The following is a 60,948-nucleotide window of genomic DNA, read 5'->3' on the forward strand; positions in this document are numbered from 1 at the left end:
AGAGAGAGAGAGAGAGAGAGAGAGAGAGAGAGAGAGAGAGAGAGAGAGAGAGAGAGAGAGAGAGAGAGAGAGAGAGAGAGAGAGAGAGAGAGAGAGAGAGAGAGAGAGAGAGAGAGAGAGAGAGAGAGAGAGAGAGAGAGAGAGAGAGAGAGAGAGAGAGAGAGGTGTGACAATAATCCGTACCTTTGACACGTTCCGTTACATTTTAGCCACACCTCGTAGATATATAGATAGATAGGGTAAAATAAAAAATGCACTGTGAAAATTATTGTAATCTAACGATGTTTGACCAACTTGATGATTCAGTGTTTCCATCTATTGCGCTTCTTAATTGTATCTACGACAAAAACAACACAAACTGGATCACTAAACGCATCAAGGACGGAAAACAACTTCCGATAAAAAAATGTATCCAAACTTTCTAAATGTTTGAAGACAAAAGACTTCGCACAAGTTAGGATACTACATTTTTTTAAGGGAAATTTTTGAGTCTCTTTTTATTCAAAATAATCTGACCATGGAAATTTACATAAAATTTGTATAATGAAATATTAAACTCCACTTAAGCATCAGCTTTTATTAATTTAATCGTATACGTTTCGATTACTCCTTATCATCATCGTCACTGTTAAGGAATTTTTACATTAGTTTGTGCACTCACAATGGTAAATTTTAATTCTTTAGGAAAAATGAAATTACTACTACAATTTGCTAAAAGCAAAACACATTACTGTGAATTATTACTCCAATAAACCACACTTAAAAGGTTGATAAACTTAACACAATGTAAGATCTCCTTCTTAAATCTTTGGTAACATAATTTATGGATGAAGAAGCAATTTAATTTAATCCTGTAACGCTCAAGTGGTTTATTAAAGTAATAATTCTATCATCTTTTTTGATGTTAACAAAGTACTAGCTTTTTATTTTATTTTTTTTTTTTTATTTTTACATGAGTCCACGGAACAATGTACACATTTCTTAACAGTCACGTACCGATGATGATAAAAGGGAATAATCGAAACAAATACGATTAAATCGATAAAACGGGTGCTTAAGTACGAGTTTAAGGCCAGTAATTCATTATTAAATAATATACCCGTAAAATTTGGATACCATTGTTGGAGAACTATAGTTTACAAAATGGAAATGAAAAGTACTTGGAAATACTGATTATCTAATTGCGAATTTGATTGAATAGTGCTGGTCTGAATAATAATTTCTGCAGTGCAGTTTCAAGATTTTTGCATACTTCTCTCCCCAATCTCGTCCATTTTTCATGATCAAAGCACACAAATTTTTGTCGAAAAAATGTTGAAGAATTACACTTACTTAGTAACACGTATGGATACATGGCATGCCATTTTAAACTGTTTTAATAACAACAGTACGAAGATAAGTAACTGCAATTAGTAATACTAACAATAAAATAGGCAGTAAAATTTTCAATAATCTACAAGTAGCTACAGAATATACAAAAACTGATTAGATGTCAACGCAGCATTTTACAAATCTTGATCTGGATTAAGATTAGGAATTAGATTTTTGGGTTTTCGACAGCTATGACCATATTAGCCCGTCACGTATGAGATATGGCGTACTCTTGACGATCACGTCACCCGGGGAATTGAAGAGGAAGAGGGTTGGGACTATTATGTTAGGTTTCATCCCCGCACTTACCTGAGTGAATGACGAAAATCTCAGTTTTTCGACAGTGTCTACACCAGAAATCGAACCCAGACTGCTCGCACCAAACGTGAAAGCGTTAGCGACTACGCTACGCTGGGCCACAAATCTTGATTTGGAGAGGAAAAGATCCGAGGCAGTTCATAAACTATGTAATGTGATAATTCTCTACAAGAATGACCCCATCTGATTAGATTTAACTTGGTAGAGGATTGTAAAGTAACATTACAACTCACATATATCGAAAACTAACCTGTGTAATGTTCCTTTTAAATGAATTTTTAGCCGGTACTCTTCTTCGTTGCTAAGGCTTAAGAATACCCTTTATGCTGTTATTCACATGTTTGTCATAATAAAGCTGAAATCGTTCACACGTTTATGTTATTCTAGAGAAGCCATTAAACTATTATTCCATTTACCATTCGACAAATACTCGAAAGGAAATGGAAATACAATACACCGGTACATCAATTATTTATTGATTTTATAAAGGCCCATGACTCGGTTAGGAGGGAAACACTGTGTAACATTTTTACAGAATCTGGAATACTGAAAAAGTTAGATTAATTAAGATGAGTTTAAATGAATCCCAAAATAAAGTCCGAATAGAAAATTCTTGCCCACAAGCTCTCAGGTCGAAAATGGCTTGAAACAGGGAGATGCGTTTGTCAACTTTATTCTGGAGTGCGCTATAAGGAAAGTCAAGGATAGCAACCAGGACCTAGAGCTAAATGGTATTTACCAGGTTATGGCGTATGGTGATGATAGGAGAACAATAGAAAGAAATGCAGAGGAAACTAAATACATGAAAGCTCGCCAGGTTCGTAATACTGCAAATTATGGATGCGTCAAAATATCAAATAATACTTTCTAATATTTAGGACACTTTAAGATATTTAGGATCGGTATTAACAGACCAAAATCACATCCACGAAGAAATTAAACGTTGACTAACAGCAGAGAATTGGTATTATTGTCCAGTTCAAAATCTTTTCGCGAATTCTGTCCAAAATATATAAAATGTTCATCATGCTAGTTTTGTTATATGGTTGCGAAACACGATCACTTACGCTTAAGGGAAGAACGCCGACTGAAAATGTTTAAGAATAAAATCCTGAGACGAATATTCGGACTCAGGAGGAACAGGAAATGAGAATGGCGAGAACTTCATAAACAAGGAACTGCATAATTTAATCGTTCATCAAACATTGTTAGGATCATCAAGTTTAATAAACTCAGGTAGGCAGGTCAAGTAGCCAGAATAGAAGAAAGTAGGAATGCTTACGAAGTTTTAACTGGAAATCTAATCGGAAAAAGGAAGATCTAGGCGCAGATGGGAGTACAATATGAAGATGGGTCTCGAATAGAAACTGGATCCAGTTAGCTAAGAACCGAAGTCAAGGGAAAGCTTTGTGAACGCGATCTTAAACCTCCGGGTTCCATACGGCATAGAGTGAGTTAGTTATGTTATAACAAACAGTGGTGTGAAAACACACACTAAATGTGGCATTTAGGGTTAGTGCACTATTATACAATATTAGAAGTTTATATATATTTCCATACCACTGTTTGTTATATTATAAAAACGTGAACAGCATAGAGGATATTCTTAAGCCCGTGGGACGTACCGGAAATATCAGCTAAAAATTCATTAAAAAGGAACATTATACAGGTTGGTTGTTGATATATAGTATAACATGTTCCATACGCTCACCATACAACTCATGTTAACTCGATAAATTCTAATCTGGAACGAGGGAAAGAGTTCACTAGTTCTTAATGTACTCTGCATGATTCCCTGTAACAACTTTTGGTCTAGAACTTTGAAAAGTAAAACCTGACCAAAGCAAACATCTATATTAATAACTTGAGTTTCAGCAGGTCTGTACCTAAATTAAACTTTAGAACTGTAAAACTGAAAGGAAGAATCTTATTGGTTACTGTCAGAAGTGGCCTCCTCTCATTTCATTAAGATTTATAATGTGTGTTTCATAATGTGGTGATGAAGAAAATGAATATACTGCTGAAACTTATTATAACAATACAGGTGTTTGCTTTAGTCAGATCTTATTTTTATTAAGTTATTCGCACTTCCAAAGCTAGAATTAGCAGTATTCAGCTGGACTTTCTTTTTTCTTGAGCAAATACCTGCCGAACCAAAGAATTTCATTATCTGGGTATCTGAACGACTTTGGTAAAGGGATTCTATGACGTACAATACGAAACAAGAAGTATGCCACTTTCTGCTGAGTCTAGTGTCGCAGGCCACTGACCAGATTGGTGAACAATACTCAATACCAAAAGAATATACATCCTAACTATATATAAAACTACATGAACTGACTGATATACTTCCGGCTGACGTGGAAAGTGGAAATTTGGCATGATTGTAGCTTTCCGGGACTAATTCACAGGAAAACTGCCAAAAGTGAATGTTTCTAATTTATAGGGGGTCTAAAGTGGGGATAAAGAAATTCATGTTATTTAAATGGGCTTTTTCTTGGGATACAAAATCTTATCTTTCAGATAGTAGAATAGGTAAAAAAAAAAACTTGAAATTCCGCAGAAACGTAGGTTTAAGAGATACGAGGCCGTAGGCCGAGCAAACGGGGATCTGGGGGCGGAGTATCCAGCTAGCCGAAGGCTAGTTGAAAAATATTATCTCAAAACATTTAGATCCTTAGTTAATATCTGAAAAATCTGTACAGAACTCCTTAAAAATATAGCTCTGCAAGTAATGTAATCAATATATTGTAATAACTAGTTACAGAGCATGTGCAAGTGAGGGAAGACTGTTTATTTACTTTATTTCATAGGTATTTCTTCAGACATATATGAGTATATAAATGTAGGACTTGGTTTGAATTAAATATTTCTTCTAAGTTTAAATTTTTTCATCACTATTACATAAATTGTAAAATGATGAGTACACTACAGTACGAATAACTTGCACTTTATTGGCATAACGAATTAATTGTTACAACGTATGAGGTAAAATAAAAAATCATGTTTAAATTGTATATTCTGTATTTAATACATTTTCTTTCGAAATATATTTTATCAATATTTTCTCATATATTAACTGTAAATACTTAAAAATATTGTGAAAATTCTTAATTTCTGAATAATATGTACATATTGAATATACATGGGCTTTCTTTCATGTTGTAAGGTTGATTTCGAGTTATTTAGGTATAACAATGTGTTAGTCTTTTTTTTTTTTTTTTTTTTTTTAATTCGACGACAATCAAGTTACCTTCTTCGTTATCGCTTTTCTTTTAAAAAAATCATTGCTAATATTTAATACCTTTTTCTGTAATGTACAGCACACAATTTCCTTATCATAAAACAATAACACAATTTACTAAATAGATCCACACGATTTACGTACTCTGCAACAACAAAAAAGCAGGCTTAACAAAGTCACTTCAGCATTTACTATTCAGTTATTATGACAATTGTTTTACATAGATATCAATTTCAATTTCTCCTGACCAATTCTTACGTAGTTCAGAAGTTTGCTAAGCTCTGTTCTTTTTTATATCTCCGAAACTGGTAAAGGCACCAGATGAGTTTAGTAAGTTTGATGTATTTTGGCAATTTTAAAAAAGAAACCTAGTTCGGTTTACGGATTTAACTAACAAGTATACGAACTTCGCCGATGAACTATCAGAATCAACAGTACGTCTATATTGATGAGTTCTAGTACGTATCGGTCGAAAACGTGTGCTTACGAAGATATAAGCCACCAAAAGTAGAGATAAATGCTTTTTAAAGCATCTATTTTGAAAGTATTTCGTCAAATTATTTACTAATTAAATATACGGTATCAATGTTTCACAAGATTGCGAAACTTAAAAATCGGGACAACGGAAGAAGTTTTGAAGTGAAAAACTTGATAGACTAATTGAAATATAAAATTCTTTGAGTAAACACTCAATTCCTTCCAAATTACTTAGGTCGTGACAATCTTGAGAACTGTTGGCAAAAACTTGACGTTTATTATAAGTTTTAAAACAAAATATAAGAATTTGGAGGATAAAGGTGGATTTTGGAGGAGGAGTAAGTATTTTTAAACCAATAACTAAAAAAAAATCCGTACTCCTAATTGAATTGTATGATCTCCTTTTGAATGATAAAAGTTGATAAAACGTTTAGTACTTTTATCGAGACGTTAACTTTTAACTAGTATTTAACATGTTTAGTTAATGACTGATAGTGAGTGTTCGAATTTTGGAAGTTTACTTTATAAACGGCAATATTTTGTTAGTATGCCATTAAGACATTATAACTTTTATTTCAAGATGAAAGTTGTAAACTACCGAACAATTTGAGATTTGTTGTGTTAGATAACACACAAGAAAATATGTTCACTATGGAGTACAAAGGGACAGTAGTGTTGGCAGTAACACAACATTTAAGAAGTTTAATCTTTATTTAGATAGAAGCAGCCTATTATGAGAGAGAGTCGCTTGAAAACGCTTCCCGATTCCCTTACTACTACTACAAAATTCGTTGCACACGTTGCGCTCGATCTTAGTAGCTCAGTATAATTTGTTAAACCCCCTTTGCTACGTCCCATAATTAAGCCAACTGGCATTACAAGTGATTTATCCACACTTTTGACAACTATCTTTGTAAGGCTATGTTTAAAGACTGATATTGATCAGAACTCTTCTTCGTATTTTTAGAGGAACTATCGTTTTCGAAGTTTGTCGGTACAGTTTGTACTGCAATAACCGTTGAATGAATATCGACTATAATACTGCACTTATTCCAAAAATTAAAAGCAACTATTTTAAATCCGACTGCTTAAGTACTGGGAAATAATGGTGAAATGTCATGATTCGATAAAGAAGACTGAACAAGTTTGTATGATTTTTTGACTTTTCTATGAAATGATAAGAGGTGCATATAATAAGGATGTAGAAAACGCGCTCGTATTGTCATCAACTGTAATTTTAGATTTCATTCATTTTTTTTTGAAAACGACACTCAAAACTAGAAACTTCACATCAACTTAATTCTATATCACACTGTATCTGTTCCATCTTTCGCACGATTTTCTTTCATTATTTTAGTTGAATTAATTGAATTTTGCACAGGCAATTTACTTTCCACTGCAATTTCAAGCACTCAAAAAAGTTCATTTGTTACCTATATACACATACGAAATTACATACGCACAAATCATCCTTTTTCTTTGGATCACACTGTGAGATGCTTGTTTCCTCGTGGAAGGTATCCATTTCCCATCCGGCTTTGCTCCACTAAACTATCATTTCTTTTTTCTCGCTTTCTGATGTTTTAGGTGTTTGTGAATTCACGTCAACAACCTATTCAGAAAAACACGTATCTCTTTTATAAACTGTAGAAATTCCGATTTCTTTTCAACAGTAAAGAAACTAAACAAATAAATAAAATACCGATACATAAAAGAAACAACGTACCGCGGAAGGAAAACACACAGATTTTAATTTTCAGACTTTCAAAAGAAAATAATTAATGAAAACTTAAAATGAGTGTCAAAGATTACTTAAGTTCACGACACTAACATGTACTATTATTGGTTTGTCAATTTAGTAGACATATACATATATAATACCTTCTGAAATGTTATTTAAAAAATACTGTCAAATGAAAGCAACATAGAAATACACATACAACTACAGAAAACACGTATGGCTCTTTTGTAAATTAATACTATATTTTTATAACACTTATGCCAAGGCAGTACCTTGGATGGAACAAATGGGGCGTTGCCCCAGACATCATGTTCGAATGGCCCTACGATTTGGAGGAAACAGTTAGGCCATTTAGGAAAAGTATCAATGGCGATAATAATTTTCTGTTTGAGATCAGGAAACTGCACATTATGGCAGATGAAAGTAGAGGAAGACTGCGTAAACTTGTCTGCAAAACTTCAGGAAGGCAATCCTTTGTTGTAGACAGTGACTACCTTTACTCTGAACTACGATTATTCAGATAACGTAGTCCCAGTGGAAGTGAAAATGGCACAGAAAGACTTTCGTTTCTCAAAGCCCTTATATGACTCTTATCCTAATGTAACAATAGCCTACCGCATTCTCATAATGATTTGCTTCTGATTGCACCTGGGTACAGAACTTTTCAGCTTAAAAATAATATATATATATTACATAGGGACACCATCGAAACAAAAAAGCTTGAATTGACCGACTTTAAAAATCAAGAATTCCTTGCCTTAAGCCCTCTTACGTCAAATCAATAATATAGTATAATAATAGTAACAATAGATACATTACTGAAACATGCTCTGGGGTGCATTTTTCTAAATAAACACATACCCTGCATTACAAACTCCATTCGTGTTTAACATTATTTCCACTATATTTCGGTCATCTCTGTAACCATGATCCCACGCAGGGAGCTAAGACTATCATTATAATTTCATTCAAAATAATGTTTCTTGTCCTGTAAAGAGAGAACAATCCCCAAGTATTTCAAAAACTAGACACATTATCAATTAAATTCAACACTTGTAAATATCAATCCAATCACTTTAGTTTAGGAAGAGGTGCTTTAAAAGGATGTTAATAAACAATACAATTAGTTTTAAAGGACACATAACGACACTGAAACGAAGTGAAAATTACAATAGATAGTGATTATAAGTTCTATGAAGAGCTGCTAACACGCCGAGAATTAACCACCATAAAAATTTATAGTTTGCTCAATGTGGACTTGTATGATAAGTGATTTTAAAATATATTACGATAACAATTCATGGATAAGAATTAATTCAAGAAAGAGAATTAATTAAAATTTTCAAGTGTTGAAATGAAATGAAATCTTTGAGTTTTACGTCCCACGTTTATGCCGGTTAGGCTAAAGGAGACGGTGATGAGAATGAATGAAATGGTGGAATGAAGAAAGTGGGAGGAAACGGGAGAACCCCGAGAAAACCCACGAGCACGATGTTTATCCACCACAAAGTCCACACGGCGCGAGCTGGGATCGAACCAGGGACCCAAGCACCGAAGGTGAACACACTACCAATGAGCCACCGCGCCCCTTTTTTAAGTGTTGAATTTAATTGACAATGTGTATGGTTTCTGGAATAATTGGGGGCTGTTTTCCCTTTACAGGACAAAGAACATTATTTTGAGTGGAATTATAGTGATCGCTCTTGCATGGGATCTTGATCACAGAGATGTCTGAAATATAATGAAAATAGAATCTTAAACAGGAATGGAGTTCGTGGTGTAGGGTAAATGTTTATTGATAATGGAAATAATTTAATCAGTTTCTTAAAAAATAATTGTTATAATGTAAATACTTTGTACGCGTACCAGTGTCAATAATTGGCATCTGGCAACTAAGCACAAAATCTATCACAAATAAAATATTGGCTCACAGAAACACTAATATAGTTTATTTAATTCTAGTATAAACTTAAAGCTTTCCCTGTTAGTCTAGTGGCTAGAGCACACGTCTTTGGCGGGTCGGATCCCGGCTTTGATACCCGGTGGGAAAGCTTTGAAATTTGAACTTATTGCGATGGTTTAGATTTCACCGTAATGGGTAGGTCCCCACAAAATTTAAACCAACAACAGAAAACAACGTTAAAAATACTTTAACATTATTGATGCGTAATTAAGGATTATGTACTTGCGAGTTATCAAATACCTTATCTCACAAGCAGGAGTTTGTCCATTGCAGTAACTTAGAGTTTACAAATATTACATCTGCACATAAAAACGATGAGAACTTGGAAAATTTAACCAAAGCAGTTTTCGTTTGGAGCTGACTTCATTGCATATTCTCGTACCATAAAAAGATTAACTTATAATCCATTTTGATAACAAAATCTTGCATATTAAGTAACAATTGAAGAAAAATGAAACCTGCGAGAATTCAATTTTTAACACATGCCATGAGTATACTACAGATTTCCTTGCATCAAGTCTTGGTTGAGAGTCAATTTGTAGTTGAATCAATTAGTTTTCTATTTTTTTTCTTCCTTTGTTTTCTTTATTCCAACGAAAAACTAATTTTCATTTTTTTCTTCTATAGAGGTTGAAAATACTCATGCTCGTAGTTTTAGAATGCTTCTGTATATATTTTTCAAATCTCGTTAAGGTCTTGCTGAGAATTCTGTTTCTCTCCGATAAGAAAAAAAAAAATCCTCAGATGATAAGAAAAATGCACACATCAGTGCATTTACAGCTCTTTTCATATAATAAGTTGTCTGGAGTTTTTAATGAAAGTCCAGTCACTTTGAGTGAACTTTCTATTCAGTCCAATTGGACCTGCACTATATTATCAATTTTATTAATTAGCAGCAGGTATTACTGATTTTTCGAACTATAGCGAATGTTGTTAATATCAGATGTGCTAACTAGAAATGTATTGGCATATCAATTTCTCACTCTGGCAAATGGAAAACGAATTACCAACAAATACGTGCAAACCGCATGTTTCTATGTCAACTGATTGACACGATACAGTATTTTAAATATTTTTATATGAAAAAATTATGAAAATCTTTAGCATAAGTTGGGTCTCGCAATACTTCCTTTCCACAGGAAATAGATCACAGTTTTATTATCGTAAAGTAAACAAAATATCATAGTTAGGCTCCATCTGTTATTAGATGCATAGGAAACTGCATGTCTTACAAATGTAGTTTAAGGAAGGAATAAGATCCTGTTTCTTTTGGAAAATATTTTTAAAATAAACATTTCTATATTCGTGTAGCCAATGAATTCTTTCTTCGCTTCGCTTTACGTCTGCTATTTTATAATTCATTTTCCCCCTCTACCATCCTTTCTACTCAATATAAAGACCTCAAAAACTAATGAACAAAAGTCCAGGCATCTAATTAATATCATAAAATATTGCACACGAAATAAACTCTACTGTTATCAGACACGTAGAAGTTAGGAAAGCCGATATGATGGGAGCTGGAACTCAGGCTTTTGATTTTATAAATATGTCCTTCGCTTCTTTCTTACTACGTGTAGTTCATATTTTGTTCCCGTAAGTTATAGAAAAATGTCTTATGAAAATGAACTCGTTATAATCTTTTTCTTTTATTCTTTTTGGTTACAAGAATTATTTTCAATGTTTATACTAAATAAAAAAAGAAAACAAAAGAAAATATACATTAGATAAAGAAAAGACAACAACTGAATTTCTATAAACGTCTAAATAGAGGTTTTGGATCTCATTTCATTAATGTCGTGCATAACGGCCGTCTTCTACAGGGAGGCAAGCAATTCTAACACTAATTAACGAGGAAACTACCCACATGTAATATGAAGACTGGAGATCATCCTGTGTATAACATGGAGAAAAGTTACGAGAGGAAGATTTCACGAAACAGCGAGTAACTAAATTCGGAACCCATTATAATAAATGTAAGACACTGGCTCAGACAGAGACAAATGCAAACTATCCCAGACAATGCTGATAATAAGATGACACAAACGTCGGGTCTTTATCAATTCAAGTGGAATAAATAATAAGTAATTAAATTTAGTTCACATTTATATTGTAACACGCACAATAAGCATAATAAAAATACTAAATTTTATTGGTATAACACAATGAAACGAAATTTTCAGTGTTACGTCCCACGGTTATGTACTGTAAGCTAAAGAAAACGGATGATTAATGAAAGTGAATGATTATAAAATAATTGGTGGAGTAACAGTACGAGGAGACACAGAAGAGCCCCGAGAAAACCCACGGACAAGATTTTGTCAACCATAAATTCGCGTGGCCGGGATCGAACCAACGACCTCTTGCACCAGAGGTGAGCGCTCTGTTGCTCTGTTACTGAGCCACCGTGTTCCTTGTGAGTATAAGTCTTGACATTATGAATAATACTGTCAATTCATTTGTCATAACGCTGGATGAAGAAGAAAGAAGAGAAAAAGGATTCTAATCCGGCAACACTACGCTCAACATCGCGTAACATTGGTTACTATTTATGTAGTTTCTCATCTGAAAAGCGCTGTATATTCACTCCAACGTGAAGACGTATTACATACTAGTTTCTCATGATTTATGTGCAATTAGTTTTATATAATCGTAATTCATGTGCTTACAATTTTCTGTTTCGCAAAAAAAAAAAAAAAAAAAAAAAAAAAAAAAAAAAAAAAAAAAAAAAAAAAAAAGCTCCACTACAACAGGTCAACGAACTATAATGATCTTTATACTGGTCACACGCCCTAACTACCATATATAGATAGTAGTGTCAGAGCTCCTAATTTACTTGTTGTAAATGAATAAAACACGAGATCTGAAAACTGTAGGATGTCCAATATTTCGAGACACTTTTTTTTGTGTATTATATATATATATATATATATATATATATATATATATATATATATATATATATATCTATATATATAAAAGAGAACGTACAAAATTTTGTCCGCTCATCACGCTAATACGGCTGAACCAATTTCTTTCATTTTTGGGGGGTTATTAGGATTTGGACCCTAGATGGTTTTTATCATATCACTTTAATTTTTAATTACCAGTGTCTTGAGATAATTGACCATTCAAGTGTCCATAACGTACAAATCCTTTGTTATTAGTTCATCATAGGTAAAAATAAACGTATTTATATGCAACCCGCATGACCGTGTCACTCGGCGGGTTAACATAAATGACAGGCGATATACAGCGGAAAATAGCTTGAATCTTCTGTTTAAAATTTTTTAATTGATTTGCTTATTTTTACAGACACTTTTACAATATGCCAGCACCGGGATGACCGCAGCGAAGCGGGGCGGGTTAACATAAATGACAGGCGATATAATGTTAAGATTTACTGCAATCTTCTATGGTTTTTATCATATCACTTGAAAGCGAAAAAGTAAAAATTATCTAAGTAACAAAGTTTATTGCGTTCCGGGGTGACCGCAGCGAAGCGGGGTGAACGCTGCTAGTATATATATATATATATATATATATATATTGTAGGAGTCCTAATTTCAACTTTTAAAAAGATAACAAAAGGATCGTTTATTCCAATGTGGTTTCTATATCAATTGTATCTAAGTGTGCTTTATTGCTCTATACTGATTTCATAAGAGAAACACTCACGGAAATTCCAAGTCAATTTCAATTAGCCACATATTTATAACAACATTTACGTAAAGATATACCATATAATTGTTGTATTGTAAACGAAAATTCATTTTGCAAAATTTAGAATGTTGCACAATACTCTAAAAACTAAACTTCTTGGAACGACAACCTGAAGCGAGTAAGCCAATCAAAATAAACAGTTTTAAATTAAGTATATGCAAGATATAATTTAATAGTAATGATTAAAAAATATAACCAGACATACAATTTTTGTTATGCATTCAACTTCTATGAAACTCTTCATGAAAACGTCAAGGATTGTTTTATAGCATAAAGTCAAAATCAACATTACCAACATATGTGTAATTTAATGTTTTATATTCATGACCTGATCCAAGTGAATAATGATGACAGACTTGGTAAGAGTCAAGTAAGAGAAAACCAATGGACATGTTATACTCTATATACCCTGAAGTTAAATCAGGAGCCTTTTGCAGCAATTTCATTTGTTGGACTGGAACACCCGCACCATTTTAAATAAATAAAAGGGACACCAGTTTAATGTAAGATACGAACAGAATTAACTCCAGCGCGAAACCCATTTTTGTATAATGGTCGTAATTTAACACCTCCGCTCATTTTAATGGTCGTAATTGAATATTATTCCTATGTTCGACATGACTTTTGATTTAATTCTGTCTTGTGGAGCAAACAAGTAAAGGTTTCTGGCCTTCCCTAGATATTAGCAAGGAGCAAAAACAGAGATATAAATTATGGAACCTTCCGTGTGTGTGACCACAAGTAGAATGTTCCTCTTCAGCACGGAGTTTATATAGGATGTGTACTCTACAGTTTAACATCGAATCCAAGTCAATTTATTCCCATTGAGAATGAACCAAGGATTCCCGCACTAAGGGTGATAAGGTCAAGGCAGCTATCCTCCGTGTGTTTAAGTTAGTAAGACGTTTAAGTCACTGCAAGGATATGCTTAAAGCTTTATTGAAGTTTCTACTTCTGGATTTCAGGATAAAAAGGAAAGCAATACTAGCCTTTAATAAAGATGATTTTGTCCTTTGTCTAGCGAGATCGGAATCAGAACACCTCTATAAGCGGTAAATAGACTATCGGATGTGAAATTGCACTTAAGTAAACATAGTTTTTGTTCAACTGATCGGGTTATATAGACTGCAAAGAAACTAGAAGTAAATAATAAATTTGATATTTATTACATACGTATTCAAATTACCAGGTCGCACATTTACTTCTCTATACAAATAAGTTACATTGGGTGTAAACAATTCAAAGTTTTTACTTTCGTTCTTTTCGAAAACGATTTAGGTAATAAGAAACAAACTGCTATCCTTCCAGACTTCATTCAATGTGATCGCAACAAATACCACAACCAATTTTGATGTTTTAGAGATGGAACTTACATCTGCAGTTCCTGTAATACAATTTCCACAGTAAATAAATTAGCTTTATTCCTTTTTTCTTTAAAGCCGTCACAACTAACCTACGTAACATACAATACAAGTGCTCCAAAACGTCTTCAACACACACATGACACGATTTCCTTTCAAATCTATTTATTCTCCCTACTTCCCTTTGCCTTTTTGTTTGATTACCAAAAAAATCATTTTAAAAAACAACTTCAAACAAAGGAACTTTTGTCGATAAAATTTTCTTGAAACGTCACATGCACCTTTATCGTTTGAAAATTCATGAAAAATCACTTTGTTTTATTAGTTTCAACTGCTGAGATGAAATATATGGACTGTACAAGTTTTTTTTTTTTTTTTTTCATTTTTCTAATGCGAATTCATTACTGATTTCATGCATTATCCACACAACAATCAACTTTTTAGTATATTCATTATATAAACAGAAGTAGCCTCACATGCATAAAAACTTGTCTTTCCAGACACTCAGAAGAAACACATCTGCGTAAATATGATATACACTGTACGAAAAACATACAGTATAACAAAAAAATTCTCTCCAACATAACCAAAACACAAGCTATCAACAACATGTTGAAAAGCTTGTTGTTTACCGATTATATTTCAAAGAGTGATGATTAAGAATGATGAAAAATTAATCTGTTCTGATGCAAGTGAAACTTATTACTTTGGGAAACTTTGCTTTACTACATACAAGGGGTTATTTTAAAGTTTTTGAATTTAATGTCACTTAGTGCTAATCACCTTTCCAGTATCTTCATGTCCTCGATATTTGGGTTTCCCGTGAGTAAATGGTAAATATTTATACTTGATCATATGCTGTAAAAGAATAAATAAATAAATAAATAAGTTACAATTTACGCATTGTCAGATTATATCTATCTATGTAGCTAGCTACCTATCTACAGGGTGTTAATGAACTATACCGACAAACTGTAAGAAGTGATTCCTTACATCAAAATAAGAGAAAAAGTTCACATGAACCTATGGGAAGAAGTTCATAGTTTCAGAGCTAGGGCTGTCCAAAATCGAGAAAAAGCTAAATTTCAACAGGCCCTATTTCATATTCGAGAAACTGTGGATGGTGGTCCTAATCAGCGTAAAGGAAGTCACACATACACAATCCAAAAGTGCATATTTAATTAATTTTCAGTGGGTGTGAGAGTATTCCCAACAGGGTGTAATTCTCAGATATGCTCTCAACAGTTTTTTTTCAGATATGCCCTGATCTTAAGGTGCTCCAAAGTAGGCAAGAGGTAAGCCTTGGCAACAATAGACACTCAATGTTTCGGAGAGAAGTCGGAAGTGTTAGGAACCGGCAGCTCCACGGGTTTGTGTGTTTGGAATAACGTGTGCTGCGATGTATTTCCTCACGGTATATTATACGTTTTTTCACTTATAAGCGTGAAAGAAAACATCGCAGCACGCTTTGTTCCGAATACGAGAGACCGTGCTGCTGACGGTCCTTAATACTTCCGACATACTGCAAAAGGATTCGGTCTTCACTGCTGTTAAGGCTTATATTTTGCCTACTTTGGACCACTCATAAAGTCAGAGCATATCTCAAGATTCGGTAGACGGCACATCTGCGAATTTCACCCTTCAGAGAATACTTTGCACACCCATTGAACATTGATGAAACATGCAGTTTTGGATTGCGCATTCCTCTTTATGCTGATAAGGACCACCATCCACACTTTCTCGAATTCGAAATAGAACCTGTTGATTCGTGATTTTGAACAGCCCTAGCTCTGAAACTATGCACTTTTTCCCATAGGTCCATATGAACTTTTTCTCTTGTTTTGATGTAAGGAATCACCTCTTAAAAGTTCGTCGGTGTAGTTCATTAACACCAAATATATATATATATATATATATATATATATATATATATAGTTTCAAAAAAACACCGACAACGTTTGGGAGGTCATTCCTGACATCAAGCTAAGGCAAAAAGTATAGACCAACCTGGGTGCATAAGTGCTTCCTTTCGGAGTTACGGGCTGCCGAAAACATGAAAAAATGAACTTTAAAAGCCCATAGCTCCAAAACTATGGAACCTACCGTTGTCGGGTCAAGACTTCACTTAAAAACTATTATATGTCCTATCTAAATATCCATGTTTCAGAATCCTAAGGTACTCACGCAACAATTTTTATAGAGGGAGTTTGGGTAGGGGCATGTAATTTCAAGTATTCACCAACTACCTCTATAAAAATTATTGCGGAAGTACCGCAGGATTCTGAAATACTGTTATTTGGATAGGACACATACTAGGATTCGAATAAAGTCAGGATTCGATTACAGTAGTCCCATAATTTTGGAGCTATGGACCTTTGAAGTTCATTTTTTCATGTTTTCGGCAGCCTGTAACTCCGAAAGAAAGCATTTGTGCACCCAGGTTGATCTATGCTTTTTGTCTTATCTTGGTATCAGGAATCACCTCCCGAACGTTGTCGGTGTTGTTTTGAAACACCATATATTATATATATATATATATATATATATATATATATATATATATATATATATATATAGTACATATCAAAAAACACCATTACAAGACATCTATAAACTGCTGAAATCGCGCATAGGAACAGCACACAATCTATTTAAATATCCATGGTTGCGAACCATGACATATCTATAGAATATAATTTAGAAGATAATAGGTGCACAAATTATTTACTATCATTACTTTTCTTTCGTCATTCCAATTACAAACAATAGGGCCTAACATAAAGAATACTAACTAGCCAATGCTGTGAAACAACTAGACGTCCCATTTTATTTACAGGATACATATTAAATACTAACTGAAACTGTATCCACCCAAAAACACACAAGTAATAAATCTCACCTTGAACGTTTCAGCAAAGAGTTATTGCCTTCTTCAGCATGGATTCTTAAGAAAATAAAAGTTACTTGATAAACTACGTTACTGATTACCCATTTTCCCCCCACTTAATTAAGGAATATAATTCAAGAAATCGTTATCTATGAACCATAAGTAATGATAAGAATTAAGCTTTTACCGCACGGATTTCCAATTTTTAAGTTTTCTTAAAGCAAGACCGATTACCAGTGAGGTGAAAATGGAACAAAAGTAAAACCAGTGACACTTGAAATCAACGTTTCATTAATTAGTAACCTCTAGCTTTACAGAAAACATGTTCGTTTACAGTATATATGAGATCGACGTATTTGCACAAAAATTATATACATAGAAGTTCTGAAAGTGCATTAGTTATTTTTGGAGTAATAGATAATCAACAGTTCATCCAGCAACGTTAATTGTTTTAAAGGATCCATGCTGATGAAGGCAATAATTCTTTGCCGATAAATTCACAATAAAATTTACCATCTGAGTGCTTTAGGGTGAGCACAGGTTTTATAATTAGATGTATCATTCATGAACGCATCACTACAGCCGAAACAATTGAGAAAAGTCGGAAAAGCAGAATTTAAGAAAAGCACCACTTTTCCTTATGATATGATTTTTGACAATAAAATTGTGTTCTTGCATCTTGCTATGCGAGGGAAGTGAAGCCCACTGGGGCATTTTATTTCAACATAAAAGAAAAGTATCACGTGCACATAGTCTTTGTTGTAAATTCTATGGCGTCTCTAGTAATATACTGTGTAGTTCGAAGTTAATGTGTGTTCCTGAGGATCCACTAGACACCTAAAGAACAAAACGTCAGGCCTTCGAGACAACGTAAGCCATATGTGAGACCAAATGGAACAGTTGTCGCAAAAAGAAAATGCTATACTGACAGATTCCAAATTGAACATTTCTCTACTACTGATTTTCTTTTCGAATGTTGAAACAGTTTTGATATTAACTTACATCTTCATCAGTCTTAATTACGTGCATGTCCCATTATAGTAACGGTATGTCCAACGTGAAAGTTGATAGAATCATGAGGATTGTACCGAAAGTAATGGAACAACTAATTGTTTTGTTATCAATAAATACAAATCATTCGAACTGAATAAAGCTTCCCTTGTACACGCATTCGAGCGTTTTTAAATTTCATTGCAGGTAAATAACAGATGTGAACTATAAAGAACGTGCTGTCAGTTTCTACACTATACTGGAATAGATGCACAAAGAAACGATCGAGCAGAGCGATGTAAGAAGTAGATGAAGACCTTTGAAGCATGGAAAACCAGTATTGAAGACAAAACTACGTAGTGGGAGACCCTCAACTTTTAACACTGAAGCAAATCTTACGACTCTTGATTGATTCATGTGGACAGGCAAATAACGATCCAAGAGCTTGCTATAGGACTCAACTGTGATTATAATGCTATCCACAGTACTGTCATAAAATTTGTCCCTTATATACAAGATCATATCTATAGAAATAATGAGGCTAAAGAAATTAACTTCGCCATATTTTTTATTCATCAGAGCACAATAAAGTGAGAATCACTAATGCATAGTATTCAAATTAACCTTCAAATGGTCAGGTCACGCGTCTATAATATTTACACCATTCGCAGAGAAAATAGCTTCACAACTCGGACATGGTAGCGTTTTAGAAATTGTACCTTAGCGTGACGTTTAGTACAGATTATCCTCTCCAATTCATGCTACAAGTGATAATCTAGCGAAATTCGTACCTGGATAGTCCAGTGGATTCAAGTCTGGACTCTCAGCCCACAATCGGGACAATTAATGAACTCGACTGCATTATTCGCGAGACATTTTTGTGTTATTTTGGCTTATGTGGGGAAGCAAAATCCTATCGTAAACCCAATGTCTACTTTTATAAAGACTGCTCTTATGGAGTTTCACCACTGTCTAACAGTAATACATTTTGCTGATACAGCTTTACCCATGTTTTTATCTCTTGTTTACAGAAAAAAACCCTATTGTAACTTATACCCACCATAGTATAACTGAAAGCTCATAATGGCGTCTTTGCCTGGGAGAAACTCCAGAAGCTTCTTTATAGTTTCGCGCATAAATTCTATCATTTTGGCAATTGTAGGATTCCTAAGAACAGATTTGACTTTGACCTTCACAGTGTACCGGCTCATCGAAATCTTTTTATTATTTTCTCTTGGGAGCAAAGCTGAGTGTGTTTAGCAATTAGATAAGTGTGTTGCTGTTCCATAGGACAGTATAATGGATTCACTCGAGGATGTAGATTTCAAAAAACTACAACGTTTCTAAAAGATATTTCATGAAACATTTATTGGCATGGAACGTCCATGGCATTAATAAGGATTTTGAGAACCAGGAAACTCCAGACATTAGCAATGCTGTAGTGTTGCTACAAGATTGGGGCTACAAATTGAAGTATTTTGGAAAACCTGCGGAAACTGTCAATTTTCAAGACTTCTGTATCAAATGGTTGCAAAGTAGACATGCGCACAAAGTTCTTTTCTTGCTAAACTAGAGGTTACGGATTGTGGTTGCAAGAATATGAATGATGTAGCAGCAGTTACCTTTTGGGAAGTATCGTGGACATGCGGAAATAATCAAGAGAGGAAATGCTCGTCTCTGCAGTCCCTCACAACAGCAAGCAGTGAGTTGCCTGGTATGAAGCAAAGTACAGCTACTGTAGTTCGCAAAATATTGATGCTCTTAAGTCAATTTGTGAAAGAAAACGACAAAAATACAAACCTTTCTACTTTCATCGAAAGTAGCTAATCGTAGCTACTTCCATCGAACTTCCAGCTATCGTATTCTACGGTGATAAGCACTCATTCTAAAATCATCGTGAACACGGCATGATATTGTTTTGAGATATATTTTCATCTGTATGGCCACATTTTTTTGTTTCGCGCAAATTCCGAGATATTCTGGCCATGGAGAGTTTTATGGCCTGTAGAATTTGCATCTTGCATGAACCTGACTTCAGGCACAACACAAATTAACAGGCTCAAAATATACAGTTAATCGTAAATACAATGTCTTCTGTTACAGTCTACCTGACAACCAGATGAAAATAAATATTGTAATAATTATATATATAATTATTATAACAAAACACTTACCTTAATTTGTCTTTTCATTGTGACACAGAACAATGTAATGAAATACATTACTAAAATTGGCCAAAAGACAGGGATGTTAAAGCAGTCAAAAAATGTACAAATCATCGCTATGATTGTACTTTTTGTAACGGAATACCAAAATTTGAATTCTGGTAATCTTCTGATAAAAGGCCGAAATTCTTCATTTGCCTTTGTTGGTAATTCTGGACCTTCATCTAGAAAACAAATAAATAATAATAATAACAATAACAAACAATTATACATTTCTAACGTATAACATTTCAAAATAACTTTCTGTGCATTAAAAACTTTTAACGACCTTAAAATAAAATTACATGCAGTAAATTTCTCAGAAGAAAAGGACAAACAACATGTTTTTAATTATTTTTTCAGAATACAAAGAAGGCTTTAAAGTAATCAGACACTTACAAGTATCATGATCAGGGTTCCTACTACTTTAGCACGCACAAATTCCCTGATTTTTTCAGGTATTGCTGCTCATGATCTACAAATTTCCAAGTCCTTTATAATGTTAGAAAGCAACTGTAGTTTTTCCATCCAGGAGAATCCTCATCTACTATGTATGTACAAAGGGTAATAGGAAAGTTTTGCTATATAGTTTTATTTACTCAAAATAATTTCCATCACATTTAATACGCCCCTCTATCATCCACTAATCGTTAAACTAGATCTGCCAAGTTTCACAAGAGAGTAAGGCACAATCGCTCTCCCAAGCCCTCAGAGGATCCTCATCACTGGAAAACCGTATCTCTTTCGGTTTCATTTTCACATACGAGAACAATGCAGTTACAGGGAGTAAGGTATAGACTGTGAGGAGGGTGCTCAAGAAGTTTCAGTGCTATCATCATTATAGGTATTCTGCCCTTACTGGAAAGTCATTTGCAGCAGCTGAGAAGTTTCCATGCTCCACGGTCCTCGGCTAACCTCTTCGTCTTTACGTATGATCTTACTGTTTTTATATCATCCATTAATTGTAGTTTCCTTCGCCCCTTCCCTCTCTTTCCCGCCACCATACCCTCTAGGACATCCCTCATATTCCTGTAGTGGTCAAATATTTGGTGCAAGCTTTCGCGCGGTGTGCTAGAACATTTTCGTGATGGGGAAACCAGGTGTTCATTCCTGAATTTGGTCGTAGGTTCTTCATAGATTCGATGAATTTAGGTAGGCATTGTTGGCACTGTTCAGTGTATCACTTAGCTGTGACTGAGTTTTGTATCCAAAACGGAACAATCCAAAATTCCACAAGATTTGAAAAATACAGTTATCATTTTCTCCTTTACTGATCGAGATTTTCTGACAGCTACAAGTGTATCCTCATCATTAAAGACCCAAACTTTGTTCTGAGTCTTGGTAGACACATCATAGTACAACCAAGTCTCGCCCTCTGTCACGATGTTCACATTCGAGATTGTCCCTTATAAAACATTTGCAGCATCTCCTAGCACCACATCACACATCGTGTTATCTGCTCTTCAGTCAGACTGCGGCAACCAGAGACAACCAAGTTTCTCCAACGTGCAAATGATCATGCAAAATCGAACGACTTGCTGGTATCCTCAATCTGCTAGTAGGTCACTCGCCTGTCTTCATCAAGTATTTTCCTCTGACGTTCGTGGTCTTCCCGCCCTGTCAGCGCTCTCCGGAGTGAAATTTCCCCTTTGGAATTCTCTGTATCACCTGAATATAGTCATACAATGTGGACAGACATGAGTCATTTCTTCTAAGCACTTATGAACATGAATCTCCTTGTCATTCCTCACAACATCTGTACATGTCCCTTTAGAGACATAAGTGAATGACGTCTTAATAATAATAATAATAAACGGCAAAGGGTATCATAAAGGGGATATTTCTTCGGTTATTTATTCGATATCTCGCAACGTTTGCAAGATTTAAGCCTACTTCCGGTTGGAGTTTCTAATTCATGTATGATCAGTGTTTTCTTTCTTCTTGCATGCAGTAATAAGCAAATACATTACATATAATAACAGCGATATATATGGTGTTCATTGGGCAAAACACTCCAAACATTTAAGATTCATCTTAGACTGGAGAAATGGTTAACCTTCGTTTTTTATTATCATTTGGCCAAGAAACAAACGCCTGAGATATACAACCCCTGTATACAAATATGTGGTGTTGGGATGTATAATTCGTAGGATATGATGTTTTAGTTTTTTTTTTTTATTTTTAATTTCAACACTTTCAGTGTTTCCCTAAAAATGTAATAAAGAAATAATGGTCAATTTCTTTAAAAATATTGAATAAGAACTGAACAATCTACACCAAATTTGCAATCGATCAGTGAAAACGACATCTTTCTAGAGTCTACGATTCCCGAAAACTCTCTGTCGAAAGGACTGGCCACAAACGTACAAACGCCCAGAAACATATAAACTTTTTTGACCACAAACATATAAATCTAGCATTTTAAAATAGAGGATTTCATAAACATACGATACAAATTTCTCATTAATAAATGTTACATCCGATAGGAAAATCTTATAATCAGCCAAAATGGTGGTATTGTTCTCGATTATATCGAACGTTACAAGAAGTATGAGTTTCTGTTTTATCAAAGCACAATTACATCATACTCCAAATAACTGCCATTATAGCCACAAAGCTACACGGTTTATTACGCCAGAATGTCGTGGTGGTACAGCGCTCGTCAATGAAGTGAAGAGTTCGATCCTAGGTATAGTAGACAATGACGTATCATTGATTTTCCTGGGGTTTTCTCGTTTCCTATCATATCTAAATTCCACGAATTCTTCCGTGATCATTCACTCGCATTTTTCATCCCACTCACAGATATAATTGTGAAGTGTTAAACCAAACACTCCATTGAGAATTATATCGTAATGTATTCTTGTAAATATATATTTACTGAATATTGCAAAATGTTTACTACGGAAATACTGTAAGCTCTTCGGGTACAATTCTGTTTTCCCAGAAACACCAGAAAATTTTGCAAGAATTAGGATTTAGATTTCTGGGCTTTCGGCATCTAAGGCCATTTAGCCCGTCACGATTTGAGGGATGATGTTCCTCGGCTAGCACACAATTCGGGGAAAGGGAAGGAAGGAAGCGGCCTGGACCTGTAAGTTAGGTACCACCCCGGCATTTGCCTAGTGTGAATGAGGAAAACCCATGAAAAACTCATTCAGGGTGGCTAGCCTGAAAAAGTGTGTTACACTTTTTCGACCGAGTGACCCCTCCGGGAATCGAACCCGGGACCGCTCGCACCGAAGACGAGCGTTAGCGACTACGCTACGCGGTGCCACTTTTGCAAGAATTTAACGCCTTGTTACAGTTATATTACGTTAGCCTTCATTCGTTCCCTTTTGTAAACAATAAGGTACACAAAAGTTAAACTAAATATTTTATTTCACTTCAAGGTTTATTACAAGCCTGTTCATACAGTTTATTATAATGTTTTTTTTTAATGAACAATACGGATAAAGCGAACTGTTGCTTCAGATCTTATATGAATTCTAAAAGAATCAGTTAGTTTCCTTCTATTAGCTCATTAATGCTTGTTTTACTACGACATACACTTCCTAAGCTCACAAGCTTCTTGGAGACTTCAAATTTCTCTGAGATATGAAGAGCAAAAACGTTGCTTGTGTGTTGATTCAAGAATATTAGTTTTCCATTTCGCAGATGTCACTGTTTGATTATTCATGTAGTTCAATTAACCAGATTACTTCTTGAACTGCTTCTTAATTCATGATTTCTTTCTTGTGTTCGGAAAAAAAAAGAGCAAGCACACGATGGGGTTTACGAAATATTGTACGAAAATATCCCTTGATGCACCATTCAGGAATAATTATTTGCTCTTTATTTACATTAGTGCGTTAGTATGTACACATTGAAATGTTCTCTGAGAGAATTTTAACAGAATTGCATTTTTTAAATATATATCGAATGTTCATGAACCATACACTTGCGAACACATATTCGCTAGGAGTGCACCAGATGAAGACAATGAACAAATATTTCCCAAAATGCTCGAAGCTGCGGCACGATACTTATGGACAAAATTTTGTGGCGACACAATGAGAATAAATAATAATAATTGATTTTACACAAGTGCCAAGGATGGCCTGAAGCATAAGGGTCTGTTATTATGCCAAGTGCTAGTTTTTCCATTACTTTCGGGAATTGTTAAATATTTTACAATGGAAGCATAAATATGTTAGTTTAACTTATGCTCCTTTTTTTCTTTGTGTGATTTTTGAATTAAGCATCGTTGTTGTCTCAACTTATTCCAACAATTCAAGATTGATTTTTCTCGTACCTATAAAGTATATGCAATCTCTTTCGCTGATTTATTCAACGTCAGTCCACGAGGGAAAACTATTTCCGCTTCTAAGTTTATTCAATATTTGTAGCATAACGAAAAACCGAAGTCACCCGATTCCTGCCTGTGATTACAATTACAGAAATGCACTCTTAGGTATCCATCATTATTACTATTATTTTACAAACAAATGAAAATTTGAATTTATTCTTACCTTCATAATCAGCTAATGCTGGATCTATTTTAGGTGATAAAAATGCTATAAAGAGATTTAGATGGTAAATTCCAAGAGCATAGGTAACGATGTACCATCCCTGTGGAGAAATAAAGGAAAGCTTTTAATCAAACAACCTAACTGTCTACACTCTTACAATTATACACTTCTGGGGGCAAAACACAGCTAAGTGGGTAGAGAGCAAAAGTTAATATTTTCCTTTAGTAGTCGGGAAGTCCGCTTAAGTTCGAATTATGTGATCAACCCTTCTAAATGGAGAAGTTCTTCAATTCTATCGAAGTATGTTTAGATACAATAGTCGTGGAAACTACCTTCCAAAAATTTATTTTAACCTCCTATTGGACATGTCTAGAATATAAAATAGTCGCTTTCTGGCTGTATAAGGGACCAAGATAACTGACACTGAAAACACAAACAGCAGTATAAGATTTCCTTCCAAAACTCATGTATAGAGACACGATTTTGCGGTAAATAAGAATTCGTAATTTTGATATAAAATGCGTAAAACGGGATAAAATCGGTAAATAAAAATTCAATGTATGAACACTATTTTCCTTGGCAATTACAATTAGTCACCTTTTATTTCACCTTAATTTCCACTCATCAATCATCGTAACATGGGCTCATGCATGACTATATTAAACAATATTTTAGTTTTTAAAAAACAATACTAAGCATCCTCATTGAAAACAAACAAACAAAAACAAACAAACAAACACACACACACACACACACGCACGCACGCACGCACGCATACACACACACACACGCATATACACACACACACACACACACACACACACACAGAGAGAGAGAGAGAGAGAGAGAGAGAGAGAGAGAGAGAAAGAGAGAGAGGACATTAATAGAAAAAAATAACAACTCTAGTGTTCACAGTTTACTTATGCAAATAACACGTAAGCATTTTTTTATGTATGTCATCGCAAGAAGAGAGAGCCCTCTCCACACCAACATTCGAAACTGATAGGTACACTCATGTCCAAAATTATTGTCGCATGTCTATAAATATATTGTTGTAGGAATATAATTTGATAACGATTTCTCTCGATATTTCTTATGTTAGTATGTGTATAATCGGCAAAGACATGTATGTGGCAAATTTCATGTCAAAAGAGTAGTAAATAAGAACAATAAAACGAAAATAAAACTTTCTTGTCCATTTAGCAACATTTTGTTTTACTCATTCTAATTTTCGTATGTATAATTCTTTTCCTATGAAATTTACCACAAATATACATTTTCCGATTATACACATAGTATCAGTATTACAAGTAACCTGCAGAATCATCATCAAATTATATTCTTGCAAGAAGACAGTTATAGGTATGCGACAATAATTTTGGAAATGAGTGTACATTAGTTGCAGACACTTTTCAACGATTTCTAAATGCTCATCTAACATATCCCGTAACACTCCTTCCACGCTATCCACTTCATAAGTAGATACCGTTTGGAGCTCATTTTGTAACTATATTTAAAATTTCAAAAATTCGTGGGAAACATTGCTAGTAAACTTACCATCAAGTTTTGCAAGTTTGATCTGGGAAGATGAAATAATGATGCCAATACCTTAAAGATCTCGCCAAATTGGATCCTTTTTAAGCAAGTTAGCCAGTTTGTTGCGGCTTACTACCCCAACTTCCTTAAACTTCTTTTCGCCATTTTTATTTCTCTCTTCACTCAACAGGGTGTCTATCGGTCATGAAAGTCATGATAAAGTCGCGATCAGAAAACGGTCATGAAAGTCAAGAAATTTAGCTTTTGGATCACTTTTTTTTTTTTTTTTTTTTTAATCTGTACAAATTTAAGAATAGACTGTAAAAGCTTCTTCTAAAAAACGTCAAAATTCACCACCAAAATATGTATGGTCGGCTTTAGACGCTACCAAATCGCAAGCAAAGCACGCTTCTATCGCATGCACGAAAATACGGCCTATTCGCACCCAAATTTTCCCTTGAATATGTTGTGAAATTTTACTGTTTGGTAAAGAAAAAGTCACGAAATTTCATTTTGGAATGATAGTAGACACCCTGTTAACTCACTTTTTTTCTTTCTTCCTTAAATATAAGTTGTGCTACAAAATTATATTCAGACATAATTTCATTTACATTTGGAATAACTTTATGGGCCAAAGGGATGCTGGAGTTTTCGAAGCACGTTATCAAGTCAGAAGTGGAAGCACAATGTCCTTTGACAAATGTAGCCTCACAATGGAATGTTTGAACTCTCAAAGGCCTGAACTGATGAAAAAACAAATTCCTTCGTATTCTTCTTTGCCTTTTTTGCAATATTCAGAGACTCCTCCACTGATATTTGTCTTTTCGCACCATTTTCACAAAATATCATCGTCATCTTGTGGTTTTCGCTTTCATTTGGCTTCACACATGAATCGTACTGCTTCCAGTCTAGTCTAATATTACAAAATTTACACATAACTATTTTTGACGTGCGTGAAAAACGTAGTAACCATGATCTTTAAATTCTTATGCTCTATCGAAAGATGTGATTTTCGGCACTGTACCGGTTGCTTTGCCGTTTAGAAGCACAGACAAACTGAGGAAGGGCTGGTACCAGACATCCGACAGTCCCATATTTCATTGTGGTAGACAAATGACGAACTAGTAGCGTTTACACACGATCAAGTATGCAGAAGGGAGAAATAATGGTAATGAATAAATCGTAAAATTGTCGATTTTTTTATTTTTTTTTTTTGTAAATTTCGTGGAATATCGAGACTTGTTGCAAATTTCGCTAATTCTACAGAATTCCGCGTTTAATCGCGAACGTTATATGGCCTACTAACAAATAGTGAAAAAAAAAAAACTTTGGTTACGCAACATTTTCATACGAAACTGATACATTTCGAGTTTTCGCGTGTAACCAAAAAATCGTGGCTCTACTCATGCACATTAACGAATAGAGAGGAGGAGAAAGAAAGGTGAAAATACACGAAATATTAAACAGTCCATTGTTATACTCTTTTTAAGTTGGATAACACGGTTCATGTATGTGAGTACGATGGTAGGGCATCCTCTCGCCAAGCAGAAGACTAAAGTTCGATTCTTCACCGTCTACCAATCAGACTGTTGTGTATTGATAAGTTTATAAATATCAAACTTGATCTAGATAGGGAAATGCGGCAGATACCTCATATATCAGCGCAACACATTTAAAATCAAAAAATTATTTTCCTATAGTTGCTTTGGGCTATGTAGGCCAAAAACAAATATAGCATCATGTCTTACTTGATTTTATGTAAACCAACCCAAAATATTTTGGAATAATTCTTGTCCAAATCTGTAGGCTAAATTTGCATTCTAATGTGTTGGTATTTTAGTCTTGTATGTAATAACTTGAAAAACAATGCAAGTTACATTTAGGTAAATACGTTATAAATTTATTATTTAGCAAGTTCACATATACTTACATTGGGTATAACATTGCAATAAATTATACAAATAACTATTAGAATAAGTATAATGAATAACGAAATAAATTAAAAACTTCATTAGTAATGGGTTATATTAACCACTAAATCAATGATACACAGCATGTCCACTGCGAGATAATTATAAAAGTACTCCTTAAAGTCAAGTTTACGTGCTAATATTGTAATTGGCTCTAAAGCCACAGTAACATTGAAACAGTAAATTCTTTCCAAAATGGCGATCTCAAACACGAGTATCTACGTACTGTGGTGGTATGCGGAAACAAAATCAATAATTCAAATGCAACGACACTTCCGCTGTGTGTGTAATAAGAATCATATGACATTCACGACTAGTGATGATTTCAGAAGATTGTGCCCCAGGGGAAGGGAAGATGTTGAATAAAAAGGAGATGAAAATAGTACTGCGAAAATATTGATCCTCCCCAGGCCACCTGCTGAAATTATCACTGTTCAAGTCTTGGCGGTGTGATCAATTTCTCGGAACTGGGGCGGTTATGAAAGGACATAGCACTGGAAATCAAAAGTTTTAGGAAGAAAATATGTGAATATCGTAATCAAGTAGGCAAAAGCGAGAGAACGGTGGCTCGGTGATAGAGCGCTTACCTCTGGTGCATGGGGTCCTTGGTTGGATCCCCGGCCAAGTTAACTTAGTGGTGAACAACATCGTGTCACCACATACGCACAACAGCACCGACTCTACAAAACAAATGCACTAGCTCAGCACATATGTAGTGCTGATATTCAATTTGAAGACACGTAGTTATAGCAAAGTTCAAACAATTTATAGATTTATTGGTATAGGTAAACCTCCTTGAAAAATTTATTTTTGCTCCAATTGCTATCGAGACTAGTGGTGCTTGGGGATCTGCAAGCCTTGATTTTATTAGAGAAGTAGGCAGACGCATTTCTATTGTTACTGGAGATGTTCGTTTAACATCTTTCCTAATTCAACGCATATTTATTGCTATCCAACGTAGCAACGTGTCGTCGGTTCTTGGCACATTACCACATGGAAAAGAACTAGATAAGATGTTTCTTTTCTAACACAAGGACAACACTGAACATTTATACAACTGGGCGGAATACTATACAAATAAGGTCAATATGGTACTTGGAAAGTAAATGATTGTAACATAGTGAAACAAATGCTTGTGTCGGGGAGATTATATATTATATATGGGAAAATATTATATATGGGACCGAAGACGGTAAATTTAATGGAAATTTACTGTTCTATTGTCTGACTGAAAATGTTTATACCACAATAATTGCAATAACAATTATCTTACAATTAAATAAAAAAAATATATATATATTTTTAAAATACGGTAACGAATGAATCGATAGAATGAAAGTAGCAGAAAGCGAGAAAAGTTAAAAAAGCGGCTATTCACCAAAGCGCCCGTAAAATAGGCTCCAACCCGAGATGAACACTCCTTCCGGAGTCCTCAATGAAAACAAACAATTAGTATATGTATAATTTTTGAATACAAGCGACAATCAACAATCCCTTCACTTACCTGTTGAATTAATATGCGAAGGGCAAATAATAATAGAAGGATTAACGTTACTACCCATCTGGAAATAGCATGTGGTGTCCACAAGTCCAAATAGGACTGGTATACCTGTAAGAAAAACACACAATATTGTAAAAATTACCTGACAAACTTCCAAGAGCTTCACTGAAAACTATGAACATTTATATATGACACTTTAACATAGATGCTATTTTAAAATTAACAAATAAACTATGTTGTTCACTGGGAATACTACAATGAAACATGTGTAAAGAGCAACACCGTAAGCATCTTACATATATTTGTACAGACGTCAAGCTTGCGAACTATTTTCTTTGCTTCATCGTATTGTAATCACATTTGTGAGCATAGCAGCTGCTTATAGAACGCAAGGAACACTTGTTTACAGTATAGTCTAATTCACTAACCTGCAATATGTTCCTATATAACCAAAAATTCTGGTATAGCTATAAATTTCAGAATTTATGGTGAATATAGGAAGTAAATAGAATAGTTAGTAAATTAATAGAATATAAAGTAACATTAGTGTTTGTATAAACCACCCATCACTGATTTCGACTAGACAGCAGACATTGTTTTCACATTCTTGGTTCTATCTTTCTTGGTAATAACTCTGGATTTGTTTAGTGTAACAGTTATGGACTTCAGACGTCGCTGGCTCACGAGAGAAACATATATTTATATATATATATATATATATATATATATATATATATATATATATATATATATATATATATATAGTGTTGACTGATTTATGTGTTACTGGAAATTAACAGATATAAAGATGTTAGGGTAGGTAGCCACCTTCGTGTCATCATGTCATATGAGACCAGTAGGGTAGATTCCACATTTTCCAATAGATACTATTTTAACACTAGGCATTGATTAACATGTTATTACCCACGATTTCCATTTATCATGTCAGATATCAAAAGTACATATTTGGATTTAACACTGTATTAAACAGTTCGAGATATATTAACCGTACAAGAGATTTTACATAGATGCCTGGAAAGAAAAAGTAAAGAGGTGTGATCGTTTGAGTTCACTGTATGTAAAATAGGTAAGCTGAATTATAAAGCTGATGTTAATGATATTAATTACACAATATGTAATATATATATATATCGGATTTCGAGTGTTCTAAAAATGGTACCCACAGACTAAAGGTCAAAATATAGCGAAAATGTTATATGATGGAATCTATGGTTCTTTATCTGCAATTCTATATATATATATATATATATACACAGAGTTGGCTGGTTTAAACCAAAAAACGAAACATGTTCGTAAAATTGTAAGTTCGTAAAATCTCGATGAACACACACTTGTGGGTTATCACGATTCACTCCCGTATATTATTCGTATTATATTCAGATATAAATTTCATATTCATTACTCAAAGAGATTATACTACAAAAGCATATATATATATATATATATATATATATATATATAAGGAAGTTTATGGATGTTTCTTTTGTGATTTTTTTATAGTTTATTCTTATTGTTATGCAATTGCAATCAAAAACTCTAAATATTATTTCATTTTAATAATGTTTACTATTGATAAAATACATCGAAATGCCGTACTTGCTTTTTTTTTGGAGGGGGGGGGTCATACAAACCCCACGAGAGGCATTTATTAAAATCAGAAGTATGTTTGGTATCTATTTATGTATAAATGGGTCAGAGCCAAAGTGGACTCAAATAATTCGTATCTTTATTCATTTTTTCTTACTGATATGCAAATTAAGTCGTCGTATTTCTTTAACTTGGACTAATAATAGTCGTAGCGAACAAACTTGGATTGAAATAGTTCAAGACTACTTTGAAATTGTCCATATAATTCTGTATAATGGTTTCACTTGTGCAACTGTTCATCTTTTTGTCCTTCTGAAATGACTCTTGACAGCTATATTAACAAGTATGTAAGGATCGGTAAAACGTATTTTTTATCAGGAGTCTTTCGTGAGTGAGTCGGCAGACGTATCGCATTTGAAGCCAATTAGTCCCAGTTTCGAGTTCAAATGGAGGACAATTTCTCTCGGATGTAAGCCGAAAATACGTTTGGATTCCGCTTTAAGCTTATGTGACCCCTTTCAGCATAACCCGATTGCTGCATAACACCACCAAGGCGAAACAAACTTATTTCTGTTCATATGTGGTGTAAGTACATAGAGCAAATTATTTAAACCAAAAAAACCTGGTTTAAACCAAAAAAGAAACGGCCTTTTTGTTGTTTTTTTTTCGATAAAAACCACGGTTTTTGCCAACCCTGATAAAAGTAATGAACAGTAATACTACGAAATGGTTTAACCAAAAGGTTCTGAAAATAAGAGGATGTTTTTAAAAGTGTAATAGGAGGTGAGTTATTTAGAAACAACTACGAAGAACACAAGTATTTAAAATGCGAATTAGTTAAGATTATTGAAAAGTGTAAATATATTTTAGAGATTCAGTTACGTCATTTATCTTTCAAGTTGCAATTTGTTGCATACACTTGACACAGGGTACAGACATTCAAGGAATCTCAATCAAGTATGATCTTCCGTACGGCAATCTCGCTAGTGACCATGTCTTCGATGCGGAAGAACTGAGTTCAACTCTCACTGGGAGCTTGCGCGGTTGATATTTACATTAAGCTATAAGTTCAGTCTCATATAGCCTTGGTGCTGAAAAAGACGCTAAACTCAAATCTAACCAACAAAATGAAATAAATATTTTTTTTTAGTTTAACGTCCCCGATTATGCCCTCTAGGCTAAAGGAGAAATCAGAGACACAAGGCCAAACTGGAAGGGCAAAAAATACACAAAACTAAAAGACTTGAACAGAAAGATACAGTGTTGCGTCAAAGAAAATAAAAATGAAAGAAGCTATTATTTTTATGTCACACCCTGACTCAATACCTAACTTGAAATCAAGTATACGTTACGTCAAATGATGGTATACGTTACATTAATTATGGTATGTGATCTTAAATTAAATAAGCATATGAAGACAATTTTTCTGTCTTTTGGATGCTTTCCATCTCAACTCTCTACAGAACAGCACCTATTGGAATCAGGGGTCAAATTTTTCTGCATTTTCAAAAGATCATTATTATGGTAGGAAGTAGCCATAAAAATAATGCTACTTGATTCATCTGTCATGACCTCACAATACTACGAGAAATTAAAAAATACCTACTTTCGACAGAGCAATTTAGCCCACTGGTACTGACATGCAGCTCGTGATACACGATGCTCTTCCAATACCAGCAAATGCATAGCATAACCTTCCCGGGTGTCAATGTGGCCTTAGCCACAGACTGTAAAACTTCTTTTCGCTTCGACCACGATTTTTTTCGCACATTATTGTAAAGCTTCCCTTATCCACTTTTTATCATTCAGGATCAACCGCTTCAGAAACAGCTCGAATACGTTCCGTTTCAACAGATTTGCAGATAAAAATTCGATCGAGAAAATATTTTTCAGTCAGATCATATGCCACCTGAATGTCGATTTTTTTTTGCCAGCTTACTCCAAATGGTTTTAACTATTTGGTGATGGATGTTTAGCCATTGGCAATGTCATGAATGCTTATATACTGGTCATCCTCAACTTTTGCCAGAATATCGTCCACTTTTGCTGTGATTGGTAGCCCACTGGACGAAGCATCTTGATCACCGAAATTTTCAGAACAAAAGTGACTGAACCATCTTTCCCATATTGCTTTTGATAACGTAACTTGCCCATGAACAGCACAAATTTCTTCGTGGGCCTGGGCAGCAATAGCGCTTTTATTGGAATAAAATTGTGAAATGTACTACAGTTTTGAGGAGAGTTCACTCATTCTCACGGCGCAATACCTTAGATCTGATTGTAAGAATCTCGACACTTTTTGTCCATCTCATGCGTCAAAGCTCAGCACTTTTTTCACTGATATATACCAATTATATGCACCTATAAAGGAATTGGTGTGGTGTACAGTTGGTTATTCCCTTGATTTATCAAATATAATATTACCTGTTGAACTCTTCTCCATGCCTGAAGAACAACATTTCTCTTTGGGCCAGATTCTTCTGACGAACCCTGCATCATTTTAAACGACTCTAGAAAGAAAATAGATATAATTTAGAAACTTTTATATTATTCAGTTTACAATATAAAACATTACAAATGTATACAGGCAGTATACAATTATTTACAAATCATAAATTTATTGCATGTAGCATGTTTTGTGTTCTCTACGTGAGTGGCAATGATAGTATGATGTTTGTGATTATATGTTAATTAGTATAGGCTATTGATAGTTCGCTGATCTTCAAGGAAATAGCAATAGATTGGACCCTGTGAGTCCCAAAAGATGGTCAGCAGCACTTTACCAGCGGAAGGTTGAACCTTGAATTTTTTGCGAACTGGAGAGCTAGTGTGTTTCCACTCCATACTCTGCCTTTTGGTCTCAGGGTCGTAGTGATGGATCCAGGCCTCGTCGCAAGTCACTATTCTTTCAAAAAAAGCGTCTCCTTCAATCAAACTTCGTTGCGTTAAGGCTTGACAAATGGAAAGCCTTGATTCTTTATGAGCGTCAGTAAGCTGTCTGGGAACCCATCTGGCACACGTTTTTCTGTACTTTAAAATGTTCCTAATGACATTGTGAACAGTTCCAACACTTACTTGAACTTCTTCAGCTATCATTTCAACAGTAATTCTTCTGTTATCACGAATAAGTCCGTCAATCCTCGATTCCAACGAAGAACCAGAAACTTCCACTGGACGTCCACATCGGGGTTCATCACCTACACTTGTTCGGCCACTTTTAAACCGATCAACTCACTTGTACACATTCGCACGGTTCATACAACTGTTACCGTACTGTCTCAACATTCGAGAAAAAATTTCACTTGGTTTTACACCTTCTGCGACTAAAAACCTAATGACTGAGCGCTGTTCTTTTAAGGTGCAATCTTCTAGAGGACTTGCCATGATGAATTGATATTTTTGAAGTTATGTTGACATAAAATTACGAAACAGCAGATCAGAGCATATCCCAAGGTTGCCAGCTAACACCCCTGAAACAAACAAAACAAAACAAAACAAAAAAAAAAAAAAAATAGTGTTAAAAATATAAACTTTGTCTCTTTACTTATTGAATGATCCTCGTATTCACCGACATATTGATCATAAACTTACATGTTACAAGGAAAGAAAAGAAAAAATCTTCTCACAAGAAGTGGGTGCTCTATCGTTGTTCCACTATATCACCAATTTTTACGTATTACTTACTGTAAATGAAAAAAGTACGTAAAAATGCACACGTTTTCTGAAAAATGAAATATTTCAGTTTTACATCCCAAGACTATGATCAGGACGAATGAAGTAGTAAAGTTAAGTGAAAGGAAACGGAAGGACCACAAACGCACAAGGTGTTCGATCACCACAAAGCCCACTTAGCGCGAGCTGGGATTGAACCAGGGACTTCACGCATCATAGGTGAATGCTCTACCACTGTGCCACTATGGTTCCTATGAGTTTGTTTTTACACAACTGTAATTTCTACTAGCATGAAAACAATACTTTAGTACTAAAGGGTTTGTTCTGAAGTTCTGCAGATGGAGGGGAAAAATATAAAATATACAGAGAAATTACTGCATTAATTACCGGTAACCAACAATATCACAGTAGAGTAGGTATTCTGGCAGACAAACGAAGTCCTACATATCAAGACACGTAGAAGTCATACTGTTTAAATCAGGGTGGATTGATTTAAATCAGTCTGATTTAAATCACGATTTTAATCAAGATTTAAATCACTTGATTTTTTAAATAAAAATCGTTGATTTAAATCAAATTTCGAAATAAATTAATTTAAAGTGAAAATAAGTAAAATCCCGTTTCTGTTCTGTTATTTCGATTATGGAAGATAATAATCATAGTACAATGAGACTCAAATGTATGTACAACACAGTATGAAAACGAGTATCATGCAGAGGATGATTAGGAAAAATCCCGTTTTGAACGGGAGAATCCTGCTTTCTTGTCTTCGTAACATAGGGTTTTTAAATCGTTAACTATTCCAACGGAGAAATCACCATCGACATTTAAGACAAAAATTCTTTTATGTTTACGTCTATTTGTTTGTTTCCAGATAATAGGGGCGTATTTAGAGGGGGCTCGATCCCCTTTCCGATACCAAAAATAAATAAATAAATAAAACTTTAGGCGAAATTTATGTACTAAACACATAGAACGAAGTTCCTCGGGATCGTAATACGGCAAATTTTGGATGCCTTAAAATATCGAATAATACTTTTGATAAAGTGGATTCTTTCAAATATCTAGGATCAATATTAACAGACGAAAACGATATCTACGAAGAAATTCAATGTCGACTAAATGCAGGGAATTCGTGTTATTATTCAGTTCAAAATCTCTTGTCACGAATTCTGTCCAGGAATTTGAAGATTAAAATATATATGCTTGTTGTTCTCAGGGTGTCTAGCAAGTAAGCATAATCAAATTCCCTGACAAAATTATAATTTTCCCTGACTCTGTCATTCTTTTTTTCTTAGTAACTCATGAAAAGTAACTTATATTTAAATCATGAAAATGAAATCTTTCAGTTTTACGTCCCACGATTATGCCGGTTAGGCTAAAGGAGACGGTGATGATGAGTAATGAATGAAATGAAGAAAGTGGGAGGAAACGGAAGAACCCCGAGAAAACCCACGACCACGGTGTTTGTCCACCACAAAGTTCACACGGTGCAAGCTGGGATCGAACCAGGGAACCCAAGCACCGGAGGTGAACGCTCTACCAGTGAGCCACCGCGCCCCCAACTTATACTTAAAGTGAACTGTAAGTTTTCACCATTGTTTATATGCTTATACAATATTCTATAAACGTACAAACGAACCAATTCATTTACCTGTAATTTATGACTATTTTAGTGGCATTTCTTCACCCCTCACAGCCTAGGAAAGACTTTTCCCTGATACACAATGAAATTCCCTGACATTTTCCCTGACTGGTAGACACCCTGCTTCTGTATGGTTGCGAAACATGGTCGTTTACTATGAGGGAAGAACGTAGACTGAAGTATTTGAGAACAAGATCCTGAGACGAATATTCAGACCCAACTTCATAACGAGGAACTACATAATTTATACGGTTTACCAAACATTGCTAGGGTCATCAAGTCTAAGAGACAGGTGGGGAGCTCATGTAGCCAGGATGGAAGAAAATAGGAACACTTTCAAATTCTTAACTGGAAGACCAATCGGAAAACGACCATTAGGAAGATCTAGGTGCAGATGGGATGACAACGCAGAAATAGGAATACAAAATAGAAACTGGATCCAGTTGGCTAAGGATAGAAGTCAGTGGAGAGTTTCCGTGAACGCGGCAATGAACCTCCGGGTTCCATACGCCATAGAGTTAAGCAGTTAATTTTGGGCGAAATTTATGTACTTTACATGTATTTCGTGCCGCTTGCTAGTTTCGATGTTTTAAAAAATATACTCCTGCCAAATATCAGGAACTTTTGTGAAAAGAAAAGTGTCATGTTGATAAACGTTGCTGTACGTTTTTTCCTTAATGCTTAAGAAATATTGTTTCGGATTGAAATAGGTTAACGATTGAGGATTAATTCAAAATTAAACCAAAATACTTTCACTTAAATGGCATAATTGTCATTTAATATTAAATCCTAATGTTTTTTCTCCAGTTCGCGACTTGTATTATACGAGGAGAAAGATTTGATTTAAATCAAAAAAATCAACAAAAATGATTTTTATTTAAAAAATCATGATTTTTTTTCCACCCTGATAAAAACTACAGTGCGTAAAACATGAACAAACTTGTGCTAGGTGGCCACTTTGCTATCTAACCGAGTTAGAGCAGGCGCATCAGCGACGGCATGTATATCCATAAACGTGGATAGTGGATCAGCACACTGACACATACAATACATTCCTAACGCTCAAAATCCGTTTCAATATGCTGAACACGTACAATAAACTCATTCCGTCATGAAAAAAGTTTCACATCGAAATTTCCTATGTTTTTTCTACTTGATAGAACAGTCTGATCGAGTGAACCTACAACTAACAAAAAGTATTTTCTTGACTTCAACTATTCCTCTTACCTAACTTCATACACTCTACCTCAGAAACCAAAATAAATTCTCCTATTCATCTGGTAAATTTTCTAAAATTGGCCCGGCGACACAGTAGTTAACCCCAAGTTGTCATCTGTGATGCCATTAGCCACAATAAGAACATAAATATTAGTCTCAGTCTTACGTTTTGCACTAAGGTTCAGATTAACCGCTTTTAACCAGAAGCCTTTTCTTTGGGCGCATCTTTTTAACATCTACTTTCCATCAATATGTAAAGCAAACATTACAAGCTGTACAAAAAATAGAACATAATATAACCTTGAGTCAACTCCCTACAGCAGCCTAACTTATCTAATTTGATTTGATATTCAGTTTATCAAATCAAATTAGACAAGCTAGGCTGCTGTAGGGCGGCGAGGCTATATGATGTGGGCATACAGTATGTGGGATTCAAATCATGACGTCCCGCCAGGAATTGAACCCGCGTTTCCTACGCCAAACACGTATTGTAACCACTTAACCACAAGGAAGCTATTGCTTAATAATATGGACCATAATACTGTTAAGTATTTGTATTTTAAATGCCTTACCGATCAAAAAGACAAATAATGCTGCAGCTTGTAAATATGTTTAGTAAACAATCCTAGATAATGTAACATTTCTACCCACTTAGTCATAAATTTAAGATTTAAATTATATTATTCATTAAAAATATATGCAGGTTCTTGACATTCTACTATGTATACTCCTAAAATGTAGGACATCTTTTAATTGCGGGCTACTACTTATTACACAAGAACTAATGTTGTTGCTAATCGTATCAAGTTGGAAAAGATACAGCAACGTTTGACACATAAACGAACATTGTATTTAAAATGGATCATTTGTGGCTCCAAATAAAACTGGAGAATTGCCAATTGTAATTTGGTTTCCCACTATTAATATGTAAATTTTATTTAAATTATCAAAATTACGTTTACTTACGTTTACATTTACTGAATTAGAAATTTTCTTCACGTGCTAAATTCTTTCCTTTCCACGTCGCTCATTTTTCTCACTTGTACCTCATCACGGTGACGGTAACTATTCACACGCCTTTCTTATCTCATTCTTCCACACATGCCATTTCCAGTGCAGTCAACAGGATAATGGTTTTAAGAAATTAAAATAAAATAAAAAATAATCATGTAGACAGGTCAGTTACTACATTGAAACCTTATTTTTTATTTAGATCCGGGGCCTCATTCAGTATCATTTTGATATAACGTAAGAAAAAAATTGAATTTAGATTGCAATAGTGAGCACAGTAAAGGGATGTAATGGGGCTTATATGGGAATATACGGCTATACCCACCTAACATTTTTATAGTCCACCGTATACTCACCTTAAATTTACGAAAGAATGAATATATATTGGAGTGCGTATACGCCAAGCAGTCTTGCATATACGCTATACTTTTGAAACCGATCGATCGAGCGTATGCCTACCAAAAATTCTAGCATTACACCACTGGCATAGTAATTACAATTATTCGCTACATTATCTATGTTCCTTTACATTCAGCAAATTTTGCAAATGTCTTTACGAAATGAAGACCGAAACAGTAATTAGAATTATGTCTTCCCAATTTAGTGTAATTGTTACTAAACGTAAGTTTTTCTTTTAGTTTGTGATTTTACTTTGTGTTGAGCGATTCTAGTCGCATAGCAAATGTTATTTAGTACTGTACCTTGTCGTCAACTGATCGCAAATATTTAAACGGATTACAGGTGTAGGTTTCGTTCTTGCAGACGGAACATTTATCTGGGATCATATTTCGTAGTGGTTTGCGCCAACACAACTCAAAATTACCGTTTTAGTTTGCGATATTCGGCATATCAGTTTCAAATGCTTACTACGTTTTTTACGTTGTGTTTCGATCAGATGTTTTATCAATAATTGACACAGAATGAGCCCCTGGTCTTTGTTTCTTCTATGCATTCCTCCAACTCGGGAAGTTTCTGTGGTTGCGATGTTACGTTGTGAAGAGTTTTTTTTTTTTTTTTTTTTGAGTTCGAGATTAAATGGCGCCGATAATGGACGGTCCATCTCGAGCTCCGGATTAATACAATTTTAATTTTGTACAAATGTTTTTTATAGCTCTTTTTAGTGTGAAACAAATTTTAAACGAGTGTGGACAATTCTGACAACCATAATCTTACTTTTTACAATGTTTACAGTGTATAACAATTAGTTTAACACGGGCGTTTTCGGACAACATGTCTGCGCCATATTGTTTTATAAACCCTATGGTTTATCAATTTGCTTAAAACAATTTTATATCTTAACAATATATAGTGTAATAGCTGACATGGCTGATGGCTGCAGCATTAATTCAACCCATTAGTTGTTTTAAGAAAGAAAGAAAGAAAAGAGTTTTTGATTCTCCTGTTGAAGTTGGCTGTTATTTGTTTCTTGACCTCTTCGATTAACTGGAGATAGAGGCATTAATCTAGACGTTGAAGTTTGGAGTCCATTCCGTGTCTTATCATGACTCTGGACACTTTATTTTTGTCTTCTCTAGGATTTTTTGATGTTGCTGTGGTCAATGACGGATCTAACAGTCATCGTATAAATATGTCGTCTTGTTTTGTGTGATACGGATGTAACAAAGAGGAGAGACTTGAACTACTGCTTTGCCTTCTTTACGACTTCTTCAAGATGGACTGCAAACGTTACCTTTTGTCCCAGTTGGACGCCCAGATATTTTGCTTCCAATACTTCTAACACTGGTGCTCCTGCTAATTGTGGTTCTTTGCGATTTTTATTGCGATTTACTAGTGCTGTTATCGCCAGATTAACCCTGATTTGTTAGGTCTCGAAGTTCCTATGGTTGTCATATATTGATGTGAGGAGTTTTTTATTATTATTATTATCCATCAGAACGTGGAATTGTTTGTTTTCTGGTCTACTTTAGGAGGGGAAGTTCGAGGTCTTCGTGTAGATATTGATATTGGATGGATTTTGGTTGTATACTAATTTAGCGTCGCATTCAGCAGCTTGGCTATATGAGACTTGGGTACCTACAGCTTGACATGGCATCAAAACCATGGGATCAGATCTCAGGGAATTAGATCTGTGTCTTCCGCATTAAAAGCACTATGCTCACTAATTCTGTAGATATTGGAGTCTGGTGTTAATTCCGTGTCTTGTAACAACCCTAGTTGCACTGTTTTTTTTTCTGTCTGAGTTTCTAATGTCCCACTGAATGTTGCCATGCAGGATAAGCATATAGCACGATGGCTTTAATAAATATCGATTTGTATTGGGGGTGAATTATGACGTATTTCACGTTGCCAGGACTTGAAGATTTGAAGAATGCCGTATCGTCTGCAAATGTTTATAGTGTGTTTTTTGGGATGATTTAGAGCAGGGCCGTTTTTAACCTCCCTGACGCCCTAGGCACTTCAAATTGTTACGTCCCCCACTATTTCTAGAGCACTCTCCTCCTTCAGTTATTACCTTGCCTGTTTTGGTTCGGGAGGGATTTTCCTTTAACTCTTTTACTCTTTTCCCTTTCTTTGTTTTTGGTCTTTGATGAGTCTTTCCATTATCCACCACCTATGGCGCCCCCGTGTCCCGGACTGGCAAACGGCAGCCGTAAGGAAAGAATAGTGGCATGGTTTGATCACTCTTGTTCACTTCTTACCTTACGGCATCGAGGACCACCCGCCCGCCCTTTTGTAAATTAATGAAACCGTTTGCAATTACAGTATATTGAATGATTTCCTTTCAACTTGTTACTTATCATCTTTTTCATCGCTTATCGCTTTACTAACTTTTACTTTTAGATATCCTTATTCTTTGTTGAGTCACTGTCCTTGTACCTGTACAGCAAAGGTTTTCTTCGAGCTTTCATCATTGTAAAATTATTAGATGACATCATTGTAATCAATTTCCGTTGTAATATCATTTTGAGTGCACAGCAACATGAAATTGTTAAGCTTTTAATTTTCTATAGTAGATCTCGTTTCAGTCTTCACTCACTTAAAGGCAGAAGAGCTTCTCTCTGCTGCACAGGAAGAGTCAAGTAAATTCACATTGCGACTTGTAAATTTGGGAAGGTACTTTCCAACTTGTTTTCCTTGTTGTAGGAAAAGATTCCACTTGTTGTTGTTATTTTTTCCACCTTCATATACATTTTAAAATGTTGACACTCTTGCACAAACTGTTCTTCATCGATGTCTTTGGGGTAGCTTTGAGCCAAATATTTCGCCTGTTTGGTCACATCTTGCTCCTTTTCATGAAGATTTCTGAATATCTGGAATCTTGTATTGAGAGCTTCTTAGCAATCCCTTCTTTTGTTTAATTGTGTTACAAGATTGTCAATAATTGGTAATAAAACTCCAGCTCAAAATCTTTCTCTTGGGGTAATTTTCTAAAAATCTATGTCTCTTTTCTCATCTGAAAAATCCTTTTTCTGATTTTTTCATAGCTGGGCTCAAGCAAGTTATCTAGTTGCAATGCTCTTGCCTCGTAATCATCAAATTTGGATCTTTTTCAGATACAGATAACGTCTTAGAAAGCGCCAAGGAGATCAAGCTCGGGGGAGTGATTTTGCGGTTCATTATCGTTCCGTTGCGTCTCTGCTGCTCCTGGTAGTATAATTTTCAAAACGGAAATGGATCCACAGCGGATCGTCGCTGCTGAGCCGCCAATTTTAAAAATATCGCAAGTTGTCCATCGGTGGTGCACCGACGGGTACAGCATGGGGCAGTTATTCTTAGATTAAGGCAATCTTCAGTAGAATGTTGCGTTCTTTTCGTTAAAGACACCGCGCTAACGGTACATTACATTTTTTACGTAATCGTAATAGGTTTGAGATGTGTCATCAGCAAGTCGTGGTCGGAAAGAGGGATTGCCGCCGGAGGCAGCCGGCATCCGTCCATGGCGGCACGACAATCTACTTGTTCAAAGTTGCCGACTTTCAGCCGAGGCGGCAAGCGGTCGAAAATTGTAAAATAAAATGCCCCTTGCCGACTCTTGCCTACTGTCAGAGTCGACAAAACAGTCCGAAAGGCCTCTTTCCAACCTTGTACTGACTTCTTATACCTGCCTCTTTTCGACGGCGGCGACGAGCATTTAATGCTCATTTTCGGCTGTATGCCCATTGTTCAACAAGGCAACTATTTGTCGCGGTCGAAATTCGCGCGGAAAGACGCCGGCGTCCGGCGCCGGCAATCCGACCACGACGCCTGGTCGGCATGGACAAATTGTTCGACTGTAGGCGACAGGATCCTGATGGGCAAGTTAGAGAAAGTGTTGTAGTCTTAATTGATTGACTGTTACAGTGGACTGACTGTTTCTTGGAAAAGTTAAATGACATTTAGGATGTTATTGACCTTTGATGCTTGCTGTTGCCAAGCAGGACCATGGTTCCTGGCTTTAGAAGGGTTCCTGAAGAGTGCCCCTGTGTAGGGGCCTCGTATAGTCTTGAAGAGTGCCCCTCGACCCTCAAAAAATATGTTCCTGAACACTATGTATGAACGTAATAAAAAGCTCGATGTTCCTTGAGTTTCCAGGTTTGATACTATGTAGTGTATAAAAATTAGTTGTTAAAACTTGATCCCTGTAGTCCCTGTAAAGAATGATGCCCCAAGAGCCCTCTGGAAGCCCCCTCCAATGGTATTAGGACCCTCTGTGCCTGCACAGAAGGAAAAATGAGCCCTGGCTCCCCAATGCTTTTAGGAACTTCCTGGGACCAAACAAACGTACTGCGAGCAGTAGCAGGTTTAGCGGGAAGGCGGGTAGGCACGGGCCTACCCAAAAATTTTGAAAAATACATAAACACTAAAAGATACAATAAAGAGTAAATATATTTTCCACTTTTTATATTTATGATAAATAATTATTTAATGAACAGAAATAACCACTACTCTAAAAGCAATTTCATACTGTCATTAACCGATCAAATGTGCACATATTTCCATACGCAAGGGAACGGGCCTACAGAAAATTAAAATCATCAAGCCGACCCTGATTGCGAACCTTAGCATTTTGAAGGTGAACTACTGGAAAACAAAATTTTGTTGTGAAAATACTTGGTACTAGACCGAAGTGTGTTTTATCTTCGTTTCAGTTACAACGTCATCGTCCCCATGATGTGTTGCCAACCCCTTATAATTAAAATTATCTGTTTTTATTCTGTTTATTAATATTTACAATTTTTATCCTATATTTTGGTACAATTTATGGTGATTTTATATTTTTTATGTTAATTTTATACTGTTTTTTGGTGATTTTTTCATACATTTATGCCATTTTGTAGTGATTTTCAGTGTTGCCATCCAATAAAAATGATTGCGAAACATTTTTTTTTAAATATATTTGGTCTAGGAATTAATTCGTGCGGTTGGTACGCACACATTGAAGCTGTAGTACAAACACAAAATACATAAATACCTTAAGAAAAATATTGTCCATCGCTAGCCACCACTTTCGCCCATCTGTCAGGCAATGTACGGATTCCGTGGCGAAAGAAGTCCTCATCCTTGGAAGCGATACAGTCAGAGACCCATGTTTCGATATCTTCTGAAGAAGTAAACCGCTGTCCAATCAAATCGTTGTTCATGCAATCGAACAAGTAGTAGTCCGAAGGAGCAACTCTGGTGAATACGGCGGGTGGGGTAAAACTTCCCATCCGACATTTTCTGAATAGGTTTTGACCGGTTTTGCGACATGTGGGCGAGCGTTATCATGTTGAACAATAAGTTTATCATGTCTGTTCTCCCATTCTGGTCGTGTTCTGGCCAGAGCTTGCTTCAAACGCATTAATTGTCGTCGATAACGTTCTCCATTCATAGTTTCACCCGGTTGCAGCAGCTCATAGTACATATCCCACCATATGCACAGCATAACCTTTGCACAGTGAATATCTCGTTTTGGTTGTGATGGACCTGGTTCACCTGGTTTCACCCAGGCCTTTTTTCGTTTAGGGTTCTCGTAATGGATCCACTTCTCATCACCCGTAATAATTCGATGCAGAAACCCCTTTCTGCTCTGTCGTTGAAGCAGCAATTCGCAAATGGTTTTTCGTCTTTCAACGTCTCTGTCTTTCAATTCATGTGGAACCCAATGTGACATCTTTTGAATCATTCCCATGGCTTTCAAGCGTTTGGAGACTGTTGTTTGATCAACGCCTAATGCTGCTGCAAGTTGTTCCTGCGTTTGACACGAATCCTGCTCGAGCAATGCTGTCAATTCTTCGTCTTGAAATTTTTTTGGCTGTCCAGCTCGCTCTTGGTCTGCCAAGCCGAAATCACCACTTCTAAACCGTGCAAACCACTTCTGACACGTTCGCTCAGCTAGAGCATGGTCACCATACACTTCCACCAAAATACGATGACTTTCATTCGAACTTTTCTGCATGTTAAAGTAATGCAGCAGGACACCCCGCAAAAACACTTTATCAGGCACAAATTGCGCCATGTTCACTTAACTACAAACTGGTGTTGTTGACGCTTTAATCCACTGCCCTATACTACGAACGATACGCGATGACAGGGGTTTGCAACACATGTGTGGATACACGGAACTGTGGGACGCTCCGTTCGTTGCGCCATCTCTTGTCCACCCGCACGAATTAATTCCTAGACCAAATACTTTGATATCTCAGAGGGTAACATTCGATGGATATACAGAAATGGTTGAGAATACAGTTTACTTTCCGTTCTTCCTAAGCCTCTAAAGAAACTTGTTCCTTCACTGATTCCCAATTTTTGACATACCCTGAAGTGGTGAAAAATAGGTGAATGAAGTTGTGGGGATGTGAAGATAAGTTTATGTTAACCTTAAATAGAACTGGTTTCTGTATTCAAGAAACTAGTTGGAAATGCTTGCAGGAAGGAGACATGTGGTGAAAGAATGTTAGGATCCTAAGGTCAGGTAGTCAGTGAAGAATTGAATCAAGAAATGGGGGTGTGAGTAGAGGATATTAAAAATTTATCCAAAATGCCTCTGATTGGTTGATCCCTTTCCTTTGTTTTTTCGCAATATGTGCACATATTGCAGGGGTGAGAACGTGTATAGTGTCCTTTGACGGTATGCAAACAAAAGATATAATAGCAGTTGGTACTGGTGGTGCGGAGACAACGGATGTAGAATGTATAGAAAAGAAACAGTACTAGATTGTATGGGTGGAATCAAAACTTGTATACGTTGATTTGTTGTGTAGAAAAAAGCTGATTACATTATTGTTTGGCGCCGATGGTTTTAAGGAATACAAAAAGAAGGTGGAAGCCACGACTCTTTGTAGGAAACAGGAAATGGTAAATTATATGTAGAATAATATCTGACATTATTGTTTGGCAACGATGATTTTAAGGAATACGAAAGAAAGTTGGAGACCACGACGCTTTGTAAGGAACAGAAAATCGTAAATTATATGTATAAGAATATTTGACATATTTGTTGGTGCAGATGTTTATTGTATACGAGAGAAGGGAAGGAGACATCTGGTAGTTGGAAGAACAACGTGTCCTTGTTGTATTGTAGTAATGGTTATTGATAGCTGAATAAAATATGAATATTATATCTAGAGAACATATTTATAGAAGAAAATCAATGAATGTTGTTAATTTGTACACATCTATGTTTATATTTGCATAAATTATAAGCACTTTTGGTTCTTAGGATATAAAAAATATACGGTTGTAAGAGGTAGTTATTTCTGTTGTCGCATGTTTGAGCTTCGAGGCAGAAGGTGAAGTTTGTTAACTTGTATTGAAAGACTGCAGAAATTGAAAAGCGAGGGGCAGAGAATGGTATTGCAACTTTTTATTCCGCCCAGAAACTTGTAGGTACCAATAATAAAAGGGAAGTGTAGTAGTTAGATAAGAACGAGGAACGAATGATTATTTGTTTCCAATTCCTTAAAGGAGGTCCTTCTTGGGTAAAAGCACCCTTTTTAATTGGCCTCTCCCCTGTCAACAAGCTTGTTTTATGACCGGCCACCCGAGGATAGGGAAGCACAGCAGGTGTTAGACCCCTCTTTACCTGACTTTGGGTTTATTGCAGAGGCAATAAAATCTTGACATGAGGTTGAGTTTTTACTCTTTCTTGTGCAGGCAAATTTTAACAAGATTTCTTTAACATATTTTTGCATAAATTAGTTTAATTTTTAGAAATTAGATTAACGAATTAATTATTCATGAAAAGTGATCAATTGGTAATTAAAAGTTTTTCATGTATTAATAAGTCGACCGATGTTTAAAAAAGTCATTGCACTTTTCCATAGTGGCAATAATTATGGTATGCAGTTCTGTGATAATACTTTGGTAATGACACATCATCTTACACCTGAAGTAATAATGCCAGGGCAAAAATGTTGAAATGCGTTTAGGACGAATTATTTATTTCCCTGACACGTATTTGCATATGGGAGTTAAGTTGCAAAAAAATCCCGAAGATATTAGGCTCTTATGAAAATTTACGAAAGGGAGATTTCCCATATTTGTTTAATACAATCAAAATTATGTAGGCAAAATTCCCGACCTTAAATATTTTCACCATGAATCACCAAGTACCGAAGATCGAAACCAACTTATTGTCTGGAACGAGGAACGTGTTTTAAGTGGCGAGCAGTACAACCTCCAAAGGAAATAATGGAATATTGTCGAAATGTCAAAATTTTAGCAGAGGCTGTCATTAAATTTTCAAACTTAATTAAGGAGAAAACGAAGGGTATCCAATGTTTTCTCATCCGCTTCTATTGCTTCTTTGCCAATACTGACCTATTGTACCTTCGATTACACCTCTAAGCAAGCTACATCCCTACAAGACCGGCATTAAAAAAACACAATGAAAATAGCTTTTCTTAAAAATTAATTCCTAATGTCGTTGAGATGTGGGAATGCGAATGCGAATGTGACCACCTGGTAAAAAAACTACAAAAATTACAAGAGTTTATTCAAACAATGTAATGATCTTGTCGATCACCTGGTACCTAAGGATAGTTTTCATGGTGGACGTAAAGAATGTATAATGCTTTGTACTAATGTACCAGCGAAGAGTTCTTTTCATATTATTATGTAACATCGTTACCTAAGTTGCATAGTGGATAGTATGCATAGTGGACGTACCGAATGTTTTAATGCTTTGTACGAATGTGTACAGTGAAGAATTCTTGGCATATTATGATGTAACGCCGTTATACCATTGGGTGAAGGCACGTAAACCACTGCCTGTAGGTAAACCAAAAATATATAACGGGCCAGATTTTCCCGCAGTGGAAAGTATTCATGGATTAGTGAAATGTACCATCTTGCATCCAAAGCACTTACATTTTCCAATCCTACCATATACGTGCAATGGTCGGCTTTTTGCATTATGCCGTACGTGTATGGAAGGAAGTATTCACAATTGCACACATAGCGATTCCGAACGTGTCATCACTTGTACGTACTGTACCGATGAACTTCATATAGCGTTAAAACATGGTTACGAGATAATACAAATTATCGAAATCTGGGAATTCGAATTATTTGGATCGGAGGATAATCTGTTTAAAGGTTATGTGAATTCCTTTCTTCAATTAAAGCAGGAGTCTCCAGGATTTCCTGGTTGGTGTAAGACTATAGAAGACAAAGAGAAATATGTTGCAGACTATTATGTCCATCAAGGCATCATTTAACGGAAAGCTACATTCAATCGAACCCTGGTTTTAGGTATATTTCCAAAATATTCCTCAATTAGCTATATGGAATATAGGTACAGCAAACGGAATTATCGCAATCTGTAATTGTGGATACTCGAGAAATTTTTTTGAGTTATCTATGAGCACCACAATATGAAGTACAAACTGTATTACCCACTGGAGAACGGCATCTCATTGTAACGTATAAAAACATTGAAAACAAAAACAAACCATGGAAGTTTTCAAATGTTGTCCTTGAAGCATTCATCACCTCGTGGGCACCTCTAACTTTACTGGTTATTAACAGCTGTTCAGCCTGATCATGTATTGTACTGCGACACCGATAATATCGTGTTTATACAGCTTCGTGATGAAAAACCTTTACTTTTCATCGGTTCCTACCTAGATGAACTAACAAAGTTCCCGACGGGTAGGAAATTAATGTATTTATAGGATTAGAGCCAAAAATTTATGCGTATCGTTTAAAAGAAGTTCGGACAGGGAAAGAAGGTTATGTATTTAAAATTAGAGGAATAGCTTTAAACCATCGTATGCGACAATTAATTAATTTTGAAAATTTTTATCAACTAGTTCAGAATAAAGTTGACAAAAACAGTTAAACAACCCAGGAAGGATTGTACGAAAGCCAGAGTTTGTCATCCTCCAGTTCTGAAACTAAAAAGCAGCAAAAAGTTGTAAAATAAAGACGACAATTGAATCATGACAGTTTAACTGACTATAGGACATTGCCATATCGTTATCAAAGTATTAGGTGTGTTCAATGATTGGTATTGCTTGTATAAGTGTATAAGTAAATATGTAAATAGTAAAAAGTGTAAAAGATAAAATTGTACCCTAACATAGTTATAATAATCCCAGATACGTTCGTTAATTTTACACAACACCCGTCAGTCGGCACTTCTCCTACGTATGTATAATGTGAATATGTAAACAAGGTATTTAGAGAATATTGTAAATATAGTAAATATCTTATTTAAAGATTATTGCAAACATGATAATTATGGAAATATAAATGCCGGTATTGAAAGTAAAATATTGAAAATTATATAAATATAAAAATAAATAATTTAAATAATGTATTTAAAGAAAGAGCAACTCAATAAAAACGTCTCAATTTACAATAGTATGTTATGTACGTATACTTTATACAAAGAAATATTGCTATCATATTAAGAATATTGTGTATTGTATGTAAGATAAAGAAGAATACTATATGTTACTCAGTTACAAGATTTTTCTACATTCAGTGAACGTAAGTTGTAAACCATGTTAAAATAAAAACGTCATAATCTCTTCTACATTATGAATCCTCATTATAAGTAGGTAGTCGTATCAATATTTTATTAGAAGGATACACAATGATTAAAGTCTTTAGTTAAAAAGTTATAAATAAAAAGAATTGAACTACATTGATATCATATGTGCTTAAAATACAACTAGAACATGACTAACAAACACTTACATATGTGAAACTCACAATATATCTCCCCGATATTCAAACAAGGCATGGTTAAAACAGTTACATACGTACAAAGTTATGCATCTCAACATTACAAACAAAAAGCTAAGTTCATGCAAATTAATAATACAACCAAAAGAAGATGTTATGAAACCCAACAATACAAACAAGGCATGGTTAAAACACTTACATACGTAAAGAGTCACAATGCAAGAATACAATACAAACGAAAAGGTAAGGTTATGCAACCCAACAACACAACCAATTGAATGGTTATGCAACCCAACAATACAAGCAAGATATGGTTAAACACTTACATACGTAAAGAGTAACAATATGCAAGCCTACAACACAAACAAAAATTTAAGGTTATGAAACTCATTAAATACAACCAATAGAGAGGTTATGCAACCCAACAATACAAACAAGATGAGGTTGTGTAATACACAAAGCATACGGAACATATTATCCATGCAACATGTCACCATTTGATACACATATTCCTGTCCACATATCAAGATGAACATGCATACATACTTCCATTGTCAAAAACTAGTTGTATACACATGTAATATGTAATTGAACTGAGTTTCGTACACAATTATACTAAAACATAAATGATAAGAGGTCTATGCTAAAATCCTGTATCATCCACTGAAAACATCATATAAATGCATAAGATAATTTTCTTAGAGTTGCGTCCGTTTCCTCCCACATTATGCTGCATATGTACTACTCTATAGTGTACACTAGGGTAGATCGAAAAAATCAAAAGTTGTCCAATTAAACTACACTAGGTGTCAAAAGTTGTGTAATGACTAGTATAAAATTCGTGAATTTTTAAAAATAATTTTTGTACTTTGTCTTCATTCCCCAGAAGGGGCTCAAAATTTTGAAATTTTTATGAAAATTTGAATTTTTTTAAAAATATTGTATAATTTTAAAGCTACCCAATGAAGTCGAATTAGGTGTCAAAATTTGGATAATTATTAGATCGACTACACCAGTCATGATTTTAAAAATAATTTGCATCTTCATTCCCTCAAGGGCCTGAAAATTTGTGTGTGTGTGTGTGTGTGTTTTTTTTTTTTTTTTTTTTGGTAAATTTTGAAAGTCCACTTAAAATATTAGAAAGTTCTAAAATCCGCCAAATCACTTCACACCTTCTCTACCATAACACCTATGGTTTTGAAATCATTTTATGCTTTAACTTATTAACTGTTGAGTTCTTAGAATTTTGGAATTTAAACAGTAAATCGCTAAATTTATTGAAGACACTGACAATTATCAAGAATTGTCAAAGTCTCCTATTAGATTTCAAACATTTTGCGTGACTAGCATAATTTCGATGTTTTTTAAAAAATATTTTTCCTTCATCTTCGTTACCTCCAGCAAGTTTCAAAATGCAGTTTCACAGTAACATCTAGAAATAAATTGAGCATAATATTTTTTGTATCAATTATTTTTGATAATGCACCTCGTAGCTGGTTACCAGAAACATCCAGAACTCACCACAAGGAGGTGGCTGCATATAAAGTTCTGTTCATCCTCCCATGTGATGCACCCAACGTTTAGAAATTATCTCTTTAACTAGTTGGTTTGTATTCAGATTTTATTTCGAATGTGAACATAATTGACATATCCAAAAGTCTTGCTCTGATAAATCCGTCTTGAAGACACCACACACTAAAGAGAAGCTTCGGTAACCGTTTTAACGCACCTCTTGACTGCTTACAAGGGAACCTTCCGAAAATGATAGTTGCAGTGAAAGATGTGACCTATGCCAATTGAAAGAGCTGTAACAGAGATATTCATTCCCAAAAAATTAGCTGCCCATAGCAATAGGTTCAAGAACTATAAGGGGTGGAAGTTCGGGAAACAGCAAGGTTGGACAAGGGGAAAAAATTGCAAATTTCGCAAAAAAGGGGGGCACGGCAAAATACAATGCAGACAAGTGATGTATAGAAAGAGACTTGCCACAATAGGGAACAAATGAAGGCCACCAGGGGGGTAGCAGTGTTGCCAACTGCAATGAAAAGTACATGTTTTGCAAAGAGCACTATATGAAGTGAGTGCAATATTCAGTGTCAATCTGTCATGTAGAACATAAGATATGACGTGTATAATCAGTGGTACAATCTAACAAAGGAGAATAGAAAAACAGAAGTACGAAAAATACGGAAAAGACGAAGTTGGCCATAATGCGCCACATTTGATCACGAGCTGTGTATATTAGAATGAACAAAACAAGAAAGCACCAACTATGCAGGGAACCGACGTACCTAGAATCGAAAAGAAAAACAAGTTCCAAAGTTGGCAACACTGGTCATGAAAATCCAGACAATTCTAATATAGTTAGGCCACTCGCTTCACAAAAAGAAAATTCCGGCAACAGGCATTAGCCTTCACATGATTTGTACATGCTCGTCCACATTATACGTGCAATTGTTCGATGAGACAATGGTCCAAACAGAAGATACATTTGCAGTGGGCACAGCGAAATACTGCCAATCCATCACACATGGTACAATGATCGCCTGTGAATGTCTCGAAACAGTACTCTAGAGGCGTCGGAATCTTTGGTGATCTTTCTATCACATATCCACACCTGTAGAAAGCAAACATAATCAAAGGCTTGATCTGTTGTGTGTTGCTGTCTGCAGTACTATCACCGCCTATATGATATATTCAGAGTGTCCCACCTAACTCTGCGGCTGAAATAGTTTCAAAGCGAAAAAATGTGACACATCCAGTTGTACAGGAATGTACCCATGTCAGCGGGCGACAAACTTCTGTGAGGCGCAAGTGCCCCCAAGTCCCCACTCATATGGTCCCAGGGGCCTACTTCAAAATTTCAAATAGCACCATCGGTCGAATTATATTTCTTTCGATAAATCTTGGAATATGCAACAAATATTTACTATATGGGATTTCAAAATGGCCGCCAAAAATATCTGCTCGGTGACAAGAACAACGTGCATTTTTGGCGGCCATTTTGAAACTCGTGCTTCATATAGCAAATGTTTCTTATAGGCGGTGTTGTATCTATCCAGAGAAATATCATCCGCCCCCTGTTTCCATTTGAAATATTGCGGTTGATCCCTCGAGCCTTATGATGGGGGCCCTGGGGGACTTGCTTCTTACAAAGTTTCCTTGGCCCTCGACATAAGTATATTCCTGTGCAATTGGATTTGCAACATCTCTTTTCGCTTCGCAGCAGTTTGAGATCACAATGTTTGATGCCATGTTGAGACACAACATATATTTGTGGCGGCCATTTTGAAAAACATGCTTCATATAGCAAATGTTTCCTATAGGTGTTGTTGCACATTCCATGATCTATCGAGAGAGGTACCACTCGGTCACTGTTGCCATTTGAAAGTTTGAAGTTGGCTACTGGGGTCCTATGATGGGGATCCTGGGGGCACTTGCTTCTCACAGACTTTTATCACCCCCTGACATTGGTACATTCCTGCACAAGTGGATCCGTAACATTTTTGTTCGTTTCGCAAATCTTTCAGGTCACAAATTTTGGTGGGACACCCTGTATATTCCCACATACGACCCAACCATGACATAATGTTCACTATTTCTATTATTGGTTGTTGGCACAACCCAACAATTTCGTGTTCCCCGACTTGACATTGCCTCAATCACTCTAGCATTTATGCATTCCGAGTGACGCCTGTTGCCGAAATTTTCTTTTTGTGAAGCGAGTGGCCTAACTATATTAGACTTGTCTGGATGTTTATGGCCAGTGTTGCCAACTTTGGATCTCGTTTTTCTTTTCGATTCTAGGTACGTCGGTTTCCTGCATACTTGGCGCTTTCTTGTTTTGTTCATTCTAATATGCACAGCTCGTGATCAAATGTGGCGCATTATGGCCAACTCCGTCTTTTCCGTCTTTTTCGTACTTCAGTTTTTTTCTATTTCTTTTGTTAGATTGTACCACTGATTATACACGTCATATCTTATGTTCTACATGACAGGTTGACACTGAATATTGCACTCACTTCATATAGTGCTCTTTGCAAAACATGTACTTTTCATTGCAGTTGGCAACACTGTTAACCCCACTGGTGGCCTTCATTTGTTTCCTATTGTAGCAATTCTCTTTCTATGCATCACTTGTTAGCATTGTATTTTGCCGTACCCCCCCCTTTTTTGTGCGGAATTTGCACTTTTCTCCCTTCTCCAACCTTGCTGTTTCCAGAACTTTATCCCTTATAGTTCTTGAACCTATTGCTATGGGCAGCTAATTTTTTGGGAATGCTCATCTCTGTTACAGCTCTTTCAATTGGCATAGGTCACATCTTTCACTGCAACTATCATTTTCGGAAGGTTCCCTTGTTAGGTATGACATGGCAAGTGGAAAACAGGCGGAGGGACAGATGAACCTGCTGTTAGACATTTCTGTGGATTCTCCTGCGACAAATGTCTCGTCAGCGGTGACTCAGTTACTTCGCGTTCCTTGCCAGGTGATTAGGTCAATGTAAGCCTGAGCATTCTTGTGGATTGCTGGAATACTGAACTTGCGGACAGGAGGTGTTTGGTTGAGCTTTTGATCTTGCGTCAAGGATTCTACACAAAACTAGTTCTCGAATATGCTTTCGATCATCGGCTAGCATAGGTAGCATAGGTACCATTAGGTTATTCTCCTGATACGGGAAGAAACCATTGGCTGAATTCTCCTATCTACTATGATCTTCAGTTCATTGCTTAAGTACCGTGAAAATGCTATAGTACAATATTAGTTAACAGGAGCATCCTTCATAGTAGGGTTATGCTTAATGTCAAATCACATCGGAGTATGAATGATGAATGTAACGAGCCTTCAAGTTCGAAGATGGGCCAATAGTTCTTATGTATACTCTAAGCACTACTTTAGTAGTAGTGATCCATCTTGCATGGGATAATTTTCCAGGACTTCTTGATGCAAGATTCGGTGAAAACTCACCAGCAAAGATTGCTTTGCAAATATCCCACATTTATTTTTCGTGTGTGTTAGGGTTTGACGTATTTTTCTTCCATGGCCACTAAAGTTACTTCATTCCTTTGAAAATTAACGACTGGTAAATCCTCACATTTGAAGAGGTCAATTTCAAAAGAGTCTAAGTCATAAAAGTAAGTTTTTCAGAAGACGAATATGTGTTTCTATCATTCTATTTCCGTAAAAAAAAAAAAAAAAAAAAAGTAATCTACATAAAACAAACTTGTAATTGCCTATTTTTTGTAAAATAACTGTTAAATAATCCATAGCAAGAGTTTTATATGTGTTTTTAGGCATGAGTCAGAAAATAACTTCAGAGAATACCGCTGACTAAGGACATTTTGGAAAACCACTTTGTTTTCTTTTGCCTACAATTAATTTGACTTCTGGATTTTGACATGAAACCCTGTTCAATATACGGAGATGCTGAAATAGAACTTAATAGAACCAATATTTCAAAATTGAAAAAAATGACTTAGGCTCTTTTGGAATCCAACCCTCCATTTGGTTAAACATTTTCCTATAGTTCCCGACAACTTTTAGGGACCCATTGTTGCGCCACCTAAATGCTGTAGCATATGCCTTAGAATCTAGCATAAAATCTGCAAAATTCAGGCCGTTGCGGGGAATAAAGATACAAATTGTTTTAAAAATTACGAATGGTGTAGTCAATCTAGTCATTATGCAACTTTTGTCACCTAGTTTGATTTCAATGGGCATTTTTTTTAAAAAAATCAATATTTTCAAACAATCAAATTTTCATAAGAAAAAGCAAAATTTTGAGGCCCTATCGGAAAATGAAGCTGAAGTTAAAAAGTTATGAAAAAATCCACGAATGTTGTACTAGTCAATATACAACTTCTGGTACCTAGTGCTATTTAATTAGACAACTTTTAATTTATTCTTTCCATCCTGATGCACATATCACAATATACATCTAAAATAACCGCTAATCACGAAAAATCCTTTTTTCTAACCCTTTAATTACCAATTAATCACTTTTCATGATTAATTAATTAATTAATTAATCTAATTTCTAAAAATTAAACTAATTTATGCAAAAATATGTTAAAGAAATCTTGTTAAAGTTTGCCTGCACAAGGTAGAAGGAAGACTCAACCTCAGGACAAGATTTTATTGCCTCTGCAATAAACCCAAAGTCAGGTAAAGAAGGGTCTAACACCTGATGTGCTTCCCTATCCTCGGGTGGCCGGTCATAAAACAAGGTTGTTGACAGGGGAGAGGCCAATTAAAAAGGGTGCTTTTACCCAAGAAGGACCTCCTTCAAGGAATTGGAAACAAATAATCATTCGTTCCTCGTTCTTATCTAACTACTACACTTTCCTTTTATTATTGGTATCTACAAGTTTCTGGGCGGATTAAAAAGTTGCAATACCATTCTCAGCCCCTCGCTTTTCAATTTCTGGAATCTTTCAATACAAGTTAACAAACTTCACCTTCTGCCTCGAAGCTCAAACATGCTACAACAGAAATAACTACCACTTACAACCTTATATTTTTTTATATCCTAAGAACCAAAAAGTGCTTATAATTTATGCAAATATAAACATAGATGTGTACAAATTAACATCATTCATTGATTTTCTTCTTCTATTCTATAAATATGTTCTCTAGACATAATATGCATATTTTATTCAGCTATCAATAACCATTACTACAATACAACAAGGACACGTTGTTCTTCCAACTACCAGATATCTCCTTCCCTTCTCTCGTATACAATAAACATCTGCACCAACAAACATGTCAAATATTCTTATACATATAATTTACGATTTTCTGTTCCCTACAAAGCGTCGTGGTCTCCAACTTTTCTTTCGTATTCCTTAAAATCATCGTTGCCAAACAATAATGTTAAATATTATTCTCCTCCACTTTCCTTTGGTATTCCTTGAAACCATCGGCGCCAAACAATAATGTAATCAGCTTTTTTCTACACGACAAATCAACGTATACAAGTTCTCATTCCATTCATACAATCTAGTACTGTTTCTTTTCTATACATTCTACATCCGTTGTCTCCGCACCACCAGTACCAACTGCTATGATTTCTTTTGTTTGCATACCGTCAAAGGACACTATACACGTTCTCACCCTTGCAATATGTGTACATATTGCGCAAAACAAAGGAAAGGGATCAACCAATCAGAGGCGTTTTGGATATCCTCTACTCCCACCCCAACCACCTGCTCCTTTCCCTCACTGGTTACCTGACCTTAGAACCCTAATTTCTTTCACCACATGTCTCCTTCTTGCAACCATTTCCAATTAGTTTCTTGAATACAGAAACCAGTTCTATTTCAGTTTAACGTAAACCTATCTTCACATCCCCACAACTTCATTCAGCTATTTTTCTTGCAACTGAGTTAATCAATTTTCCGTTTCTCTGCAGGTAGCTTTCTCTTTTAATCACATTCATTTTTACTAAAATAGATGTGAATGACACTGTTAATAACAGAACTGTATCTAGTCATTTTTTGTGAAGAACAAGTAGAATAAAATCTATTTTTTTATGATAAAACTTAAAGAAATATTCTTCTTACAGAATCTGTTACAATTACTAAAGAAAAATTCTCTTCAAGAAATTCCTGGCTGGTCAGAATTCCTCGTCGCAAAAGATTATGCAAGACGAGAATTCCCGTTCTGCCTAAAGATAAGATCATTTAAAATATTTTTAGAAAGTGTTGTATTGCCTTTATGCAGAACGGGACGACGTCATTAAAAATCTTGCTAGTTTATATTTAAATGATTTTGAACTGTTGTTTTTAACTGTCAATAAAATAAAACTACTTACTTTCGGCACGATAAATTTTGAAGCAAAGCACGCAACATAAGATTGAATGGAAATCAAATTTTACACGGCTGTGATCGTCACAACAACGATTGATCGATTGCCGACGATTTCATCTCGACGTCACGCCAAGCATGAGAAAGTCGAAGCTAATTTGCTCTGGCTGAGGAAGGACATGCAATGGAATTGTTCGTTGGATCAACAAATTTTAAAGTTTGTAAAGAAAAGCTAATTCTAAAGACGATAATAGTATACGACCTTAATGTGCAAGGCGCACCTTTCTGGTTTTTAATATTTTACGTAAATGTATAATTTTAAATGTAAAAATTATTATGCAAATAGAACTAGTATAAATACCAAGCCTGGTCTAAGTTATATTTATAAATAATTAATCTATATATGAGTCGTTTGCAAATAGATTGGCCTTTTGAAGTCTTTCAGTAGTTAGGTAAAAAATTGTTTTTAAAAATGAGTTATTTTTGAGAGACATATTATTTATAAATGTATCAATCTGATAATCAGTATTTTTTACATATTTATTAATGATTTCATATATTTTGAGAGGAGAGATGAATAGAAATGTCATTCTCCTGGCTGTCTCTATGTACAAATATTACTAATAAATCTTGTATATTTTCTTTTGATGTCAATTCTATTTCATAAATTTCACATACAATATTTGAAATATATGGCACTTTTCCAATTCAAACAGAGAAAGCATAAAAAATACTTCTATGATAAATTTCTATAACATCAAACCCTGTCCTTAATATTTCTGTCATTCTTCTGGGTGATTTCTCGTCACTTTCAAGATCACATTTGATTACATGTATAAATTCGTAAGAGTTCATTTTTATATAGATGATACTTTCTATATCTGTGATATTGACAACACTGTTCAACTTGCCTGTTGCGTCAGCCAGTTTCTGAGTAAGTGTATTGCGAAGTAGGTGTGTGATTCTTTGCTGCATTTCCAGTCATTCTTCTGGTGAGTAATTTTAGTTTGTTTTTTACAATATATAAATTAATTAGCTTTCTTGAGAGAGAAAAACATATATGTTTAAAATGAGTATATCATTTCATGTAACAGTTAAATACGGTGTAAGATTATAACGAAATGTTAGTGAAATGTCATTCTCCTGTCATAATTATTCAGTCATTCTCCTGGCATTTTCATATGCCAGGAGAATGACCGACTATCCAGAAGAATGACAACTACTGCAATATCAGGAGTCAGAGCACCCAGATGTTATTTATAAGGGATCTGAAGACTTCCTTGTCACTTGCAGATGCCGAGAAAGAAGCGAAGTAATGAAGAGCGTTTCCAGAAGAAAAAGGAAGCTGAACATCGAAGGAAGATACGAGAGACTGAAGCAAAAAGTTGCGGAGTGTCTTTTTTTCTCCGCAGAATTGAAAGAATTATCCAGAATGAAATACCAAAGAAGACGGAAGAAAGGACAGGTTAAGCTCATCAAAGAAATGTCAGAAAGGGGAAAGCGAATGAAGAGAAAACAGTGACGTCAAAACACAAGAAGAATGAGACAAAGGCGGAGAGTAGCAAGTAATACGAATATTTCTTGTAATATTATCCCATCATACAGTGCTTTGGAACGCAAGGATGTTTCACATTTCCCAAAAATTGTAGCAGAAATTAGAAAGACAACAGAACAGGAGATAAACAAAGTAAGAACAGAAAAAATCGCTAGTTAGGAGCAAAAGATAAAGTGATTAAACATCTGAAGAGAAAGTTGAATAAATATAAGAAATGGCTGTAAAGATTGAAAACGAAATCTTCTAGGGAAGTTGGCCCAGACAAAGAATCATTTTTAACTCTAAGAAAGAAAGTGGGAAAGCTCATAGATTCAAGAAATAGGAGTGAAATATGAGAATGTCTTCTCTTTGGTAAAGTTATAAATTAACAGTTAACACAATCAGTTAATACAATGAAGGATGATGGCTCGGAAAGAAAAAACAAATGTTACACTTAATAACCAGAAGAAAAATATTTTAAAAGTATCGGATGTTGTCCGCAGCTAGATATCTGAAGAGAGGATGCGTTTTTAGGAGGATGTTAGAGGCAGAAGATATCAGAGTGCGGAAGACAGCTACTCTGAATCTTCAACGGGATATCGTCTCGTTTTGCGAACAAGACAAGGTCAGTAGAATATTTCCAGGAAAAAAAGGATTATGTAAGTTCTAACTGTGGAAAGCATCAACGAAAGATATTGGAAGATGACATAACCACCTTATATACAAAGCATTTGAGAGATAACCCGAAAAGGAAATCTATCAACTATAGCACGTTTACCCAGTACCGGAAAAAATGGGTGACTAAAATGACTTTCTGTGAAAGAGAGAGATGTGCAAATGTGTGAAGCATTCAAATATGGAAATGTAAATCAAAGCTCTCTACGCATGTGGCTGTTTAGATGTGTCAAAACCATACTCGGTGTTAGAAATAATTTGCTGTGACTCCCAAGAGGAAAAATGCTTATTAAGAAAATGTGAAAGATGCAACAAGAAAACAATTATAAGGAATTTTGTGATCATGGAGCCGAATATTCAAAGTGGATCACAGAAACTGAAAATTATACACATAGCAATGGATCGGTCAAATCTGTGAAAAAAAATGTTAAAGAAAAATAAATACGACCTTTTCGAAAATAGCAAATGAGTTAATAGAAACAGTATATAATTTATCGAAGCATGTGGCTCGAGTAAAGCACCAACAAAGTAATTTGAGATTATAAAAAGAGACCATAACTCAAAGAGAAGCAATAATTCACATGGATTTTAGTGAGAATTATGCATGTAAATATTCAGAAGAAATACAATCAATTAACTTTTGAGGATCAAGACAAAAAGTGGCAATGCACATAAATTGATCATTCATACCCACGACAAAAGTGAGTCTAACATCAATATACGAAGTTTTTGTACTCTGTCCAGCAACCTCCTACATGGAGTACCTGCGATTTGGGCTCATCTTCAACCAGAGATGAAACAACTGTCTCTGACTATAGATATAATCCATTTCTGGAATGACTGCCCTGTTACTCAATATAGTAATAACT

General features: G+C 35.2%; 1 protein-coding gene across 4 annotated transcripts; it reads right to left on the minus strand.

The window, feature by feature from the left end:
* Positions 1-4,623: 4,623 nt before the first annotated feature.
* Positions 4,624-39,146, minus strand: LOC145671069 (protein RER1). Of its 4 annotated transcripts, XR_014128438.1 has the most exons (8): positions 38,904-39,145; positions 33,827-33,912; positions 29,798-29,902; positions 24,788-24,887; positions 20,247-20,461; positions 14,979-15,053; positions 8,013-8,139; positions 4,624-7,022 (listed from the first exon to the last, which is right to left on the minus strand). XR_014128438.1 is itself a non-coding variant. In XM_081739791.1 (7 exons), the coding sequence occupies exons 2-7, from the start codon at positions 33,899-33,901 to the stop codon at positions 6,957-6,959; spliced, it is 636 nt and encodes a 211-aa protein (XP_081595917.1). In that variant the 5' UTR covers positions 33,902-33,912; positions 38,904-39,146; the 3' UTR covers positions 4,624-6,956. The 4 variants fall into 4 exon arrangements, 3 of the variants coding, with proteins under 3 accessions (XP_081595917.1, XP_081595918.1, XP_081595919.1); XM_081739791.1 differs by lacking the exon at positions 8,013-8,139 and having other exon boundaries at positions 38,904-39,146; XM_081739792.1 differs by lacking the exons at positions 8,013-8,139; positions 38,904-39,145 and adding an exon at positions 38,510-38,528.
* Positions 39,147-60,948: the final 21,802 nt, after the last annotated feature.

The sequence above is a fragment of the Thermobia domestica genome, chromosome 15 (genome assembly GCF_964235325.1).
Source record: "Thermobia domestica chromosome 15, izTheDome1.hap1.1, whole genome shotgun sequence".
Taxonomy (NCBI): Eukaryota; Metazoa; Arthropoda; class Insecta; order Zygentoma; family Lepismatidae; genus Thermobia; species Thermobia domestica.

Bases quoted from the DNA above. Each gene is read 5' to 3' on its own strand.
- LOC145671069 (XM_081739791.1), bottom strand. From the start codon at position 33,901: ATGATGCAGGGTTCGTCAGAAGAATCTGGCCCAAAGAGAAATGTTGTT. The intron at 20,462-24,787 runs GTAAGAATAAAT...TTTGTTTTCTAG, and splicing joins AGCATTAGCTGATTATGAAG to ATGAAGGTCCAGAATTACCA. The intron at 15,054-20,246 runs GTAAGTGTTTTG...ATTCTTTTACAG, and splicing joins CAATGAAAAGACAAATTAAG to CATATGATCAAGTATAAATA.